Source organism: Osmerus eperlanus, chromosome 2, assembly GCF_963692335.1.
Source record: "Osmerus eperlanus chromosome 2, fOsmEpe2.1, whole genome shotgun sequence".
NCBI lineage: Eukaryota > Metazoa > Chordata > Actinopteri > Osmeriformes > Osmeridae > Osmerus > Osmerus eperlanus.
This window is the reverse complement of record NC_085019.1, coordinates 4,690,909-4,758,649: the sequence shown is the minus strand read 5'-3', so window position 1 is coordinate 4,758,649 and position 67,741 is coordinate 4,690,909. Positions and strand designations below refer to the sequence as shown.

The 67,741-nt window shown below is 45.4% G+C and overlaps 8 protein-coding genes across 14 annotated transcripts in view; 6 read left to right on the top strand and 2 right to left on the bottom strand.

The window, feature by feature from the left end:
• Window positions 1-14,220: 14,220 nt before the first annotated feature.
• Window positions 14,221-18,822, top strand: LOC134008071 (cytosolic phospholipase A2 gamma-like). Its single transcript, XM_062447769.1, has 15 exons — window positions 14,221-14,570; window positions 14,667-14,716; window positions 14,902-15,012; window positions 15,139-15,281; window positions 15,414-15,594; window positions 15,678-15,783; window positions 15,950-16,090; window positions 16,196-16,261; window positions 16,573-16,695; window positions 16,919-17,065; window positions 17,262-17,345; window positions 17,454-17,608; window positions 17,855-18,026; window positions 18,266-18,434; window positions 18,524-18,822. Exons 1-15 carry the CDS (start codon window positions 14,495-14,497, stop codon window positions 18,531-18,533), a joined length of 1,734 nt encoding a protein of 577 aa, XP_062303753.1. The 5' UTR covers window positions 14,221-14,494; the 3' UTR covers window positions 18,534-18,822.
• A 1,106-nt stretch (window positions 18,823-19,928) lies between these two features.
• Window positions 19,929-24,677, top strand: LOC134008055 (cytosolic phospholipase A2 gamma-like). Its single transcript, XM_062447768.1, has 16 exons — window positions 19,929-20,211; window positions 20,316-20,450; window positions 20,544-20,593; window positions 20,763-20,873; window positions 21,001-21,143; window positions 21,299-21,479; window positions 21,564-21,669; window positions 21,821-21,961; window positions 22,067-22,132; window positions 22,444-22,566; window positions 22,790-22,936; window positions 23,133-23,216; window positions 23,325-23,479; window positions 23,733-23,904; window positions 24,145-24,313; window positions 24,394-24,677. Exons 2-16 carry the CDS (start codon window positions 20,375-20,377, stop codon window positions 24,452-24,454), a joined length of 1,785 nt encoding a protein of 594 aa, XP_062303752.1. The 5' UTR covers window positions 19,929-20,211; window positions 20,316-20,374; the 3' UTR covers window positions 24,455-24,677.
• A 129-nt stretch (window positions 24,678-24,806) lies between these two features.
• ca10b (carbonic anhydrase Xb) lies at window positions 24,807-41,558 on the top strand. 3 transcript variants are annotated; one of them, XM_062447770.1, is made up of 10 exons: window positions 24,807-24,978; window positions 25,417-25,908; window positions 26,640-26,714; window positions 31,497-31,639; window positions 38,163-38,348; window positions 38,723-38,818; window positions 39,119-39,191; window positions 39,414-39,568; window positions 39,791-39,965; window positions 40,429-41,558. In XM_062447770.1, exons 2-10 carry the CDS (start codon window positions 25,851-25,853, stop codon window positions 40,449-40,451), a joined length of 984 nt encoding a protein of 327 aa, XP_062303754.1. In that variant the 5' UTR covers window positions 24,807-24,978; window positions 25,417-25,850; the 3' UTR covers window positions 40,452-41,558. The 3 variants fall into 3 exon arrangements, with proteins under 3 accessions (XP_062303754.1, XP_062303756.1, XP_062303755.1); XM_062447772.1 differs by lacking the exon at window positions 31,497-31,639; XM_062447771.1 differs by lacking the exon at window positions 24,807-24,978 and having other exon boundaries at window positions 25,366-25,908.
• Window positions 41,559-43,035: 1,477 nt separating this feature from the next.
• On the top strand, window positions 43,036-49,046 carry smarce1 (SWI/SNF related, matrix associated, actin dependent regulator of chromatin, subfamily e, member 1). Of its 4 annotated transcripts, none has more exons than XM_062447765.1 (11): window positions 43,036-43,137; window positions 43,604-43,658; window positions 43,869-43,912; window positions 44,683-44,781; window positions 45,772-45,852; window positions 46,342-46,473; window positions 46,610-46,781; window positions 46,892-47,064; window positions 47,185-47,286; window positions 47,424-47,709; window positions 47,842-49,046. In XM_062447765.1, exons 2-11 carry the CDS (start codon window positions 43,652-43,654, stop codon window positions 48,102-48,104), a joined length of 1,359 nt encoding a protein of 452 aa, XP_062303749.1. In that variant the 5' UTR covers window positions 43,036-43,137; window positions 43,604-43,651; the 3' UTR covers window positions 48,105-49,046. The 4 variants fall into 4 exon arrangements, with proteins under 4 accessions (XP_062303749.1, XP_062303748.1, XP_062303751.1 ...); XM_062447764.1 differs by having other exon boundaries at window positions 45,772-45,864; XM_062447767.1 differs by lacking the exon at window positions 44,683-44,781.
• A 287-nt stretch (window positions 49,047-49,333) lies between these two features.
• Window positions 49,334-51,825, top strand: si:dkey-283b1.7 (von Willebrand factor C domain-containing protein 2-like). Its single transcript, XM_062482843.1, has 3 exons — window positions 49,334-49,690; window positions 50,132-50,261; window positions 51,520-51,825. Exons 1-3 carry the CDS (start codon window positions 49,343-49,345, stop codon window positions 51,759-51,761), a joined length of 720 nt encoding a protein of 239 aa, XP_062338827.1. The 5' UTR covers window positions 49,334-49,342; the 3' UTR covers window positions 51,762-51,825.
• Window positions 51,826-52,771: 946 nt separating this feature from the next.
• rpl23 (ribosomal protein L23) lies at window positions 52,772-55,434 on the bottom strand. Its single transcript, XM_062447762.1, has 5 exons — window positions 55,354-55,434; window positions 54,321-54,404; window positions 53,679-53,807; window positions 53,339-53,452; window positions 52,772-52,901 (listed from the first exon to the last, which is right to left on the bottom strand). The coding sequence occupies exons 1-5, from the start codon at window positions 55,364-55,366 to the stop codon at window positions 52,819-52,821; spliced, it is 423 nt and encodes a 140-aa protein (XP_062303746.1). The 5' UTR covers window positions 55,367-55,434; the 3' UTR covers window positions 52,772-52,818.
• Window positions 55,435-56,595: 1,161 nt separating this feature from the next.
• Window positions 56,596-63,348, top strand: LOC134007973 (transmembrane ascorbate-dependent reductase CYB561). 2 transcript variants are annotated; one of them, XM_062447761.1, is made up of 6 exons: window positions 56,596-57,016; window positions 57,840-58,057; window positions 60,672-60,770; window positions 60,956-61,059; window positions 61,469-61,626; window positions 62,125-63,348. In XM_062447761.1, exons 2-6 carry the CDS (start codon window positions 57,847-57,849, stop codon window positions 62,315-62,317), a joined length of 765 nt encoding a protein of 254 aa, XP_062303745.1. In that variant the 5' UTR covers window positions 56,596-57,016; window positions 57,840-57,846; the 3' UTR covers window positions 62,318-63,348. The 2 variants fall into 2 exon arrangements, with proteins under 2 accessions (XP_062303745.1, XP_062303742.1); XM_062447758.1 differs by having other exon boundaries at window positions 56,599-57,016; window positions 57,844-58,057.
• Window positions 63,349-63,510: 162 nt separating this feature from the next.
• Window positions 63,511-67,741, bottom strand: part of LOC134034222 (protein TANC2-like) — a 76,857-nt gene continuing 72,626 nt past the window's right edge. The window contains 1 exon segment of the mRNA XM_062478616.1: window positions 63,511-67,741. This exon segment is cut by the window's right edge and continues 229 nt beyond it. Coding sequence (XP_062334600.1) covers window positions 65,966-67,741 — 1,776 coding nt within the window. The 3' untranslated portion in view covers window positions 63,511-65,965.

The following is a 67,741-nucleotide window of genomic DNA, read 5'->3' as shown; positions in this document are numbered from 1 at the left end:
TTTACTAGGAGCATTAATGTGCATCTGCTCACTTTGCAACACCAGCTCACTTACAATATTATGCATCCTTTTTTTATATCAGAACTTGAGACACAAGTTTCCTTTATAACAACAAATTACATAATTCAGTTAAATCGCTCTTTCAGGGTTATTTTGTGCATTTAGTGCAAGAATCTCTCCTCCTACACTCTTCTCTGTTATTGACTTAAGTAGCAGAGAGATTGTAGGTAAGAATTCTTTATTTTTTGAATCTTTCGCCCGGCCAAAAGGAATATTTCATCAGAGGAGTCGGTGCACCCCCTTGAAACTTGGTCAAAAAGTAACACAGAGTGCACACATGCAGTCCTGAGAATCTGCTCACTCATGCACATGTTTACATCTTTTTTTTTTCTTCTTCTCTGTGCCGCATACTGCAGCGTGCCTCCAGCCTCCAGCCCAATGTCACATCCAAGTGGGAGATACCAACGGCCCTCTGGTTTTATTATTGTATTATTATTGTTATTATTATTATTATGGATTTTATATAGATGGGCTCTGAAAACTGTCTATCCACTGTAGCATCTGTTTTCTGAAGACTTGATGTACATACAATCCAAACAGTATGGTGCATATTGGTTGGTTCTGTGGTTCGGAGGAAGCGTGTTGGTTCTAATCAGTGAGTCAGTGATGCCCAGAGGAGGACATGCTGTCTGGATGAGCATCACGACCCCCTGAGAGTGAGTCAGAGAGGATGACCGTTGGATAGGCATGTCCTGCCTGCTGCCCACTTCTACAGCACAAAACGTGGGGGAGGGAAGATCAGTCCGAACACGAGTAATCGTGAAATGCATGTGTACCCAGAACATAACATTCAGACCAGAATCAGGGAACGTGCTAGAAACATCCTAAACTTTATGCAGGCTATGACTCACTGACACTGACAATCCACAGCTGTGCTCGTGCACCACAACGTCCGTTCATATGTGTCTCCTATGTCAACACCATTTAGATACTAAAGTTGCCTTTCCTTTCACATCAAACATGAAGACCAGTTTGTTTTTTCCATAAACGCCATCTGATTTGCTGATGACTCACATGATGTTTCCAGAAGCATCCACATCCAGCTCTTTATATGTAAAGTACATTGCATAAGTGTTAGTCAGTGCGTCATCTGCACAGGCAAATGAAAAGGCAAGCAATTTATATAACTGTGTTGCCACAGATATCCGCAATTGACTCTCGTATGTGCTACTGGTCAACCACGTGTAATTGCTTTACGGAATCCAAATAAATTATGAGCTTGCACTTGATATTTTATATATATATATTTGATTTTAATGTGACACATCTTTAGTTGCTTACTTACAACAAAAAAGACATGGTGCTCTATGTCCATTTGCATTCATTAGTGAGTGATTGGTAATATTCCATCATGTACAGAATACTGTTACAGTGTCAAAGTCTATATGTGGAATGACGTGGTAACAGCAAACTGTGTTTCTGAACTTAACAAACAAATCTGTTTAGAAAATGTCTGTTTCCCCAGCTGACCAGACCTGTCAGGGCAGCACCCACAGTTTCCTGTTGACCCAGGATAATTCAGTTACGCACATCATTCATCATTCAAATTGTATGCAAGCATCTGGCCAAGTTTTTTTATAATTTGTCATTTTGAAGGAAATTAGCTTCGCTTGGACTCGCTTACATAAACTACCAGAGACAATTTCCTACAGAATGGACATTTCAAATACTAAAATGAAGGTTGCATGGTATGCTGTTTGTCCCTCAGGTAGGATGGTAGAGCTAGCTCTCCTCTGTTGTCTCTCAGTACACCTCCCACCCGCTGGTACAGTATGTAGGTCAAGGCTGGTGTACTGTAACGCACACAGCATTGTGTCCACAGTCACGCAGGCAGCTTCTCAAGGAGACTCTGGGAACAAAAGTCCGGAAGGAAATGATGTCATAACTCAGGTAGGAAACCCAGCAGAGGGTCTGAGGGAGGAGGCGTCTTCAATGACACTCAGGATGTGTCCTTGGCCCTGCTCTGCACCTCTCAGTCTGCTGGGGACCGAATGACAGCAGAGAACCTTTACCGTCAGGAGGTGACACGCACACACGCGCGCACATACACACACACGCACACACGCACACACGCGCGCACATACACACACAAGCACACGCACACAGATAGGTGAACACAAATCCTAGATACAGACGCATTTAGGTACACAATATTGACACGATGCGAGAGCTCTCTCTCACCCACACGCACACACTAAGTTTGTCACGGGAAGGGACAGCAGGAGTGCGTCTGAGCCTCAGGACTCGTCCCTAGCTGGAGCGTCGTCCTGAGCTGCCACAGTTTACTGCAATGCGGAGAGGGGATGGAGGAAGGGAAACCATGAGAGGGAGGGGAGAGGGAGAGAGGAAGTGGAGATACATATCGAGATAGATAAATAAAAGGGACACAGACGGAGCCAGGAGACTGTGGAAGACAGAGGCAGAGAAGGAAAGGAAAGGGAAAGAGGAGAGGGAAAGGAAGAAAGAGAGAGAGAGGCAGGAACTGCCTGATTCATTATGCTCTCCTCCCCTTTTTCCCTGTCCTCCATCGCCCAACTGTGGCGATGGAGGAGAGGATTTTCTTTTTACGAAAATTAAAAGCCCTTCACATTGAATTATTAAAGGACCAGCCTTAAAAGCACAACTTTCTCTATATTCACCTCCAAGGCTGACAACCCCACCCCCCCACCACCACCACCACCACCCGCCGGAGAGGAGAACAGATCAATGTGCTGACAAAGAGGGATGGTGGTTTCAAGAGTATTTTTTTAACAACTGAAGTCTAGCTCAAAAATTCACATAGTTCAACAACAGCCAAAACTGAATCCTGTAAGTGGATATCTGGAAACTCCTAGCAGTGCGTACAGAGCAGTAGTAAAGTAGAATATTTTGGAAGAAACATGATTGGAAGATGATCTGTAAGAAAGTATGGTGACATTGTTGACATCCTTGGAGTCTTGAGATGTCAAGTGTCAATGCTATCCCTTACTAAATCATGACTCTAATGTCCAAAACATTTAGTGAGAATCAATGCCTCCCTTATGGAATTCTAAAAAAGGATATATTTTCCAGCTTCCCGCAAGGCTTTACTGAACATAACTAATTCATGAGATAAACACAATTACCCCAGATGAGGTGAACACTGGAACAGTAATGAGGTTTTTGCACTCATAATGTTCTTTCTTTCATCAACTTCACATTAGAAAGAAGCACGGGGCAATAACATAGCAGGAGACTTATCAAGTGGGTTTCAAAGCTCCGTAATACAACTCGACGTAGGAAACCAGGTCAGATCCACACATGGTGATAATGGAACTAGAAACTTCAAAAAACTAAAGTATGGTAGCTCACAGCGAGGTTCTTTAAGTTCGTTTTTTCATCCTTTCTGTCTTTTTTTCCTTTTAGTCTTCCTTTCATGCTTAACCACAACCATCCCTTTTAAATACAGGTCGGGTTTGTAACAGGCAGATGAACTAGCAGGTTTGTGATAGGTTGACCAGAGATGGTGTGAGAGAATGACCTTAAAGCACTGGACCTGAGAAAGCTTGTCTCTCCTTCCTTCAGGTGACAGCTAATCTCTCTGACGTCTAAGTCACAGTGAAGAACAGGATCATTTATGGCTTATCTTCCGCTGTAGGGATTGATTGGAGGGATTGGAGTCAGGTGGCTGAGGTTGGCCGAAGGTTGCCAGTTCGATTCCCGGTCATGCCAACTGACGTTGTGTCCTTGGGCAAGGCACTTCACCCTACTTGCCTCGGGGGAATGTCCCTGTACTTACTGTAAGTCGCTCTGGATAAGAGCGTCTGCTAAATGACTAAATGTAAATGTAAATGTAAATTCCAGAGACTAAGCCAGACAGGGCTACTTATACAAGGTCAGGGAAGTCGGAATTTGCCAGAATTGCCAGAAGTAAAATTTGATCATTTTACATACAAAATTGCAATATTTTGAGAATTGAATGTATGCACCTTGTTACTGTAATCGTTCCGTGTGCACAATAATGTAACCACTCCACATCAATGTAAACATTTCTGCCAGCACATATGGAATTCATGCTGCATGTGCAATCCCGTGTGTTTTCCACACTTTACATGTAGGACACAAGCTCGTCAGCACATGTGTGTGTGAGGGGGTATGTTGGTGCTGGTGGGAGTGGACGGGGGGATGCACGTGTGTGTGTGTGTGTTCGTGTCAGTGCGGGAACGCGTGCGTGTGTCTATGCACATGTAGAGAATCTATGTCAGGGTCAGAGTCATCTATCAAAGCAGATAGCGGTGTGTTGTGACCAAGCCAGAGCATCGGACAAGTCTGTACACATTCAGCCTCCTCCCTGCTTCCACCCGTACAACCCTCCACCCTATCATCCACCCCAACCTCCCCCTTCACCCCTCCACCCCCCTCCCCCTCCCCTCCTCCCCCCCGTCCACCACCATGCAGGGTGGCGGCGGTGACAGATAGCCTGACTGTCTGAATAATCTTCTTCTCTGCCACAGGCCGCCAGCCACGGCAGAATTGTTAGTTTTATCGTCAGCGGCTGAAGCTGCACTAACTGTAACAGATGAGGCAATTATTTGTCAAGCACTATTAAATATTGATGAGAGGGATGGGCTTCTGTCTTTCTCTCTGTGTCGTCTTTTTTTGTGTGAGTATGCTGTGTGTGTGTGTGTGTGTATGTGCATGTGTGTGTGCGGGCATGTGTGTATGTACAGTATGTAGTTTGGTATTGCAGGAGATCTCTATACCCCCAAACTGAAAAAGTGAGGTTGGAGCCAGTAGACAGAAGCAGTGGAAGCTGGGTCAGATCCCTGTCCTGACTGAGTCTTAAAGAGGGGGGGGGGGGGGGGGGTCTATCTGGGTCTGCTCTCCAGGAGGGGAACTCAGATGGACACACACACAACCAGAGAAAAAGAGAGAGAGAGAAAAAGAGAGAGAGAGAGAGAGAGAGAGAGAGAGAGAGAGAGAGAGAGAGAGAGAGAGAGAGAAAGTGGATCCAGACTGCCCAGACTTGGCAAAGCTACAGGTTATCTCCTGTAAAAACACGTCGACAAGACAGCACCTGAGGATCCACTGGACTTTAACAACAATACACCCATAAATGTTCTTGTCAGTGTGTGTTTGTCAGTTTGTGTGTGTGCAGGCCGGAGTTGCTGTGAGTCAGATCTCAGCTGTGAAGCATTACTAGCCCTTAGCACGATAACACACACACAGAGAGAACGAGAGACATGCTTACTCAGAATCATGGAATAACACTGAGTCACTCAAGCCCTGATCTGAGCAAACACATTAAGCATAATCCTCATACACCACCCGGATTCTCTGACACTACATTCGCGGCCCATGTACAAACACACACACACACATACCATCTATCCTCTCCCAATCTCTCACTCTTTATCTCTTTCTGCCTCTGTTTCTCTCTCTCTGCACCTTCTCTCTCTTTCTCTGTCCCCCCCCCCCCGCCACCCTCTCAATCTCTTTCTATCTCTTCATCTCTATCAATCTTTCTCGTTCTCTCAGTTTCTCTGTCTCTCTGTCTCTCTCAGGGGCAGGATGCTGCAGTTTCGTGTTCTGGCAGCCGAGGAAGACTTTTACACGGCCCACTGACTTCAGTCACGGCAGGCCGTGTTACCGGGCAGAACCCACCCAGCCCCAGCCCTGAGCACGCTCACAAGCTCTCTGGTGACAAACTGAAACTGAGTGCTGACTGTGTGACCTGGAACCGAGCACTCTCGGTTGTGTGGTTCTGGTTTGTTGATGAGTCAGTGAGTGTGCTACCAAGTGGGCCGTAGGGACAGGGCTGATGTAGCAGAACAGGTCATGGCTTCTATGGCTCTATAGATCACAGAGAGGGAAAGGGAGAAATAAAGAGAAGGAGAAGTAGACAGTGAGGGAGAGCAAGTGAGAGAGAGAGAGAGAGAGAGAGAGAGAGAGAGAGCGAGAGAGAGAGAGAGAGAGAGAGAGAGAGAGAGAGAGAGAGAGAGAGAGAGAGAGAGAGAGAGAGAGAGAGAGAGAGAGAGAATGGGTGGTTTAATAGCTGACATCACAGTGCTAACCCCACTGACCATGGTGGTGATGTTAGCCTGCCAATCAAGAGCCTCATTGTAGGATGGGATGAGATCAGACAGAGCTGGTCTCATGGGGCTGTGACCCACTTCGACTCACGAGGGCATCTACTGTGGACGGAGAAGCCAGCTGATCAACCTGCAGGGACACAGACTCATGTTGTCCCCTGGTGTTTCTGGGACATTGGAAGCAGAAGCTGATTGTTTTTGTTCTGCAATATGCATTTCTGTGATAAGCTGTCTGGCCCATTATACTGTAACACAATGATTCTATAATAACCCTCTGTAATGGTTTTAATCTGAGCTTAAATGCTTTGGTTTCTCAGAATAGTGGGAAAGCATGTTAGCGTTAATCCATGGATAGTCCTCTTGTGGACGTGATGAATAATGGGAATTATGCCACCAGAATCAAACCGTAAAGCAAATGTTGTAGGGACATATCACTATTATCTAAAAAGGTTCTCGGAAGCTAAATTAAACTATATTCTTTAGTCTGGATGTTTGTGTGCGACAGTGTGTCTTCTGAATTTGTGCATTTCTGTCTGTACCTATAGTGAGTGTGTGTGTGGTGGGGGTATGTGGGTGTGTCAGTGTGTGTGTGTGTGTGTGTGTGTGTGGTGGGGGTATGTGGGTGTGTCAGTGTGTGTGTGTGTGTGTGTGTGTGTGGTGGGGGTATGTGGGTGTGTCAGTGTGTGTGTGTGTGTGTGTGTGTGTGTGTGATGTGAAGAGCACTCTGAAGGGTTAAGGATGTCCCAGGACAGGTCATCCCCCGCCCTCGTCAGAGAGACTCTGCCTGGATCTGGGTGCCTCTCCATGGGAGAAACCGCTGGCATCCTGGCACGCTTTCAAAGCCGCGGTCTTCAGAAGCAAAGGCAGCGTTGGCCTTTCCATTTACATTTACATTTAGTCATTTAGCAGACGCTCTTATCCAGAGCGACTTACAGTAAGTACAGGGACATTCCCCCCGAAGCAAGTAGGGTGAAGTGCCTTGCCCAAGGACACAACATCATTTGGCATGGCTGGGAATCGAACTGGCAACCTTCAGATTACTAGCCCGACTCCCTCACCGCTCAGCCATCTGACTCCACTTTCCACATGATCGATGGGAGCCGGTGGAGCACTGGCCGGCTGTGAGGGGAGATACAGGGGTCTCCACACTCCACACGTGTGACACACAGCTTATCCTGTGTGTCACACGCCTGAGAAGCCTTTGGTCCTGCTTGTTAGTTTGTTGTTTGTGTTGAGGAAGTGCTGATGGTACAGTTCCCCAGACTACTTTGCAGGTGGTTTGACCTTTGACATTCTAGTGACCAACAGGCCAGCTATGGCCTCGCTCAGTCCGACTCCACGAAGAAAGACGAAGGAGAACAGCAATAATCCAGTAAACATCTCTGAGGTTTTCCTGTGTGCATTAATGACTGTACATTTGTACATTATTGATGTATTTGGCTTATTTTACAGGCTTCTACTGTATAATGCAATTAATCCTCCTTGTTTGGTGATTAAGAATTCCATTAACAAGCAGTGAAGCTAAAGGGGAGAGCGGAGCTATAATTTCGCCTCCTGAGTTGTGGTCCCCATTGTAGCATGAAGAAGGGTGTATTAGCATAATAGCATACTCTGTTTATGGCAACTTCTTCATTTTTTATCTGTGTGATTATAATTATGGTTTGTTTTATTGACTGCATGCGTCTGCTAATTGCAGTAAAAATGAAGCATCACAACCATGCCATGTGTTGATAGAGATTGTTGTTCTTGTGCATGGAAGCATCAATCCATTCTATACAACAGAGAGGCCTTTCATCTCAATTAGGGCTGTCTTACGTCCATTCGAATTGTGTATTTTGTTACACATTCAGACTGAGCGGAAGAAGCTCCGAATAGAATGTTGAGTCTATTCTAGAGTTTGGGCGTGACAGCCCGAGGTGAACTTATAAAAGCGCACATGGCCTGAGGTTAAGCCCATGACTTCCAGTCTCTCTAGTCCCAGCTCTGTTTCTGAGATACGCAAAACCATGCAATGGAACATGGTCATCTGGTCATCCTGGCCAGTCTTATCTCTCCTTCTCTTTCTCTCTCTCCCTCTCTCTCTCTCTGTTTCTCGCTCACGCACAAACAAACATCGTCTCCTGTGCTGTCTTGGTCCGTCGCTCCTTGGTGGGTTTAGCGGTGACAAACTCTACAAAGAGACAACTCTTCCATTCATGTGTGTGGCCTCATTGTGAGCGTACAAAGAACATGCCTCGGGCGCAGAACAGATCAGCTGCCTCTTTCAATTCCTTCATTAATGAACGCAATCCTTCCATTTCTTTCTCTTGTCGTGCATCTCGCTCTCCATCTCTCCATTCCTCCAGTCCCTCTATCTGCAGAGGGGAGGGGATGACCAACCTTTGTTTCTGTCATGGTCACACTGAAGGTTTAGTTCCAGAGAAGACCATGACAACAGGCCTTCAGATAAGTTTCAATAAAGATCACCCTGGTCCCAAACAATACGTAGGACAGTCTTGTTTTCTGTTGTGTGTAGGCTGCACACAGTGGTTAGACAAGGGTTTTTATCAAATATAATTGAATGGGTGTTTAACTTAAAAACGACCACACTCAGTGAAAAACTTCACTGAGTGTGGATTCTTCTCACAAACTGGGTACCAGTAGATCTTATTCCTGCCCTCCCTCTACCTGTCGGCCCCTGCTGATGGAGCACTTGAGGTCTGTCACCAGTGGGGGTTCTCGCCCCAGTGAACATGCTGTTCCTGCCTCAGTAACATTGTTTGTTTGCCTAATTGGGTGAAATAGACCCTGTGCTGCTGTACAACACAATTCTCATCCCCTCATGTCATCCCTCCACACACACACACACACCCCTCCCACCACCCCCCCCACCCCCATCAACACCGCCGGAGATCAAATAACTGTCATCTGCTTGCCTGCGGCGCATTGGCTAACCAGCACACCACTGCTATCCCTGCTAATAACACCTGAGACTAAAACTCAAATGTATTTTGCCTTCCTCTGCCTTTATGATGCAGAGGAACTGTTCAGAGAGACTGTACTGAAAAGACCTCTCGTTCACTTCTCTCTCTCAAAATGATTTGAAGCCAATACTGTTTGGATAATTGGGGCTGCAAAGAGGCATGATCTTGACATACTTGTGTTCTCATGAGAAAGTTTCAGGGCTCAATGTTACGGCCAGGTAGGCCTCTAGTTGAATGCTCATCTAGGTACAATCCTATTTGAAGAGTCTTGACCAGGAGAATTGCTCATCTCCAGGACTGTCACTGGGCCCACGCAAAAGCCCACTCACTCACACACTTTCACTGCCCTGTGACCCATTTCTGAGTGTGTGTGTGTGTGTGCATGTCTGTGTGTGTGGTAGAGGGGCGGCAGTGCACTGTGTGGGTGTCCTGTGCATGTGTATGGCCTGCTTGTGTGTGTGTGTGAGTGTGTAGGTGGGTGGGTGGGTGGGTGGGTGGGTGGGTGGGTGGGTAAAGGTCACTGTGGGTGAGAGTGGTTTTTGGAATCCTTTCATTTTGAAAACTTCTCCCTCAAAGCTTCACTTCAAGGCCTTGTCTGATGATAGTGCAGAGAGTGGAAAGTGCATGCTGATGATCCAAGGAAGTCAGAGTATTTTTAGAGTAGCACTGTTGCTTTTCTCTGACTGCATATTCAAACTAGACTAAACAGAACTAATCTGGTCAAGTTGGCCAGAGCTGCAGTAACACTGCAAATGTTATGTTTATGTTTGTGCCTGCCTGCCTGATTCCAGCAGATTCTGGGTCAGCTAATCAGTGCCGGAGATGTGGAGTGAATCGTCTAGGGAGAATCAAGCAGATTTTAGGTCAGTATATAAATGTAGTTTTGTCCTGTGATTAGACTCCCACTTGCCTCCATGTGGATATTGCCAGGTTGTCAAGTAAAGGTTCCATAAAAACGTATTTTAAACTTGAACTTAATTTGCAGGTTCCAGCTGATGTCACCCCTGTGTGTCTAATCTTCTAAGTGAAGGGACAGATGGTTAGTTATATTATGCAGGACTCCTGTATTGTTTGGAGAATGGGTCTGTAAAGCCACCATTGTCTTACAGACACCACCTTCCTCAAACATCACCACTGTCCACAACAACAGTGTGGTCTCCAACTCCATCTCACAGTGCATGAGTAGTTTTTTAAAAGGGCAGGTTCCAATGACAGCCATGAGAATGTTGTCGTCTTTATTTCATAAAGGGCTGGGAAGCTTAATATCTCACGAGTGAAAAGGCACAAAAAAACAAGGGCAACACGTTTTGTGGAGGATAAACAGCAGCATTACTCTCCTTGTGACACAATGGGGGATGTTAAACTGGGTTACTCCTGTCTCTTTCTGGATCAGCAAGAAGGCAGGCAGCATGTGAAGAAGTTTTTCAGTGACTCCTGCGACTTTCCTTCACGGCAGTGTTCATTAATCAGTTATGTAACGAGATACGCAGCCCCCCCCCCCCCCGGGCTTAGTTAGGCAGCCTACTGAGGCGAGGAGAGCTGAGAAGGGCAGGAGCCAGGCCTTGTGACTGTGGTGGGGCTGTGGCTGTGATTGCCCCCTGGTGGTCTGGAGGAGAGATGCAGGTGCTCCTTTTCCTCCAGGTTGGGGAGGCTGCTAATCCCATGGAACAGGGCTGGCCAACAACAATCCAGCACGGTCCATGCCGTACATACATGATCCTGAAGTATTGCAAGACACACAGATGCACACACACACATACAAATGTGCCCTTAGATGACCTCAGAGACAGACACAGGAGGCATCAGCAGCTATGCATGTCCCCGGTGTTGTTCTGATTGGCCAGTCCCACGGGACACAGACAGAAAATAATTTACGGTGAGGACCAGTAATTGGTTGAAGTAGGATCAAGACCCGGGCCACGAATGGCTGGGGATGACATCAGTCACTTCCTGTTTTTCCCGTGCCATTGTGACGCTGTGATTGGCAGCTGCTTCTGTTCGGCAGTGTTGAGCAGTGTTTAGTGGGGCGGTGGGGGTCTGAAAGTCGGGCATTGCTCATCTTGTCAAGAACACGACTGCACTGTTTTTGTGTGTGTGTGTTTTTTTGTGTGTGTGTTAGTGTGCATGTCAGGTGCAGACACAACAGCCCCTCCCTCTAGGGTTCCTTTGCCTCCTCCTGAATTAGTTTCACATTGTTTCCAAGTCATTGGTTTGTGATTGTATAATAGGTCTGGATAAGATTATGATGTTCTTCACAGGAGGTTGGATATCTGTTTGCGTTGACAATATCCCTCTGTCAGAGGAGGAAAACACACACACACACATACTGCACTTGTTCTCCTAAGATTGAGCAGTCTGCCTCACTCATAATTGACATTTTGTTTCTTCAATGACTCAATTTGCCCTCCAAATTAGACTTTGAGATGAGTCTGGTTGGAGGATGAAAGCAGCAAAGCACATCTGACACTGATGGAAAACACTAGAGGTTCATCCATAATGGATGAAATGCATCATCACCATCCACGGACCAACACTGCGTCTCACATCATCATTATCCAGGGAATTCACTCATCGTCTGGGGAACCTTTCTTTGTCCTCCTCCCAGCCTGAGCCTCCCTCTCCTCCTCTCTCCTCCTTTCTTCCAGATACTGGGTGACCTCAAGAGGGTGGGTCCGTTTGGTGGGGTGGGGGGTGAGGATAGAGAGGGTAGGTGAGAGGGGGAAGGGGGATTCCGTCAGTCCTGTGAGTCCCATGCTGAGAATGTTATTCTTGTTAATTTCATCTCCATGGGGGACTGTGTGTGAGTGTGTGCGTGTGTGTGGGTGTGTGTGTGTGTGTGTGTGTGTGTGTGTGTGTGTGTGTGTGTGTGTGTGTGTGTGTGTGTGTGTGTGTGTGCGTGCGTGTGTGTGTGTGTGTGTGAGTGTGCGTGCGTGCGTGTGTGTGTGTGTGCATATGTGCATGTGTGTGTGTGACATTATTCATTCACTTTTTACGGGGCAGGTTCTATGATTCACCCTGTTTACCGTCTAAGAGCCAGGGACTCTGGAATATAGAACAGGTTGAGAGACAACAGCCTGTTCTGCCTTCCCAACTTCATTCCATCTTTCTGAAAGTCACATCAAAATGAATATGCCATTCGAACAGTCAAGGATACATTTAATACTGGCACACTTGTCTATTAAATCCTGTTAGTTGTTCCGTCAGTTGGCTCACCTTCACCTCAGATCTTGTTTCAATGATCCCCATGAACTAGAAGCTGAGAGACAAAGTCTTGATTGTGTGTGAATGGATGACAAAAAAGAAGCAGAAAAGAATATATGATGGAGGACAGAATGAAATACATACAAAATACATAAAAAATACATAAAAAATTGGAGTTCATGGAGGATTCCCCTTTAGATAAGGACTGGGTCATCGACATGACATCCTAAGGCCCGAGGTCTCAGGTGGGGTCATACCCCTGTACTGATTAACACAGCCCATCCATCCCACATCAACCAATCAGCTTAAACAGCATAATCAATGTTTATCAGTAGGGATCAATAGCCCTCAGTGCTCAATCAATACTTGATACCATGGCTCATTGCAGAAGTTCTAGAATCATCCAAACCACTTTCTGATGGTCAGAGGATAGCCTTTTTAGTCTCAATGTTTTTGGTGGATAAGGAATCAGGTAGTTATGGTCCTGAATATAAGGCAATTGTCCTGAATACAAGGGATGGTCATGAATAGTAGTGCTGAATCTGTAAAGTATAAGCTCATTCCTCAAGCTATCCAAAATATATACATAGTAGCTTGAAGTCCATAGTGAAAAAAACCTAGATTTCACTGCCCTCATGTGGTTCTAATCATAAACAGCAACGCAAACCATGCGAGTGCTCTATTTACCATTTACTATTTTACTGTTGAGAGACTAACAATCCGACAGCTGCTCTCTGTCGTCCATCAAATGTCTCAGTTTGCCTTTTTTTCTGAAAATTGTTACATCAGAGTGACCATCAGTAACTTTAAACAAAAGTAACATCAAAACAGGAAGTTCATGTCCAGCAAGCGCAAACACAGCTCTCCTGTCAACTTTAAATCCTACTGACTACGAAACTCTCGAGGAAACCTACCACATGCTGTCTGGATCTCTCAACCACCAGCATGTTCAAGAACATGGAATTTGCTGATAAAGGCACAATATCAGCCTCGGTACTACTTGACCACCGTGCTGCTTTGGACCCAGTGGATCACACAATACTCTTAGCCAGATTAGAAAATGGGTGGGACTGTCAGGGAACAGTAGACAGCTATGACCAGTGGGTCCCTGAGGGCTCCACAATCTCTGCAAGCTCCTACAAGGCCAAATCCTACAAAACAACATTTCTGGTCATCGTTATGCAGATGCTTGTCTTGACTCGAAAACAAGTCAATTCAGAAACCTTGTTTCTGGATTTCTCGTAGACTTAAATCTCTGGCTCATTTGCTGTATCAAAACAGTAGCCAAGTTATGACGTGACCATACTGTGCCTTCTTACACTTGACTGTGATAACCTGTACCGCCACTACTCAACACCTCAGAATTACATCCCAAATTATTTTGTACCTACAATGTTCTTTCTATAGGATTACTATGTGAATACAGGGTAGTTTATGGAACCTGGTGTAGATTTTTGCTGTTCATGGTAATATAAATGGGTGAAGACCCAGAGAAGGGGCCTCTTTCCAGGGTGGAGCTTAAGGAAGCCCACAGCACCAGATGGGTTCATCCCACCCTTCTGGTTCCCTCGAGTGAGCAAACCTTTTATTCTCAGCTTAATTGAAAACATGCTTAACATCGTGTTCATTTTACTTGTACTTGGAGTGGCTGTATTCAGCCTGCTGGGCTGCAAAAGCTTTGACGTGAAAATAACACACTTGAAAATATTGGAGTTAGAAAGTGGCTGAGTGCTCTTTAAATGTTCCAGTAAAAATGTATTTAATTATAATTTGGCTATGCAGCCATGCCTATAGTAACAGAAGTTATTAGACAAGATACATTTTGTATGGGGGAGGTTGAGCTTTCCAGGGGTAAAAGAACAGAACAGATTCCGTGAAGGGACCTCCTCCAAAAATTCCAGGGTTCATCCCACCTTTCCACCAATTATACAGTAGGAATGTACCGGAGCCCCACTTGAGACCAGGACTGCAGGGATAAGCACAGATTCATAATTGCCTCAAGAATTCACTGATTACAAATTGTTCATTCTAAAGGCAACCAATCAAATATTCCAATTTTTATCAAACATAATCAAATATTTCTTTACCCACTCTTCTGGTATATTCTGAAGCACTCAGGTGAGAACAAGTCGCAATTTGCAATCAAACGAATGCCAATGACCAACAGGACCGACAGAACAGGACTAATAGGAACACTCAACTTCTGCTAAATTGGGAAACATGCTCAAGAACTTCCTTGTCATTGTACTGGTGTACGTCAGCTGTGAGTGGCTGCACACAACCTGCTGGGATCCTGGTAAATCAATGTCTGCATGCTTTCTTGAGATTCTGCTAGATATTACGCCATCAATTACTTGAAGAAACACGGACATTGTGTTTATTCTGTGTTCAGGTGAAAAGTCCATTGACGAGAAAGACATGGCTGCCAGTGATGCATTGAAGGTAATAAACTTTCTTGAAGAATGTGCCATTGTTAGATGGATAGCCATGGCTAGATGCTACAGATGCTATTCATGTTGTTTAATGTTGATTATTGTTGTTTTGTTTATGTGATGTGCTTTTAAAGTGTGTCTAAACATTTTTAGTCCAAGTGTTTTCTTTAAAAAATAATGTTTGAATGTTTCTAGAGGACAGTCCAAAAGTCTGACTGTCTGTGTGAGGGGGAGAAGGAATTTGTGCACCAGAGGAGAATGAAGACTCTGGATTCTCTGAAGAAGCACAACATCAAGTGTGAACTTGTATGTGGACTATCATGTCTGATCCTGCTTATAGTGATGCACTAACAAAACCAGGTAGTCTTTACTTTACTGACACCGAACCATAAGGGGGAATGGTGCAAACATCTATTTTTGCCCCCCACCCAGGAGGATGTGCCTAACATTGCTCTGGTAGTGTCTGGGGGAGGCCAGAGGGCTGCAGTTGGCATGCTGGGGTCAATCTACCAGATGGAGCAGGATGCCCTATTGGACACTGTGCTCTACATGGGGGGGGTTTCTGGATCAACTTGGTAAAATGCATGTTACAGGAGCGACACAGATGCATAAACATTCAATTTTGCTCGGTTTCCATTTATAGAACATAGTTGGTTGATACAGAGTACGCTGTATTTCATGTCACCCTTCCTCTTGCCTCCCCTCAGGACTATGGCCTCCCTCTACAAAGAGCCGAAGTGGAATGTGTCCAGTGTGATAGCCACCCAGAAGGGTCCCAAAGTGGAACTGGAGGAGGTATCGGACTGGCTGATGGAAAGGGGAAAAGAGCAGAACTTTTCTCTCAGCCATTTATGGGGAGCTCTTACCTCCTCCGCTGTCATGAAAGAGGTCAGTTAGCCAAACCACGCAGTTACTGCATGTCTGAAAGCGGAGAGTACGGTTGATTTAAAGTGCTTTGTGTTGTTGATTAGATGATCACAAATAAATTCTCTGAGGAAGCAACGAGAGAGGCCTTGAACCCTTACCCAGTCTACTGCGCTATAGACAAAAACTGCTTCCAAGAGGGACCTGTTGAAGGTGCGTTGACACCTTCCCAGAGACTTTTAAAATGATACATACCTCATGTCTAGGTGTAACTACTAATACACTTGCACTCCCTGAAACTCCCCATATAGCTCCCTGCCCTCCATACCCATACGTCCCACCTAATCTCACCCCACCCACCCCTCTCTCTTTCCTACAGCGACGTGGTTTGAGATGACCCCTCACCGTTGTGGCTTCACAGACCTGGGCTTCTACGTAGACACTCCCTACCTAGGCAGCCGGTTCCATTCTGGGGAGCTGGTGGAGCAGAGAGAGGAGATGGATATGACCACCATGCAAGGTCATCAAGGGGAAGCTCAAAAGGGATTGCTACAGTGCTGTTAAAAGCACTTCCTGTAGGTTGTGTGTGTTCCTCATCTGTGTGTTCTGTTCCGTGTTCCTGCAGGTATTCTGGGCAGTGCCCTGGCAGAGGACCAGACAATCAAAGACATGATGCCAGACTGGATGACAGGTAGTGCCATTGCTCTGTGTGGTACGGGTGTGTTGAGTCTCAGGAATCAGACTTTTGTTCCTTTAAAAAAAAAAGAGAAAAAAAAGGGGTCGACTGGGTGTCTAGGGTGTGAGGGTAAAGGTTTCAAGAGGGGGATGTCTACTGTCTCACAGCCAAATGCACAGTATGCTGTCATAGAAGCTACAATATAGCATAACGAAATGATATCTGGAGAGAGGGGTGAAATCAAGCGTTTCTATTCATTGTTTCAATAAGCTATCAAGCTAGGCTGACTAAGCCCATAATAATCATCCCTGGTGCTTGATTTCCAGAGAATGGTGGTGATCTGCATGCCTACTTCCAGGCATACCAGCTCCTCCACACCATGGTGAACCAAAAGGACCATGAAGACGGAAACTCCTCCCTTCGCACCAATCTGGAGAAAGTTCTAGAAGGTATTCTGCATAACACAACAACAGATCTTGTTTATTGTTTGTGAGACTGTGGGCAGTGTTATTTTGTCAAAGAGAAGCATGACACGTCCTTTGTGTTTGACAGCCACATTTGGAGTGTTAGTGTGAAAAGGGCTGACAGTGGTGATGACTGGGGATACAGACTCCTTGCTGGACTTGTTGAGGCAGTAACAGAGATGGAGGTTGTTCCGTTTCTCTTCGGTAGACGCAATAAAGAAGAAGCCCCTCAAACTAGAGAGCTCAGCTACCCTGGAGGAGAAGAAAGTGATATCTGAACAATGGGGCTTGGATTTCATCAAGGTTTTGGGGGTGTGGTGTGAAGGTTTGGAAGAGAGTCCCTTCAAACGCTTGGGTAGGTGTCCTGTTGAATCATGAATAAATGATAGTACAGTACTAAGTTGCATCAAATTCATCTTGATCCTGTGGTGTGATTTCTGTACAACAAGAACATGGCATGAATATGACATTGTGTAGCAACTGCTAGAATGACAGCCGAGTTTATTGTTCATGTTGAATTTTATTTTTGTCTTGATGTCATCTTTTCCCAGTGTGCTGGATGATCAAGCATGTATTCCCATTGGTTGTGAAATGGGAGTGGGGCTCAATCAACAACTTCCTGTACAAGCATCCAGGTGAGAGAATACAGCTGAAATAACCTGCCCCATTGAAACCGAAAGTCTTGAAGCAGATTTAGACAACATGATTGACCAACTGATTCTGTAATGTGTGTTACCGGGCAGACCCCAAGGTTCCGTCCAATCTTCAGACGAGGGAGACCCTTCAACTGATCGACGCGGGTCTAATGATCAATGCCCCTTACCCATCTTTCCTGGGGCCAAAGAGAGGGGTGGACCTCATGATTGTCCTGGAATACAGTGCAGGGAACATCTTTGAGGTAGACCACTCTGCTCGCTCTGCTAGTTTAACTAGACTGAAAGCTACGCTGAAGATTAGACTGGCTTCCAGGATCTTCTCCTCCCTCAGCCTCACCACGTAGTTTTGTTTTTCAAACTATCTTTGAGAAATTTCATAAAACAGTTAAAAACGTGATATTTTTATTAGAAGTAAATCTTCATGTATTTTAAGCATGGTGACTAGGTTGGTTCTGGTACCCACTGACCCTGTCCCTCCATACGCCCAGACGTTGGAGTTTGCCCAGAACTACTCCCGCAAGATGAACAAGCCATTCCCTCAGTTCAACCAGAGCGTGCTGGAAGAGAGGGAGCAGCCTAAGGACTTCTACGTATTTGAGGGGCAGGAGAGTGAACCCACTATCCTGTACATGCCTCTCTTCAACCTGCAGAACTGTCAAGGTCAGTCTCCTTCTACAGCCAGCAGGGGATGTCAAAGTACTTTTGGATTGATCAATGTTCAAAGAAACTCCCATTTACTGACGTAAATGTATCAAACTAGGTGTATGATGAAATGCATTAAGTTAAAAAAGTAAGTCATGTTCACTTCCAAGTTTAATCATGTGATCCTAACATCTCGGTGATGTCCTCCACTTCCTGCTTGATGTCTGAATGACTTTCTAGATTTCTTTCCTCCTTAGATAAAGACGATATCGCTAAAGAGAGGGAAGAGTACACGACATTCCAGCTACCATACAGTGCGGAGAAGATTGATTACCTTGTGGAGAAAGCCAAGGTGAACATGAGGAACAACAAGCAGAAGATCCTCCAGCAGATTGAGAAGGCTGTCCAGCGGAAGCAGCTGATGAGGTGTGATCATGTCACATCCTGGAGATGTGAAACATCCTCATTTACATGTTCATTTGGTTCAATAGTAACTTGTTGTTTTCCTTTCATAGGAATTCGTAACGCGCGTCTGTTCAAGACACTGACGAAGGAATTAAGTGTGTGATGCAGGAGCCAATTATAACCACCAGGCGGGCACACATGCCCACAATGATCAATTTATACAAATAAAATCAAGTTTGATTTTTATTTTATCTATTTAGTAGTAGGGTAAGATGGGATAAGTACCTCCACCGTGAAAATATGTCTAACTACCCAGTAGGAGTTCACAAGTGTAGATTTTAGAAGGGGGCCAGTTGCCCCCAACACACTCATCCAACATATTACTACTATATAAAAAACATCCAACATTTTCTGTCTAAACAAGTGAATTATTTATGTTAAGGTCTTACTACTTGTACATGAAATATGTACATATAGATTCATAGAAATATATATGGAACCTTTTTTTTTTACTGATAAACTTACCTAGTTTTGTGCTTATATGTTTTTAAAATTACGATGCCGCAGGGAACCTTTTTTAGTCGAGCAAGATCAGTGGCAGCCAAAAAGAATTATAAATAGATCAGTGGCAGTCTGGGAAAGTGTTGTGTGAAAAATCTGAAGAGCCTGTGTGGGGATTGTGAATTAAAAGGAGAGGGCTTGTTACCCTGTGTAACAAGTAGATACCCCCTACTACAATCTCTGCAAGCTCCTACAAGGCCAAATCATACAAAACCACATTGCTGGTCACAGTTATGCAGATGCTTGTCTTGATTCTAAAACTAGTCATTCATCTTAGACTTAGATATCTGGCTCAATTGCCATATCAAAACAGTAGCCAAGTTATGACGTGACCATACTGTGCCTTCTTAATGTCACAGCCACAGCCGTGCCCCCCTGTTTTTGGTTTTGCCCTGCCCTAGTGTTTCCCTGTGTCTGTCATTGTCTTCACCTGTGTCTCGTTGAGGGGTTTCAGTTCTCGTTTGTCTTGTCAATTCAACCGGTGTCTTGTTTGGTTCTGTTTTGTGTCCAGTCTTTGTCTTGTCCATACCCTTGTTACAGTGAGTACCCTGTCTATTCCTGTTTCAAGAAAAAAAAACTTTGTTTGACGCAATGCCTGTCCACTTTCCTGCTACAGGATAGGTATGGAACCTAGTGTAGAATTATGCTGTTCATGGTAATATAAATGGGTGAGAAGGGGCCTCCTCCAAAGATTCCTGGGTGGAGCTTAAGGAAGCCCACAGCACCAGATGGGTTCATCCCACCCTTCTGGTTCCCTTTAGTGATCAAACCTTTTATTCACAGCTTAATTGATAACATGCTTAAGAACATCATTTTCATTATACTTGTACTCTGTATTCAGCCTGCTGGGAGCTTGGGTCATTTAATTAAATGTTACCAAAAGCTTTGACATGTGAACATAACAACCTTGAAAAATGTATTGGAGCTAGAAAGTGGCTGAGTGCTCTTTAAATGTTCAAGTCAAAATGTATTTAATTATAATTTTGCTACGCAGCCATGCCTATAGTAACAGAAGTTATTAGACGAGAGATTTTGTATGGGGGAGGTTGAGCTTTCCAGGGGTAAATGGTTGAAAAACTGATTCCGAGAAGGGACCCCCAAAACTTCCAGAGATCATCCCACCTTTCCACCAATTATACAGTAGGAATGTACCGTAAGCCCTCTTGAGATCAGGACTGCAGGGATAAGCACAGATTCATAACTGCCTAAGGAATTCCCTGATGACAAACTGTTAATCCTAAAGGCAACCAATCAACTATTTCTTTACCCACTCTTCTGGTATATTCTGAAGCGCTCGGGTGAGAACAAGTCGCAATTTGCAATCAAACAAATGCCAATGACCAACAGGACCGACAGAACAGGACTAATAGGAACACTCAACTTCTGCTAAATTGGGAAACATGCTCAAGAACTTCCTTGTCATTGTACTGGTGTACGTCAGCTGTGAGTGGCTGCACACAACCTGCTGGGATCCTGGTAATTCAATGTCTGCATGCATGCTTTCTTGAGATTCCACTCGATATTTCGCCATCAATTACTTGAAGAAAGATGGATTTTTTCTGTGCTCAGATGTAAAGGCCTTTGACGAGAAAGACGTAACTGCCAGTGATGCATTGAAGGTAATAAACTTTCTAGAAGAATGTGCCATTGTTAGATGGGTAGCCATGGCTAGAGATGATCATGTTTAGTGTCGATTATTGGTTTGTTTATATGCTGTGCTTTTAAAGTGTCTAAACGAACATTCAACTTTTATAAGTCAAAGTATTCTCTTTAAAAAAATGTTTCCAGAGGACAGTCCAAAAGTCTGACTGTCTGTGCGAGGGGGAGAAGGAATTTGTGCACCAGAGGAGAAGGAAGATTCTGGATTCTCTGATGAAGCACAACATCAAGTGTGAACTTGTATGTGGACTATGTCTGATCCTGCTTACAGGGATGCACTTAAAAAAAAAAACAATTAGTATTTACTTTACTGACACCGAACTATAAGGGGGAATGGTGCAAACATCTATTTTTGCCCCCCACCCAGGAGGATGTGCCTAACATTGCTCTGGTAGTGTCTGGGGGAGGCCAGAGGGCTGCAGTTGGCCTGCTGGGGTCAATCTACCAGATGGAGCAGGATGCCCTGCTGGACACTGTGCTCTACATGGGGGGGGTCTCTGGATCAACTTGGTAAAATGCATGTTACAGGAGCGACACAGATGCATACACACACAATGCCATCTCTTAAATATTTTCAATTTTGCTAGGTTTCCATTTATAGAACATAGTTGGTTGATACAGAGTACGCTGTATTTCATGTCACCCTTCCTCTTGCCTCCCCTCAGGACTATGGCCTCCCTCTACAAAGAGCCGAAGTGGAATGTGTCCAGTGTGATAGCCGCCCAGAAGGGTCCCAAAGTGGAACTGGAGGAGGTATCGGACTGGCTGATGGAAAGGGGAAAAGAGCAGTACTTTTCTCTCAGCCATTTATGGGGAGCTCTTACCTCCTCCGCTGTCATGAAAGAGGTCAGTTAGCCAAACCACGCAGTTACTGCATGGCTGAAAGCGGAGAGTACGGTTGATTTTAAAGTGCTTTGTGTTGTTGATTAGATGATCAAAAAAAAATTATCTGAGGAAGCAACGAGAGAGGCCTTGAACCCTTACCCAGTCTACTGCGCTATAGACAAACGTTGCTTCCATGAGGGACCTGTTGAAGGTGCGTTGACACCTTCCCAGAAGAGACTTTTAAAATGACACCTCAAGTCTAGGTGTATCTACTGACACTTGCACTCCCTGAATGTCCCCATATCCCTCCCTGCCCTCTATACCCATGCATCTCACCCCACCCATCCCTCTCTTTCCTACAGCGACGTGGTTTGAGATGACCCCTCACCGTTGTGGCTTCACAGACCTGGGCTTCTACGTAGACACTCCCTACCTAGGCAGCCGGTTCCATTCTGGGGAGCTGGTGGAGCAGAGAGAGGAGATGGATATGACCACCATGCAAGGTCATCAAGGGGAAGCTCAAAAGGGATTGCTACAGTGCTGTTAAAAGCACTTCCTGTAGGTTGTGTGTGTTCCTCATCTGTGTGTTCTGTTCCGTGTTCCTGCAGGTATTCTGGGCAGTGCCCTGGCAGAGGACCAGACAATCAAAGACATGATGCCAGACTGGATGACAGGTAGTGCCATTGCTCTGTGTGGTACGGGTGTGTTGAGTCTCAGGAATCAGACTTTTGTTCCTTTAAAAAAAAAAGAAAAAAAAAAGGGGTCGACTGGGTGTCTGGGGTGTGAGGGTAAAGGTTTCAAGAGGGGGATGTCTACTGTCTCACAGCCAAATGCACAGTATGCTGTCATAGAAGCTACAGTATAGCATAACGAAATGATATCTGGAGAGAGGGGTGAAATCAAGCGTTTCTATTCATTGTTTCAATAAGCTATCAAGCTAGGCTGACTAAGCCCATAATGATCATCCCTGGTGCTTGATTTCCAGAGAATGGTGGTGATCTGCATGCCTACTTCCAGGCATACCAGCTCCTCCACACCATGGTGAACCAAAAGGACCATGAAGACGGAAACTCCTCCCTTCGCACCAATCTGGAGAAAGTTCTAGAAGGTATTCTGCATAACACAACAACAGATCTTGTTTATTGTTTGTGAGACTGTGGGCAGTGTTATTTTGTCAAAGAGAAGCATGACACGTCCTTTGTGTTTGACAGCCACATTTGGAGTGTTAGTGTGAAAAGGGCTGACAGTGGTGATGACTGGGGATACAGACTCCTTGCTGGACTTGTTGAGGCAGTAACAGAGATGGAGGTTGTTCCGTTTCTCTTCAGTAGACGCAATAAAGAAGAAGCCCCTCAAACTAGAGAGCTCAGCTACCCTGGAGGAGAAGAAAGTGATATCTGAACAATGGGGCTTGGATTTCATCAAGGTTTTGGGGGTGTGGTGTGAAGGTTTGGAAGAGAGTCCCTTCAAACGCTTGGGTAGGTGTCCTGTTGAATCATGAATAAATGATAGTACAGTACTAAGTTGCATCAAATTCATCTTGATCCTGTGGTGTGATTTCTATACAACAAGAACATGGCATGAATATGACATTGTGTAGCAACTGCTAGAATGACAGCCGAGTTTATTGTTCATGTTGAATTTTATTTTTGTCTTGATGTCATATTTTCCCAGTGTGCTGGATGATCAAGCATGTATTCCCATTGGTTGTGAAATGGGAGTGGGGCTCAATCAACAACTTCCTGTACAAGCATCCAGGTGAGAGAATACAGCTGAAATAACCTGCCCCATTGAAACCGAAAGTCTTGAAGCAGATTTAGACAACATGATTGACCAACTGATTCTGTAATGTGTGTTTCCGGGCAGACCCCGAGATTCCGTCCAATCTTCAGATGAGGGAGACCCTTCAACTGATTGACGCGGGTCTAATGATCAACGCCCCTTACCCATCTTTCCTGGGGCCAAAGAGAGGGGTGGACCTCATGATTGTCCTGGAATACAGCGGCGGGAAAATCTTTGAGGTAGACCACTGCTCCCTCCGCTAGTTTAACTAGACTGAAAGCTACACTGAGGTTTAATTTCACAGAAGATCAGACTGGCTTCCAGGATCTTCTCCTCCCTCAGCCTCACCACATAGTTTTGTTTTTCAAACTATCTTTGTGAAATTTCATAAGTTAATAACGTGACATTTTTATAATTAAATCTTCATGTATTTTAAGCATGGTGACTAGGTTGGTTCTGGTACCCACTGACCCTGTCCCTCCGTACGCCCAGACGTTGGAGTTTGCCCAGAACTACTCCCGCAAGATGAACAAGCCATTCCCTCAGTTCAACCAGAGCGTGCTGGAAGAGAGGGAGCAGCCTAAGGACTTCTACGTATTTGAGGGGCAGGAGAGTGAACCCACTATCCTGTACATGCCTCTCTTCAACCTGCAGAACTGTCAAGGTCAGTCTCCTTCTCCTTCAGCAGGGGAATTCAAGTACTTTTGGATTTATCAATGTTCAAAGAAACTCCAACTATTTGAACAAAATTGACAGAAAAACTAGATGTATGCTAAAATGCATTAAGTGAAAAAAGTAAGTCATATTCACTTCCAAGTTTAATCATGTGATCCTAACATCTCGGTGATGTCCTCCACTTCCTGCTTGATGTCTGAATGACTTTCTAGATTTCTTTCCTCCTTAGATAAAGACGATATCGCTAAAGAGAGGGAAGAGTACACGACATTCCAGCTACCATACAGTGCGGAGAAGATTGATTACCTTGTGGAGAAAGCCAAGGTGAACATGAGGAACAACAAGAAGAAGATCCTCCAGCAGATTGAGAAGGCTGTCCAGCGGAAGCAGCTGATGAGGTGTGATCATGTCACATCCTGGAGATGTGACACATCCTCATTTGCATGTTCAGTAGTAACTTGTTGTTTTCCTTTCATAGGAATTTGGAACGCGTGTCTGTTAAAGACACTGACGAAGGAATGAAGTGTGTGATGCAGTAGCCAATTATAACCACCAGGCGGGCACACATGCCCACAATGATCAGTTCATAAAAATAAAAGTTTGATTTTTATTTTATCCATTTAGTAGTAGGGTAAGATGGTGTAAGTAGCCCCACCGTGAAAAGATGTTAAACTACCCAGTAGGAGTTCACAAGTGTAGATTTTAGAAGGGGGCCAGTTTCCCCCAACATATTACTACTATAATAAAAACATATCCAACATCTTCTGTCTAAACAAGTGAATTATTTATGTTAAGGTCTTACTACTTGTACATGAAATATGTACGTATAGATTAACTGAATTATATCTGGAACTAACTTTTTTTTTTGGTGATAAACTTACCTCGTTTTGTGCGACTGTTTTTAAAATAATGATGACGCAGGGAACATTTTTTAGTCGAGCAAGATCAGTGGAGGCCTGGGAAAGTGTTGTGTGAAAACTGAAGCGCCTTTGTTGTAATTTAAAAGGAGAGGGCTTGTTACCCTGTGTAACAAGTAGGCCTAGATACCCCCTACTACCATGAGGTAGGCTACAACCTTGGGCAAGGCACGACAATTACAATGTTCTGCTCCTTTACATTTAGTCATTTAGCAGACGCTCTTATCCAGAGCGACTTACAGTAAGTACAGGGACATTCCCCGAGGCAAGTAGGGTGAAGTGCCTTGCCCAAGGACACAACGTCATTTCACACGGCCGGGAATCGAACCAGCGACCTTCTGATTACTATTACTACTTCTGAGACTATTATTCTCTAACCGCTCAGCCACCTGACTCCCTTAACTCCATTACCATTTACCTTTGAATTTTTTCCTTGAACACGTACTTTAAGGAAAGTTTTACATTAACGTTTACCATGCAATATGAATGTGCCCATATTTGCTTATCTATTTTTGTTTTAATTCGTCAAAATACTGTAAATGCATGTTTGTGCGTCTTACTGAAATTATTTTCTTCACATGCAGTCGCCGAGTATACATTTGACTGTGGTGGATGAATCCGTGCTGCTACTTCGCTCTCCCTTTCTTCCTGTCTTTAGAGAGGGAGGGAGAGGGCGACATATAAGGGGGAAGAGAGTGAGATAAGAAGGGGGAGAGCGAGATATTGTCTGAGAGTGTCTCTGGGAGAACGAGAGATGATTAGACAATTTGCACAGTCAAAACAAACGATATTGTGTTTTTTTATGGATTATAAATGAACCATATTTGTTCATTTGCTCCATGGTGGTAGAGCGCGCTGCGCGCTAGGAGTCAAAAGACGGCAATCTCAGACACTTGGAACGGAGACAACTCGTTTTGCTGCGGGAAGATGCCTGAGCAAAGTTTGGATTCGTTTGGAACTCTGAAGTTTACAAGCGATGTCTGTAGCTTTTACAAAACGAACCTGGAATGAATAAAGAATGCATATCGTTTGGAGCATACTTCTAATTTTTTCAGCATATGTCATCCGTACATCAGGTAGGTTATGCTAAATTTGAAGTTGAGATAGCATTACTTTGATATTTTAGTCGTTTATGACTGCGCTACATATACTTTTAAAGATTAACGTATTTGTTGGCCATTTGAACCAACCCTGTAATGCTTAAATCGGGATATGCATCCAGTTGCCGGATTTATTCGTCACCAATTTAGTATCGCATCCAGACAGTTATGGTGCTTTCCATTTGTGCACGAGGAATTGAGCTCAAAGCAGTTTTTAAAGTACGACTTGTAATAACAGTACACTGCCTTAAATATTCATAATGTACAGGACAAAATATGTCTGGGATTAAACGTTTGCCCCTCCCTCATATTGGTAGCTCAGTAGAGGGGAATTTCCAAAAATGTGTGCGTCTGTCACATTTGTAATGTGGAGATTGGGTCAGCGTGATGAGTGAATCCAGATGATCTTTTCACGTGTAGCCTTCAGTTATCGGTATTGCCCGTCAGTTTCGTCATTGCTAGACTGAAATGCGCTAGGAACTGGTCGCCAGTAAGCTTTGCTTTGATGCAAAGGAAGCCGGTTAAACAATTAAGAACTTCAGATCTGGTCTCCGATTTGTTAACTGCAGAGGTTTCTGCTTTTCACATACTCCTATTGAGACAGCGAGATGTTATCATAACCACATAGCCAGTATCAGCATTTTGCAGGTGCTTAACTGCCTACTTTTACTGAACCGATACTAACTTATTACAATCTCTTATTTCAGCACAACAAATCTCATCAAAAATTCATGATGGTTGGTGGGCGTACAAAGATGTTGTCCAAGGAAGCTTTGTTCCAGGTAATGACTCTCTCTCTCTTGCACTCCTACACTCCTCCCCACCTCTCTGCAGTAGGACTGTCAAGTTCATGGCAGTCCTGCAGGTCTAATGAAATTTTGATCGCAATCCTGTCGCCCCCTGCTTCCTCATCATCCTCGCCGTGCCCTGCTCTGTATACAAGCTGTGCCAAAGCCTCATTGCCTCCTCCACCATTCCTTCACCGTGTTCTTTTAACTTATCTCCACCTCTCCTCCACCTCAGTTCTCCTTCTTCTAGCCCTCCTCCACCTTTCCTCTTTCTCCCTCACCCCCACAGCCACACTCCTCCACCTCTCTCCCTGTCCCATCTTTCCCATTCCTTTCCCTTTTTGATTGTGTCTCCATTCCTCCACCTCTCTCTTTACCCCTCTGTTCCCCAGTGACATTAGAGCTATGAGCGGGCGTCAGATTGTGTGACAGATAGGCCGTAACCCGGCGGCAGGTGACGGCTGTACTGCGGGAAAGCTCATCCAAGATGGAACCCTTGGTGCGTTGTGTTTTAGAATGCTCCCTGACCTTTACAGTGAGCATTCTGCTGCATTATCAGAGTGAAGGACACAGGAGACATGGCCTTTCTCCCAGTCACGTAGCCATCAGTTGTTATCACATCTACAGTGGAGACCTGGGAGACAGGGGAATCCTCTCACTTGCTGGATGACTGGCTGGCTGTTTTGCTGGCTGGCTGGCTGGATGGCACAGATGATTATTACTAACTGAAAAAAAGGTGTTTTGTTCGATTTGGAAGGTGTCGTTTTACTATAGTTGATAATGAGTTCATAAATACAGGTTTAAGCAGGTTGCAGGCATGTTGAACAGTAGGTAGACATATATTACATGCTGTCTGGTGGTATTGGAGGAGGATAGCTGGGGAGAATAACATAATTCTGGGTGTTATTATTTGTGTGTGCTGCAGTGTTGGTAAGTAGGTCACCAAGTTAGTGATCACAGACCCTTCTCTGGCTTTTCTTCTCTCACTTACACACACACGCACATACATGCACACACACACACACAGTTATCTTTATCACTCTTTCTCTCGCTCTGTATTTCTCTCTCTCTCCTTTTGCCTCATACACACGCACACGCACAGACACTCACACTCACGCCCTTAAAGACTCCAAGGACCAAGAGAGGGGAGAGGAAGAAACAGATCCCTCCCACGCCTGAATGAGGTATGAGTGATTTGAAATGGAGAGGGAAAGAGAGGCTGGGATAGAATTATGATTACTCTGCTCTCAGTAATCTTTTAATGGCATTACCAGGCAGCCATATTCACTGTGCTGGCACTTTGTAGTCTACACTATTACTCAAGGCAATAATAACATTAAAGCACTTCTCCCTGGTCGCCCCCCCCCCCCCTCCCAAACCGCAGGGATGAGTGAGCTGGGGGAGCGACACACCAGTTATCATTCTCAAATGCCTTGCCTCCGGCTCTGTGTTCAAACCAGCAACCCTTTGGTGGACTGTGGGCTGCAGCGCCCCTTCCAGAAGGGCAGGACGCCACTTGATCTTTCTGCTTGTCACAGCTGACCAATGTACGACACGGCGGGTTAGATAACAACTGGCTTTTGGAACCTGTTAAAAAGGAAAGCAGAGCCACACTAATGGGATGAAGGAGCCTGGGAGATGCCAGGGACGTGACATATCCTTCTTGTCATGTCAGAGGAAGATATGTTTTGCACCGAGGAAATGTAATGGACAGATGGTGTTGAATCCAATACAATATTTTTACAACTTCGGGATGATAATCACTTGTCAAAAAAGTGATTTTCCTATCTTATTGCCAACCATTCCTTAGAGTCCAGGCTTGCTGTATTGATCATTTATTTGTCCTTGTAATGTGGGATAATTCCACGGCCTATGGTGTGCCTTGACCCAACCTTTAAAGAATAGTAGATTCGAGAGCCTAGTTCTGAATGTTTTACCCCAAATCTGTACGACAAAATTAATTCTGACCAAAAATAGTATTGTCTGAATCTCAAATCCCGCATCACTGTATTTAGTAGAGCAATGGAACTCGGTACCTCCGGTTCCTCTTTGGCAGTAACAGCTGCAACAAAAATATTTTTAGCAAAGTGTTCCATCAATAGTCCTCTCTGAGCCCTGGAGGTCAGCCGCGCCCGATAATAAATTGCATGATGGATCATCAACCAATCCTCTTCTCTCACTAGGCATACCGTACCGACGGGACCAACCCATCCCTGAAGCTGCGCTTCCTGAGATGGTTGTATGGTGCCGCATGCTAGCGTGCACAAGCACTCTCTAATTTGTACACCTGGAGGAACTCTGGGATGGACAACTAGCACGCGGAAGAGGTGTGTTTACACTGGTAGTACCCAGGCTGCATTCACAGCACGGGTTAAGACACACAGAGGGCAACTCTGCCATCTTTTTGGGGGAGATTTATTGTCAAATTGGAAAGATAATCCTGCCAAATATAGGGAGGCTTTTAGACATAATCGTAGAAAGTGTGTGCGTACCCATTGAGCGAGAGGGAGAGAGGATTACACCACTTTTACATCAGTGTTTTAGGCAACATTGTCTGACCTTTCGGAGAGAAAAGTCAGACAATGTATTACAAAACCTTACCTACCATTACATGTATTACTGTAACAGTGTCCCTTATCATGCTGGGTTGGAAATTCAGCATTTTTTTGTGTTCAAAAGGGGTTCCAGTGGTCCGACACTACTAGCAAGCAGCTAGATTGTGAGCAGGAATGTGCACAGCCTGAACTGGGTTTTGCCAACATTGAGCAGTCTTGACACAACACAGCCAGTAATCTCAGGAGGATGTCACCACTCCATCTCTCTCATTTGCATCTTTCACAGAAAGAGCTGTTGCTTTCATCCAGAGGCGTAATGTAGGTCACAGATTCAGGGTCTAATGTATGACTGGTGGCTATACGGGAGTTGCTCTGGCAGTATTAAAGTAAGCAGGCTGTCTTTGTGGCAGTGACAGGCGAGGCCTTCTCCCTATCTGTGAGATCACAGGTCGTAGCCGGAAACATGATTTCTCTTAGCATCTCTAGTACTGACGTCTGATACAGTCGCATGGTGGATTCAGAAGATGGTTTTTCTATTTTGGGATTAATAGTCAGACTTTCCGAAGGCTCTCTGCATTCTGACATCTTTTGACAGTTTCTTGGCACCAATTATACTGTCCCAAGGTTTCAGTGTCCCCTTAACAGGTCTGTGAGGTGACATATTGTATTGTTTGGCTTGGAAGCCAAGGGTTAGGCTTTTAAACAGTCCCTCACAAAGCTCTCTCTCAGGAACCTAACGATTCTATAAGGAAGCTTTTTCCAAGATGGTCCTCACGCAAGGGACTAGCAGCTTTTTATATGTACTCTACAGGAATAATGGGGGTCTGTGTCTAAATTGTCTCCCTGCTTCCTTCTAGGCTTTCCAGTTGCGAATCAGGCTCTAATCCTACCCTAGTGTAGCTTCGTTAATATCCCTGAACCCTTAGCCACACATATAAATACACACACACACACACACACTAGCCAAGCTGAGCTGCACACATACTCACACACATAGCTGAGACACACACACTCAAAGAACCAGGCACCATGATATAATCAGGTTGACGTCAGGCTTGTTGGGCAGGGGTGGGGATTGTACTCTTGAGGTCAGGGCTTCCACATCTGTCGCCTTTCTGTATCTTTTTCAAACTGTAAGCTCTGATGGGCCAGAAGAGAGAGGAGGAAGATGGAGATGGAGAGGAACGGGATCCTCCCTGATACTGAACCAAAGTATTTGAGAAGGGGGAGAGTTATAGGGGGAAGGAGAGAGACAAAAAGGCGGCAGGGGGAGGTGGACAAAGATGTCAGTCACTTGCAACTGAGCCAGATTTTCTGAAAGAGAGGGGGGTTGAAAAGCAAAAGTATGGAATGTAGAGGGAAAGTAAATAAAAAAATAAAGTCATTTAGCAGACGCTCTTATCCAGAGCGACTTACAGTAAGTACAGGGACATTCCCCCGAGGCAAGTAGGGTGAAGTGCCTTGCCCAAGGACACAACGTCATTTTGCACGGCCAGGAATCGAACCAACAACCTTCTGATTAATAGCCCGATTCCCTAACCGCTCAGCCATCTGACTCCCTGAGTAATTTTTATGAGAATGAAGAGGGCAAAGTTGTTTGTAGGGGGTTGATAGGGTTTTTTTTAATAGTAGGATTAATGTCTATGTAAAATGTATTTCAGGTGATCGTATTCTGTAAGTAATAGAAAATAATAATAATCATCAGTGGGGGTTGGGAAAGAAAACCCGCCCTGCACTTTCCTTTCACCAATAGAAACATAGCATTAATATTCAATGCATCTGATTTTAGGTCAGTGACAGGATGCATGTCCAATGAGGGAGATTCTGAGTGTGGTTCTAAATCCACCGCAGGATGATCTAGATAATCAGGTTTGGCATCACTCGCATGGTCAGGTGGTCAGATTCCTGGGCAGATCTAACAGGAACCATACAAGCTTTTAAAAGCTCCTCTTCCAAATGGAGAGCCATTTTGGAAATATGCCTTTTTGTAAATTGAACAGCGAGAAGCTCTTTAATGTGACGTTAAGTACCACAGTATGGTGATTCAAATGAAGATTTGCTTTCATCCACCACTCATCTGATGTTGATGTGTATCTTCAGTCATTCACAGCACCTGTTCTAAATTTGAAAGAGGCTACTCTCATTGAACTTTTTTCTTTCCCAGTATTCCTCGTTTTGCCATGAAAACTGCTCACACACACACTTCCTCCCCTTGCTCCAGTACCATCGTTCTGGGGGCTGGTGAACACTGCCTGGAACCTGTGTGCCATGGGAAAGAGGCAGTCTCCCATCGACATTGAGACCAGTCGCATGATATTTGACCCCTATCTGACCCCTCTGCGCATCAACACAGGAACCCGCAAGGTAAGAAGATTGTAGCAGATCCCCTTCTTGATTGGGGGGGATAGGGAAGATCCATGGTCTTATAGGCTTAGGAAACAGTGGTTACGTCTTTCTAATCTATGGTTTGATGCTGTTAAAGGGGTGGACTGAGCCTTGTATTTAAAGAGCAACAAAGAAGCCAAAGTGACTGATGAAGTCAGTCTAAAATCTCTTCATAGAATGAATCTCTTCTCTAAACGTCGTGCCTGTCCCAAGCCTCGAACAGGAGCGTGTGTTTTCAGAGTCCTGAGCCAGCAGCAAGCCACAGCCCCTGGTCCCTATGAAGATCCATCAGCTGCCCACACTCTGTTTCCAAAGCAGCCATACACGCCTTGCCCCATCCTCAAATGACCCATAAAACAGACGGGCCCATTATGGGACGGCACTTATTGCCGGAATGAATGTTGGCAGGATGCCCCATGCCCAGGCTGCCAGCTGAGAACAGGGGCAGAGGGGACTGGGTAGGGGGTTATGAGCATGGGGTCAGATGGGGCACAAAGGGATACTAGATGGGAGAGTGGCCAAGGGGGCAGTGACAACTATAGGGTACTAGCAGCATAACAGTAACAGAGAGCGGTGAATGCCCACTGGGGCGAACAGTAAAGCTCATTAGGGACTATCTGAAATCACAGGAGAATGAGAGCAACAACATGAAAACGGCCTGCCGTTACTACAGTTACGAGTCAAGCTGTCGCTTTAATCTTAGGAGATTTGACAGTGTCCTTTTTGTGCAATAATAGGGTTTTTTTTTCTTTTTTTTCTTCTACAATGTCATTTAAGAATGATCAAATTGACCAGCTGTGGTGATGTAAGATTAAGGGTAAAATGTTTGTTTCATATTGAACTAGAGAGGGTACAATTTCTGGGGAAATTGTAGGGTGTGCTTGCTTGCGTCGGTTGCACAGGGGTCCGTTTTTGAATGACATTTTTAAAACTGATATTTCTGTATATTTTATATAAAAATGCATACTTATTATTTATAAAGATTACATAGATTTAAAAGCATTTTTTTTTTGCTGCTCATTTACAACTGAAAATACGAGTGAAGTGTAGAATGAAATAGATCTTCTCATTTCCCCTGCAAAAGGCATCCTCATCGTTGAATCAAAACGAATAAATTTGGCAGACCGGTGTAAAAAATTGACCTAATCTCTATGACGTAAACGTCCTTTTAAGTTTTTCCCTTCTCGTGATATTTTAAGGCATTTAGCCTACTCATATTGCATTCATTCATGAATAAAGAACCCCCTTTGAAGATTATTCTACGTTACCGGCAGTAGAAGATTGAATCGCGATTCAAACAGTACCATCTTCTAACTGAAAATATGCCCCCAAAAACGTAAATAAGCTTGACATTTATTTGGTGTAAAATCGCTTTCATAAAAAGCTCACTGGTAGCGATCATTGTCAGTAACAACGCAAAATGCGATATAGCCCTGTGTGGAGAAGCTGCCCCGGTAAATTGTACTACTTCAGTACAGTAGACTACTGCTGTGTTCGTCTTGGTAGGGATTGCGTTGGTTGAATTGGATTTAACGTTCCGTTGTACGGTTTAGGCTGAAATTAATTATTTTCATTAACAGATTGACAAAGTTTAGGCTGTGGCAATGAAGTTAAGGTTAGTAGTTAGATAGACTTTTGATTTAAGTAAGGGGAGTGCCGAACATGTTCTGTCGCCGTTTGACTTCCTACAGCTGTGTAGATGTTTTTGTAGTGTCTCGCGTAGGCTACAGCGTTGCAGTGAGCAACACTGGTTTGAAACCACAAGTAATGATAATTTCACCCACAAATCGTTTACTTGTAATGTAATGTCATAATAAATCCTACAACGAAAATGTATTTGTGAGGAATGTTTATTTTAAAGATTGAAAACAGATGCATCATAGACCACTGTAGTATGTGTTGCCCGGGCAACAGAGGCTAATGTCATGATGCTAATGCTTCAGTGAAATAGTAGACTACCGTTTCCAAAAGTAGATGTGGGCCTACTTCCTTAATAATATCAGCTAATATTGTACATTACATTTCATAATTGTGTTTCACATCACAAAGTAAAATGAGTAAATAGTTATCACCCTGGCCTCTTTGCTTGTGGCGTTCCTGCAGCTGCCTTGCAGTAAAGCTATAGTTAGCCTAGCTATCCCCCAAGTTAACAGATGTGAAACGAATGTTTTGCTACAGGTAGTCACGCGTGTTTTCGTGACGTTAGTGACGTAGTGACGTTAGTAACGTCAGTGACTGTGGCTAGCAAATTAGCCACCGTTAGCTTCACTTTTCACCACAAAAACGCAAACCATGCAACGGAACGTAAATAAAAATACAACAAACGCAATCGCTACCAAGACGAACCTTTTGACACCGCCGTTGTGTATGTAGTCCAAATATTGACTGATCCTTAGGGGGGCGAAAATAAATAATAATAAATAAATATATATGTGAGAGAACAAAGGTTGTGCTCTCGCCGAAGGCTTGAGCACACCCAATTAGTCACAATTCACCGGTTAGGTGACAGATGACACAAGTGTGACTGATGGGAACCAGGTTTTACAGTAATCTAGTTGTCTGAAGCAGCACATGACTGGGTCATGGGGCTGAATCTTTACAATTCAACCTGAAACACCACTAGATATGTTCGGTCATCAGGCTACTGCAACCGTTGTTCCGTAAAACAAGTCTTCGGGTCTCTGGCTTCGACCGTGTCACCAGCACACCCCTCCTCTGGCTATGTGATGCTTGAGATGTGGTTTGATGCAAAAACACTGAAGAAGAAGAAACCGCGGGGGGGTGCAGACATGGTGGAAGAGCACTAGAAGTGGTGGAAGTGTATGAGAGTGTTAAATCCTCTTTTTAAGTCTAGTTTTATGATTAATGCCAGTGTGCATCTGCTGAGTGAGAGGGAAGCGCTCGACCATCTGTCCTGACATGAGACTGTGTGAGAGTGTGTGTGTGTGTGTGTGTGAGAGTGTGTGTGTGTGGGAGAGTGTGTGTGTGTGTGAGAGAGAGTGTGTGAGTGAGAGTGTGTGTGTGTGTGTGAGTGAGGGAGGGAGCGTATGTGCCATATAGCATGGCATTACTGATATTCTAAAATATCCTTACCAACAGATTGGATATTTTGGCACACTAACCATCTGGTTTCCTTTGTTGCTCCAATGTTATGCAGTGTTGGCTTCATTTTCAAATCCCACTATGCTGTCAAAGCCACACGTGTGCACACACACTTACAGACACACTCACAGGCTAATTCTATGTCTAAGGTATCCCTAAACTTTATTTATGCATCCAGATCCACACTGGGTCAGTTCATTTTCTTCTCTCAGAAACAACACTCAACAATTTATCTCGGACACATGGGGCCAAAAGGCACTCATAACTTTGGAATATTCGATAAAGACAATTAATCCTAAATGGTGGCATGATTTGCCAGGAGAACAGAGACAACATGAAACTCGGCTGATAAGCTATTTAACATGAAAAATTATTCTGTTCTATGACACTTTGATTCCACTCCAGCGTGGTGACATTTTAGTAATAAATTGGATTCAGTGGGAGCCAGTGACAGAGCATTAGTCATTTCCTATCTCACTCGCTCCCATGCCCAGTTGCCCACATACACACACTCACTCACCCACACACATTCTTACCCTCTCATACAGATACACACACACACACACACGAGGACAAAATAATTAACCCACGAAGATAGACAGTTTCTTATTAATGACCCCATGCGTACAGTACATGAAACATTCAGTGGGCAACAGGTTGGCTTTTTGTCAGCATTTGTCATGCTAATTAATATTTTATCACAACATATTGGTACTTATATCTTATAAAATGTGTGAAATCCATTAACAATGGATCTACTGTGTCAATAATAAACAGAAAGTGGCTATTCTCCAACTGCAGCAAATACAAGTTGAATCAGATTAAAGTCAACAGTGTACACATTAAATCAGATTTCTTCAATTATCCTCAGTTGAACTTGAATCGAGGTGAACAAAGTAGATTTCCTAAGCGGGGGAACAAAATTTGGAGCAGATGAAAGTCGCTTTAGTGCACCTTGAGGAGACGCAGGTGTCACATCCAGACATATCTTCAAATCCTCCGGATCCTGAGATTCCCGGTGGTGAGCTACAAAGTGCTGCTGGAGAGACAGAGATGGAGGGAGGAGGCAGGTGGAGGAGGTGACTGGGGGGTTATATACACAGAAGATTAATCATTCTGACAGGTGTTGCACACTCAGAGGCATCACGCCTTCACTAGATGAGATGATCAGGGGTCGTCCTGAGGTCCACATGACCTTCAGATAGCTTTTAAGTATAAAATCAGTTTGTTTTCCTCGTGTCTTTCATGGATTTATTTAACGTTTTCAAATTGAGTGAAAGTCAGAAACTATCTAGGGTCTGTCAGTGAGAGATTTTTGCAAACTCGTTTCAAAGTGCTTCTACATCTCTGCTGTGACCTCACCGACATGTTTACTGCAGTTCCTCTGCAACTGATCTCAACCAGAGCTCTCCCCAGTGGTTCCTATGCATTGTGTGCGTTAGCATGTGTATGTGTGAGGCTGTGTTCGAGAATGTCGGCGTTCAGTCATTTCCCGGTGTTAAAAACCAAGCCAAGATGAGAGCCAGGGGCTGGGGTGAGTTGTTAGAGGCCTCACATGAGTTGTGTGCAGACAAAGTAGAGGGGCTGTGATTGCTGTAGCACAGGGCCCAGAGGACTTGGGATCTCCCTCAGGAAGACGAGCACTAAAAGGAACTGATGGGGAGCTACTCAGTTCAACATCAAAGCTAGGCTAGCTTGTCTTTGTGTAAAATTCTGTATTGCTTGCTTGCAATGCTAATGATGTGGCCTCAACCATGGAGGCAAACCAGAACACTACAGGCCCACAGAGGACAATCAGTATGGGTCAGTCATAACCTCAAAACTGGACCTCAGCACTTATCAGAAAATATGAGCTCCCAATATCTGAGCTTAATTTACTGAGGCGAAGCAGCAATTAGTGCAAAGGCTTTTCAACCCGGCCAGGCTTGGTGTGATTCCTGGTCTTGTAGGCCTGTTTAATCTAGGACTCTTGTTAAGCAGCTTTTGTATTTCCACAGAGGCTGCTGCTGTGTTTTGGACTGCTTTGAGCAGGAAACAGAATCACCAAATCCCTCAACCGGGGTGCTATTCTGTATCAACACTTCCTTGTGTGAGATGGGTTTGGGGCTACATCACACCCAGGTTTCAAGTTAAACTAGTGTGTTGGGGCTAAGTTAACTCAATGTTTGAAAGTGAAAGCCAACCATCAGGTTTATGGGCTAACCCTAACCCTTGGCTGCTGACTCTTGTGATAGTGTGTATATACATAATGCAAGATACATGCATAATCTTAAGTTTTTAAAGGGAATTTTCAGGTGCAACTTTAACCTCTGTATAACCTCTCTTTCCAGACCCATTTCACTCTTGCTTACTCTTAGTAATCTCTGTTTCTATTTCTTGCAAATGTATGAAAATATTTTGTCAGTGGTTTAGTATGGTATTTACAGTAGAGTCGTTGAAGAGGCGTACATCTTCCTCAGAACTGCGGTCAAAGCAGCATGGCAGGCTGCTACCTCACCGCTGAGGTAATTAGAATAGGTGTCAGAGGAAAAATGGCTTTAATATATAACACTGTGGAAGAATTGAATTAAAGTTCATCTCTCGCCGTTTGCTCATTTGATTACATGCATTATGCAGCAAGACTGTGAGGAAAAGGCCCTCCGTTAAAAGCCTATTAAAAGTGATGTGTCAGGTAAAATGTATGACTTCTTTTGCCTCATTTTAAACATCAACCGTAGTTTATTTCCACGTTTCCCTTTGATAAAATGACTTTAGTCAGCCTTCTTGTGATAAATGGATTACTCGCCTATGCACCCCCCCCCCCTTCCCTCTCTCTCACTCTATCTACATCTGTTTATGAAAGACTTGATGCTATCGCTGCATGCTATGACATTTTGAAGGATTTAGTGTCCCTGTTGGTGTCTCGTCCCTAAAGGTGACACGGAACACAACACATGAGCTGCTGTCTTGTCATTCTCAGCCCATTGTCTTGCCTGCTTTAGCGGTGACTTGAGAGAGACAGATATCAACGTTTTCTCAATTTACTATATTTGAATCCACCTTTTAAAAACCTCATTTGCAGATGATCTCAGTGGATTACTCTGTGATTATTACAAGCCTGAGAGTGCTGTGAATGTTTGATTATATTTTGCAGTACAGGCACGCAAAAAAATGTGTTTGGGTGCAGTTTCATTTGCACCCATTCATTAAAGAAAGAGTTGAGGAACTTTAGCTACGTGTTCAATCATAGGTAGCTAGGAAGTTCTGCTAATGAAAAGCACCATGCACAGTTCGCTATCTTCCTTTGCCTCACATTCGATCTAACTTTCTTTAAACTTTAGGAAAGTTGTAATGAAGAAAATATGTATTGACCCACTGGTGTATATGTACCTCAGACGAGCCCACTTTCTTCTCTGTGCAGATGGGAGGTACCATGTACAACACTGGCAGGCATGTGTCACTGCGGCCTGACAAGGCTCACTTGGTGAATATCTCAGGTGGGCCGCTGGGTTACAGCTACCGACTGGAGGAGGTCCGGCTGCACTTTGGCAGTGAGGATGAGCAAGGCTCCGAACACCTGTTAAATGGACAGGCCTTCCCAGGAGAGGTAGATCTGGGACACCTTACCACATGCTTCTTAAACTGTAGTCTTGACAGACGACTTTGTTATGATTAATTACTGGATTCTTATTGGTCAGACACTGTAAGTATTTGACAGAGGAGACATTATAAGGCCAACTCCTATAATTGTGTCTGGGAGAGACTGTCTGCTGGGATTGTTAGGGTTAACCCTAAGTACAGTTGGACTACATGATCACACTCTTTAGCACTTGATTTCATGGTGTTCCACCGCTGTCAGATTTTTTGGAGTATCTACTAACACCGTCTTTTACATCATGGTGGATTGTGACATTGGTAGCATGTATGTGAATGTATTACAAATGTGGTTTGAAAGACTTAATCATTACTATGGTCCTCTAGGTTCAGCTCATACACTACAACCAGGACCTGTATGCCAACTACAGTGAAGCCGCTAAGAGTCCCAACGGAATAGCCATAGTCTCCATCTTTATTAAGGTCAGTCCTTCACATCTTCTGTACCTCCATGTCTAGATAAAGGTCACAGCTGGATATCTGTGCTATAGCCTGTTCTGGCTGAAAATCCTCTCTATTGTTGTACGGGTTGGAGGGTGTGTGTCTGTGTGTGTGTGTGTGTATGTGTGTGTCTGTGTGTGTGTGTGTCTGTGTGTGTGTGTGTGTGTGTGTGTGCTCCTACTGCATGTTTCTGGTTTGCAGAGTGAAAGCTCCATGGTGTTACAGTATGTGGTGATGTGTATTATAAATATTTGATGGTCTTCTACATCTCTGGTCTCACAGCTGTCTGAGGCCTCCAACATGTTCCTGAACCGCATGCTGAACAGAGACACCATCACGAGAATAACATACAAGCGTAAGCATTCATCAGCCCCTCTCTCTCTCTCTCTCTCTCTCTCTCTCTCTCTCTCTCTCTCTCTCTCTCTCTCTCTCTCTCTCTCTCTCTCTCTCTCTCTCTCTCTCTCTCTCTCTCTCTCTCTCTCTCTAACATACACACTCACACTGACACATATCACCAAACAAGCTGGTTGGTTCTCATGTCGGGAAAGCATCATTAAAACATTGTCTTTCATGTCAGATGATGCCTTCCTGTTGATGGGTCTGAACATAGCTGACCTGTATCCAGACACCACGCGTTACATCACTTATGATGGTTCCATTACTATCCCCCCCTGCTTCGAGACTGCCACCTGGATCCTCATCAACAAGCCAGTCTACATCACACAGATGCAGGTAGACCAGCCCCCAACCCAACACATACATGTACACTCTGGAACTGATTGGCTCTCTGTCATTAAAATAAAAGTTTTTGTCTTTTGTTCTTCTGCTGCTAAATCTTATCATCTCTCACTCTTTTGGATATCTCTTTCTCTTCCTTCCTTCCTTCCTTCCTTCCTTCCTTTTTACTCACCTCCTCTCATCCCTCTCCCCCCATCTGTCTCTCTCTCCCCGCAGATGAATTCTCTTCGTCTGCTCAGTCAGAACGAGCCCTATAAGATATTCCTAAGTATGAGTGACAACACGCGGCCCGGCCAGCCCCTCCTCCAGCGCTGCATACGCACCAACATAAACTTCAGCAAGCAGGGGCGTGACTGCCCTAACAACCGAGCCCTACGCCCACAGTACCGAGGTGTGGGTCTATCGTTGTGTTCTCATGTGTGTCTGTGGGTGTGGATGTGGCGGTGTTGGCTGGAGGATGCGTGGGTGGCTGTGTGTTTTTTCGTTTTTGAAATGATATTAATTCAAGGTTACCCATCTGGTTTCAGCAGTAAACATTGCTGTATTGATTAGGAGAAACAAACATACTGTATGTTCTCCCATCTTCAAACGTTTTTTTTTCCTCCTCTGCCTTCCAGTTACAATAGAATGTAGCCTTAAGAGTGTTTCAAGGTCAGTCGTACATACTGCAAAATCTGTGTTCTCTGAAAATTCAATATGCGTTGGCTCGGTTTTCTCTCGCCTTTCAAGGATGTCTGCGGGGACAAAGCTGTTTCAGAAGATCAGAAACTGCGAAGGTTCTAGAAGTATTGCCTCTAGTGAACACTCTTCCATAACCAGTGGCCATAACCATGCTAACTCTGTTCTCTTTACAGTAAACCAGTGGCTGCTGAAGTAGCCCCGAGAATATCTAGCCTGCAACACAACACAAGAAGAGAGACTCCATTTTAAATCCTAACGGCCAACAATGGATTTTAGTGTGGAAATGTGTTTATATTTTTTGGGACTCTTTGAGCCTAGGAGCAGATGGATTCCCACTGCTGAAGACTGCACCTGGACAGTGTTGTTTCTGTTGCTGAGAATATAATTCGCTCTGTTCTTTTTTGTTTCATATATTTTTAGAGACGTGTGAAAGAAGTGTGAAACACATTTAGGGGACTATAGAGGGAAGGAATATTTGTCTGGACTCAGTCGTGAGGCTAGAAGGGTAACATATGGGGTGTGGGTGGCAGTGCTGTCCACTACTCCATATTTAGACCTGTGGTTGTTGTTTGTGAGGACTATTCAGCCCTGTACACGTCTGTGTCCCTATTTGTGTTGCATGGACCACTGCGCTGAAGACCACAGAGGGGGGCGGGTCTCCTCAGTCAGCTGAGTCAGATGATGGTACACCATCATCTGACTCACTCGAAGCCCCCAAAAATCCCCAAGGACCAGCACCATACAAATTAATGGAATGACCAAATATATTGACAGTGACTTCAGATCCAGCTAACTTATTTAGATACTAGTAGAATTTCACTTAATTCTTAACACTAAATCTACTTGTGATATGACAAACGTATAATCTTTCTTTTTGGGATGGATGACTGACGAGATATAGTGTTTTGTATTTGCAACACTTTTCTAGCCATATAGGCCCTTTGCCTTGTATTTGTTCATTTGTTTACACTGTTTGCTGACTGTGTTATGGGCCCAGTGCTCTTGAAATCACAAAAAGGAAAATATTTACTGTGCCACTTCTTACACTGGGCTTATGTATTCTGTTGAATGTTGTCTTGTTGAAATCTGAAGAGAACATGGAACGTGATTTGTCTACAAATTCTCAAAAGCAGTCACAAAGCAGTCCTCATCAATTATTTATCCTCATTTCTGATTCTGAGCTGTGTACGGAGTTGAAGGGAATGTGGAATTGTGTTTTTGTGTGAGTGTGTGTTTGTGTGAGTGCGTATGCTAGCTCACTGTCTCTTGCGGGGATTATCTTTCTGAATAAAGAAGGTTAATTACGAATGTTAAATCTTTTCGTTTTGCGTCGTCTTAAGCTGACATTACATAATATTTACTGTATGAGAATAACACTTTTTGCCCCTACACAGTAACAGCTTTTGTGAGGGAGAGATCTGATAAGCATTTATCATCCAGGGCATCATCTACAGGAGGCCCTGCATCAGTCTGACAGTGTTGCCTAGCAACATTCTTTACAGTATACCAATCCTGGCCTTCCCCCCCTGTTGAAATTAATATTAATATTCCTCCACATTCACATGCCTGTCTGTGTGCAGGCGATTGGTGGTTGCGGTTACCATGGTATCCCTGAGCTTGCGAGGTATTGCTTACTCTCACATATTTACACATATAGGTCAGACAGTGCAGGATGTCTCTGCTCTCGCTGATGGGCATGTGCTGTGCTCACCAGACTTTCAAGCAAGAGTCTGTTTGTCAAAGGATGACGTTTTTACGAGTGAAAAAGTGCTCATCCTCGTTCTCTTCTGCAGTCCAGTCAGCATGAGGCTAAGAGAAAAAGGGGGAGGGGGGGGGACGCTTCATATTGGAAATAAATTTTTCAACATCCAAGAGTAGTCTGGCATAACAAGACCGGTCTAATCTAAGTCCAGCACCACTTCCCACCTCAGATGCACAAGCACATTTATTTTTACATCTGCAAATACATGCTTTCATACGTACATTATAGGAGCACAAGGAGACCATAAACTTGAACAGAGTGTCCTCAGTCCTGGAACACAGTACTGCACTCTGAAAGTTTAAAACTTAACTAAGCTCACATGACAGCTAGACATAACAAACCCAGACAACATTGCAGAGTGTAGGTAATAAAATGCACAAGAGGTTTAGCCTACATGTACTGCTGCATGCTTGGAGGGAGGCTGTTCCTTCTTAGGAGCTGTTACATCACAGTCAGATCTGGGCTGCTTTAGTCTGGGGATGCTCTCTAGGACCAGTTCTGGGATGAAAGGAAAGCAGAGACTAATATATCCAGGTCATTCCAAGCAACATGGGAAGCTCAGGGGACCCCCCTCCCACACAGAATCCTCCCAGTCGGCCTAGAAGTAGTTCAGTTATACAACAAGTGATATGTACTCACTTTTGGAATTCACTGGGCTTTATGGTCTTATGCCAAGTGATGAGTCCAAATATAAAGGTGTGTGCGTGCATGCGTGGATTTTAGATACGTGTAATGGTTACAGTAAAGCATAGACATCCCTCCGTGTTCGAAAAGACATTTGACACTATAGAGACGTTATTTTACTGACACCTAGTGGTTGGTAGGATGGTAAATTGCAACAATTACATTTTAGCATTGCAGGCCACCATTAGTAAAATAAATTACAATAATTAATCTGTTATAAAACGTCAACGTTTGTCCTATACATTCTTCCAAATTGTTACGATTATTGTGTATTGTGTACTGCAGTCACTGTGCACGCCGCTTGTTCTCCGCAACGACAGGTGGCGCTGTGCCCAAATGAACCCAGCAGACCGGAGCAGGGGAAAAGCTGCAGAGAGTTTAGGCCTCCGGATCGACAAACAGCGCGTCCGCGTCGAGGGAACAAAGGAGTTGTAAGGTAAGGGCATGTTAAATGGTTTTTACTTTGTGAATTTTCGAGTAGATTTCAATATTGCAGGTAAAGCTGATGCCAACTACATTTAGTTGGAAATCAGAGCATAATCTTTTCAAATGTATTTCTTGTAGACTTTCAAATGTGCTGTCATCTTGTCTAGACGATTAGCCCCGCTAGCTTGCATCAGATTCAAGGCACTTCCGCGCTGTTTTGCTAGCTTGGTTACTTAACGTCAGTTAAGTATTAATAGCGACTATTTTAAATGCACATGATGCATACGAAAACTAGCCAAATCTTTAACTCCGTAGACAAAGCAACGTGTTCATCATCCAATACAATGTGACCCAAGTTCAGGCAGCTAATCCGTGTTGTCTAGCTAGTTAGCCAGAAAGGGCCTTTAGGGTGCTTTGTGTTTTCACTAGCCTGTCTGTCTTTTCAAAAAGTTCTCTTCTTTGTATTTTTTTTATAGAGCTGAATGATGGAAGTAGTGTAAACTTCAGGACCCCCCTCGCACAAGATGTCAAGTAAGGAATTTAACTGAGACGCTGATCATTTTTCCAGCAAAAAACAATATGCTAATTATCAGTCACATCTGACAAACTGCACGTTGGGGTTTTCGATCCCTGACGAATAGTGCATTGGAAACCTATCTGTTATTTGTTGGTCTAGGAGCAATGTTCTTGACCTCAGTTTAGGCTAGCTGAAATAAATGGCTTTGTTTTTTTTCCTCGCAGAAAGACCTTCCTATGCCCCTCCCCCTGCCCCCACTCCCACAACAGTAAGTATCTCTCACACTCTAAGGGGAGTGGGCCTACCAGGAACTCATCATCCATTGGCCGCTTAATCGTTAACGTAATCCTAGAACAGATACTAGATCCAACAATTTGACATGCAACTACCTTACTAACAACATTGGTATAAATTAGCTGTTGTCTTTGCTAACTGAAAACTTTCAGACATATGGTGGCACATTAGACATGTCACATGTGTGGTTTGGCTGGTGTGGTGTAGTAGTTGTGGCTATGCAATACATGCCCCATGTCAACCAATTAATTTACCAGGCACCACCGGGTAAGCCACGTCAGACATGTCAACGTTTTCTTTAAGACCAAACCATCCACCATGTAAATCCTCTTCTGAAATGTTTTGCACAGAACTACTGTGCACCTTTCAGAGACTCATTCAGGAAGGTCTAACACATAACGCCAAAATCACTTATTAATAAGTTGTACCTTATTTTCCAGAATACAGAACACATTTCTATTTAAGCGTTCTGGACGGTTGCGTCCTCCTGACTGAGACTACGGTCACTGATATTAGCTGCTACCTCCTCCCGTTACATCCCCTTGCATTTAAACTGATGTTTCTACAACAGATGACATCACAATCAGTGTATTGAATAGATGACTGCTTCTGCATTGCATGACCATGAGAAAAAGAAACCAAACAAAAACAACTTTTCTTTTTTTCTTTTTTTTTTTGGTCCCTCTCCCCCCTCTTGTTTGTGTCATTTCTCATTCGTGTTTTGTCTCACTTGTCTTCCATCAGCAATTGCCCTCCGCCCCAGGGTTTGTGGGCTACAACCCTTACAGCCATCTGGCCTACAACAACTACAGGCTGGGAGGGAATTCCGGAGGCAGCAGCAGGGTAATGAAAGGACCATGGCCAAGCAAGCAGGACTACTGTCCACCAGGGGAGGGAGGGAGGGGCGGAAGGGTTAGGAGCCAGGCTTTAGATTATTCCCTCTTAAATGCAAATGACAGGAAAACTGAACAAGGAAAAAGTGGAAACTAGACATGATTCCCATCCGCAAATTGTCTAAAATTCATATTCAAATTTGTATTTGGAAGTTTTAATGTCTCAGGCATTGAAAGAGGATGGATGACAGTTACCTGCACCAAGTTGTCAGTTTACCTTGACTTCAGTAGCTGGGCCACCCCTCTATCTGCTGACAAACAGTTATTAACCTGATTCAGGTTTGGTTTTGGGAAGGAGAACAACAACTCATTGTAGGCTGTTGAGATACGCCCAGCATGTCTTGTACCAGATGGCTGCCTATCTGCTGAGGCCACGCCCCTCTTAAACTGCTAGTCAGCATCCCCATGCCATGCAGAGGCCCATGGTTACGCCAAATCGAGACTCCAGATAACTGGGTCAAGTATTAGAACAGGGAAACGAACAAGAAGCTCATCTCTTAGGACAGACGTGAGAGTCTGAAGTCAGCCGATCTGTCACCCAAGTAGCACCCCATTGCACTGGACAAGGTCATATCGTCATTGTCACATTCAGTTTTGTCCCCTCTGCCCTCTTTTCATAGTGCTAGCGGCATTTTGTTTGGTAGTATAAAGTCATGCCAGCACACTCAAATATTACAATACCTACCTTCATGGTTGCTTGATGAAGATGGTTGCTGCGATTCTTCTGTCTTGTGTCACTGTGGTCTACTGAATGGTTTGGGTTAGGAGTATTTGAGTGAACAGGTATAGCTTTATCCAGCTACAGTAATAACAGAAAGTGATATGTTTGGTTTTCATGAATGTAACGTTTTTCAAAAGTTCCCTAACAAACGTGCCTATTTTGCCGGGGGTCTCCACTTTCTCTCTCTCTCGCTCTCTCTCTTTCTCTTTCTTTTCCCAGAATTCCTCAGGAATCACTGTTCCCAAGCCCCCCAAACCTCCAGACAAGCCGCTGATGCCTTACATGCGGTACAGCCGGAAGGTAAGCAGGAAGGTAAGACACCCACGGTGTCTGCTTTTACTGCTTGTACAGGGGGAACCCACCACCCTCCCCTGGGGGGCGGGGGAGGGACTCCCCTCGTCCGTGCCACCCCCTTTCCCCCCCAGGCGGTACTTTCCTCGACCCCCCCCCCCCCCCCCCATCCCCCCCGCCCTGCCTCCTCTGCTGACCGGGAGGTCGGAGACTGAGGGACTTCAGTGAACCCCGCGTCCCCCTCCAGAACCTGTCGTCTCTCCTTGTCCTCCTCGTGTTTTTGTCACGTCTCCACCCCTGTGCTGCTGTGATGTGCTGTGGCTTCCTCCTGTTCTCCGCTAGACCTCCGCCGTTGTCTGTAGAACTAACCTCTTTCACCCCTCTGTTTTCCTTTTTGGAACTTACAAGATCATTCATTTGCTGCTCCTTATTGCTGCTGTGCGCTTACCTCTCTATCTCCCCCCCCCCCCCTCCTCTCTGGCCTGCGCGTGTTGTCAGGTATGGGACCAGGTGAAAGCTTCCAACCCAGACCTGAAGCTATGGGAGATCGGTAAGATCATCGGAGGGATGTGGAGGGACCTGACGGACGAGGAGAAACAGGACTATCTTAACGAGTACGAGGCTGAGAAGGTGGGTGACGTCGGCTGAGGTTTTCCTCAACTCTGTAACCTGAATTGAAACACCCAAACGTTCCACGTGGAAGGATACTCTGATTCGACCCGGAACCGAAACGCAGCATCCACTCACCCTCCTCTCGTCGGTGCAGATCGAGTATAACGACTCCCTGAAGGCCTACCACAACTCTCCGGCCTACCTCGCCTACGTGAACGCCAAAAACCGCGCGGAGGCCGCGCTGGAGGAGGAGAGCAGACAGAGACAGACCCGTATGGAGAAGGGCGAGCCCTACATGAGCATCCAGCCTGCAGAAGACCCCGACGGTAGGCAGCACGGCCGCACCTCCAACCACACCTCAGTTACAGATGTGTGCGTGTTCTCAGAATTGAACTAGTTCCCCCCCCCTGTCTCTTGTCCCTCCCCCTGCCTGTAGACTACGACGACGGCTTCTCCATCAAGCACACGGCGGCGGCGCGCTTCCAGAGGAACCACCGGCTCATCAGCGACATCCTGAGCGAGATCGTGGTTCCCGACGTGCGCTCCGTGGTCACCACGGCCCGCATGCAGGTCCTCAAACGGCAGGTCCAGTCGCTGATGGTGCACCAGGTAGGCCGCGCCACCGACGCACGATGCAGCCCCTGACTGCGAGGCATTTTTACACACACACACACACACACACACATCCGGGTGCTCCTGCCCCTCTCTCACCGCTGCTCTCCTCCACAGAGGAAGCTGGAGGCGGAGCTTCTGCAGATCGAGGACCGTCACCAGGACAAGAAGAGGAGATTCCTGGAGACCACCGACTCCTTCAACACTGAGCTCAAACGGGTAAGGCGCCTCTCCCCCGACACGTCACCGCAAGACACCTCAAATTCATCCCAGGACCCCACCCCCCCCCCCAACTGTGTGTAGTCGAATCAACTCTTGTGGGAGTTGCCGTAACGGTGTGCGTCTGTGGTCCCCAGCTGTGCAGCCAGAAGGTGGAGGTGGACATGGAGAAGCTGGCGGCAGAGATGGCGGCGGCGGAGGAGGCAGCCAGGCGGAGGGTGGAGGAGAGGGAGCGGGAGGCGGCCGAGCAGGCGGAGAAGGCGGCACAGGAGCAGCAGGAGCAGGCGGACAAGGTCGCCGCCACGTCGCCCAGCGCCTCGCAGCCCAGCAACCCTGACCAGAGCCCCACCGCCACACCCCCCACCCAGGCTCCTGCCTCGGAGAGCAAGGAGGAGGGTGATCAGCCCACCCCCATGGAGACAGGTTAGCATAGCGACCCGTCGTGTCTTTGAATCGACGCGAGCCGGCGGCCGTCGGGGATGAGGAAAACGGGGATCCGTGTCGCCGCTGTTCTGACGTCTCGTCTTTCCTCCGTTCTCTCTCTCTCTCTCCCAGACGAGGCGGCGCCCGCAGAGCTATCGGACCCCCAGCCGCCGTCTGAAGAAGTCACGCCCGTCCCCGCAGAGAAGCCGCCGGCGCCGCCCTCCGAGCCGGCGGAGAGCGCAACCACGGACGAGGGCACCAACGACAGCACCGCCCTCTCCGAGAGCAGCTCCGAAGCCCCCGCTCCCCCCGCTCCCCCCCCGGCCCCCGAGGCCACCCCCCCGACCCCCACCTCCACCCCCGCAGAGGAGCCCCCACCCAGCCAGCCACAATAACACCTCCCCCTCCCAGAACGGTAGGCCTGTTCGCCCTCGTTACCCCACCCTGGTGCTGCCGACCTGAGGCCCTGTCCAGATCCAACCCCTACCCCCCCCCCCCCATACACACCTAGCCATACCCGAGGAGGATGAGGGCAGCATGGGCATCAGTCTGGCCCAGCCTGATGGTGAGCAGGAGGTGTGAGTAGAGCAGCCAGGGTTTGTTTCTGGACAAGGTCTCTGGCTTCCCCCTCCTGAAGTGCACTTCTGCGCCTCCCTATTTGGAATGGTGGAAGCATGTGTTGGGTAGAGGGGGTGTGTGTGTGTCCACCAGCTCCTAGATTTATTCCAGTTCATTTCCTGTGAATCCAGCAGGGAGAGGCAGGCAGGTGCACTCACTTCTGAGGGTATGGGGAGGAGATTGCAGGCCACCCCTCTTACCTTATTGACCTCAGCTTAAAACACACACACACACAACCCTTCATTGCAGAGAGGCACTCTGGTTGGTGGACCCATGCGGGAAACCTTCCAGTACATTCCACCCGTTATAAATTATCATAAGTCTCTGGTAGCCTCTACAGGGTTGATCTTGAGGGCCATAGTACTTGAGCTATACAACACCCATTTCAATTTTTTTTTACCATACATGCTATTTTTGTTGCCTCTTATGTTTGGTAAGTTAGGCACCCATTCGTTTTAGATTGACTGATTGAATTCCAGTGAGTGAAATAATTTGCCCATGTGTTGTTGCTTAGTAAGAGGAAAATTGAGAATTGTTCAATGCGTCATACATGCATCCAACTCCCTACTGACAATTCAATAACAGACAAATAGACATGTAACCTCACACTTTGAAATGACTGTTTTTACTTGAATCTAAATGATTTTAGTATGCCTCTTCTTTATGCATATTATTTTGTACTGGTCTACTTCTGCCCAAATAAAAATGGTTTCTCTGTCCCTTTGATTTGGTGTGGTTTAATTCTGGTAGCCCGAATTGTCCTGCGTTTAAATCTATTTTGGCTGAACGAATGGGCATAATATAGTTAGCTAAGCAGTAAACACAAAAAGTCGACCTTGCAGCTGTGCGTAAAATCCCAACTTTTAATGGGACTACCACTCGTGGTGTCAGTGGCTAGTAATTAGTTATTTCCGCTGCTTGAGGTTGTGGGCCGGTTGCCATGGTTCATCGTCACAGCGCTTGAGCAAAGCGCACAAGAGCGCAGCAGATGGGCACAGTTGAGAAATCAGGAAGGATGAGCATCCGCGCGCTCTGCCTTTCCATTGCGCTCTTGATTTCTCAAACAGTAGCGGAGTACTCCTCCAAAAGTGATTTGGACTACGAGTTTGGAGACTACCGGGGCAAATGGTGTATAGACGACCACGGTTTCGTTTATGGCATCGGAGAGGTTTACTATCCCAGCCCTTCCGCGTGCCCTTGCACCTGCACCGAGGACGGACCTGTGTGTGTACGTCCGAAGTGTCCGCGAATTCACCCACGATGTACGCGAATTAAATACAAGTCTTGCTGTCCAGTATGTGAGGCAATTGCGAAGGTTTGCGTTTATGGAGGCAGAACTTATAGCGTCCTCGAAGAATTTAAGGTAAGGCTATATTCACTCAATCCAAAGTCGTGACGCTTTTACACATGATCCATCCTGCCTGCCAATTTTTTTTGGTTTACAAAATGTAAATAGAAACACACTGCATGTTTAAACTTGCCATCCTGTTTTTGTTTTGTTTGGGGATGGATAGATCATCTATTATTCTAAATGATATAACATTTGAATGAGCTCTGCATGTCTATGATCTCTCCTCCACACTGCTATTATATGATGATGCACAAAGATCAAACGGGGGTAAAACCCCAAGCATTGATTGATTGATTACAATCCATCACACGCGCACACACACCACTCAAACACACACACACACTATCACCCCACAACGTTTTTGTGAATGTGATACAACCCAAATGTGTGTGCGTGACATGTTGGATCTGCTCAGTTTGTCTTTGTGTGTTGGTGTGTGTACTGCCGTTTCAGTTATCTCGCTGCGAGCGCTGTCGCTGTGAGCCAAACAGGGAAGTGTACTGCACCATCTCCAACTGCCCGGCACCTCACTGTGTCGACCCCACCTACGAGCCCAATCACTGCTGTCCTGTCTGCCAGAGCGGTGAGAATCTCTTATACCCTCTAGCCCACACCCCCTAACCCACAAACAAAACAATCCCTGTAGTAATGACTGATGTGGGAATATCCACTCACCATATTTCTGCATTTGTATATCACTAGTGACCTAAAAGTGAGATTAGCTGATGTTCATGGAAAACAAAATAGTTTTACACCATACCCCTGGCCACACATATCTCTGTGACACCGATTCACATGTCCGAGCACGAGGTGCACACACGTGTGGAAGTTCAGCCCCCACGCACAACATCCGCTGATCAGTCTTCCATTACTAATAGGAACTTTCACAGTCGGTGTGTGGGATTGATCATGTGAACACCCCGCAGCTTTGAGTCAAGCTATTACACAACCATGTTTACACTTGCACTGCTACTCCCATGAACTGACCTCATCCAATCCGATGGGATCTCGATGCCAATGTGTAGCTGATGTAGATCCTTAGAAATGGCTGATGTATTATTGGTAATAATTATAGCAAATGCTAAAACATAGCATATGTAACATGCCGTGTCATTCACAGCATTCCATTTTAAGTTACTTTGCAGATGGCATACTCACCAAACGGTACATAATGTGGTTGGTCTGGATAGTGATAAACTGAAGAATACATATACTCATGCACACATTCTTACATTGCCTTATGTAAGCAGGGATGGACCCTTGACCCCACAAAGCCCAGCCAACTCAACATGCAGTGGGCTAGTTTCTATTTTGACTGTTGCTGTTGGACACAACACTATCGAGCTCCTCAATTGCGTCTCTATTTTCCATCCCATCCCTACTCCCTCGCGCCAGCTGTGTGACGTGAAGATCCATAGTTCAGAGCCAATCATAAAATAATGGGTCTGAAACCGAATCTCCTCGATGCTCTCTATTTAACCCTCGTGCTGCCTTCGGGTCACATGACCCAAAGGTTCATAACGAACCATTGTTGTGTTTACCCAATTTTACCCAATACAAAAACAAATAAAAATAATTTTCTTTTAACCATTCCAATGTGGGGGGTCTGAGACAGCCCGACAGTTAAAAGAAAATGCTTCACTTTGTTTTTGTATGAGGTAAATTTGTCGCAATACGACGGTGGGTCACAATGACTGATGGGTCAGAATGACCCGAAGATAACACAAGGGTTAACTACGTTGGAGGCTGCCATTTGATCGCTACAGTTTGAGCAAAAGCAGTATAATTTACAAACACACACACATACTCATACAGAACTAATTTCCTGCTTTTTCCTTCAGGCCCAAACTGTTTTGCGGGGAACATAGTGATCTCGGCTGGAGAGCGTGTCGAGATGGATGAACAGACCGTGTGTTTCTGTACCTACCGGGACGGAACCTGGCAGATGCACCCCCAGGCCACCTGCGAGCAGCGGCCAAGCCCCAGTCCCACCCCCACCCCCACCCCTAGTCCCCCAGAGGACAGGATCAAGCAGAGGGGTGGGAGGAGGGCCTACAGCCCCCGTCTGGACGTCATCCCCTGATTGGAGAGGAGGAGCGGTGGAGGAGAGGGAGAAGGCAGGGAGTCTGTGTTTAGGAGAGGGAACGAAAAGGACTGTATTTTCTGCCCTAAAATGTTTAGGGGGAGATCAAGGAGGGAGGAAAGGGTTCAACGTAGCATAACCACAGAATACTGCTAATTCTGATGTGCTCTGTTCATCTTCAGACAACCCATGACCATACATGCTTGCTGATATACATCATGAATCAAAGAAATGACTGATCAAATGATATTGGTGGTGGCAATTTGGATGGAAAGATTGTAGTGTGAATGGACGGGTCGGAAGCGAGTGCCAAGGGGAAACATGGCAAGCAGGTTGTTTTCTGCGTCCTGCTGAGGGCAGTCTGTGAAGGGATTAAGGCCAGCGATGACCTCCACCACACATGCACAGAACCATAACACTGCTGAAACACTATCCTCAGAATGTATAGAAACAATTAATTTAAACAGCAGTCATTGTACTTGACAGTGCCCCTTGATTCCTATTAATGTCAGTTACTCATGTTTCTCAAGTTCCTTCCAGCTTCAACTTCCATTCAGAACAAGGGCTTTAAGTGGACATATGTAGCAGTGGTTCCAATGCATTTCTCTCAGGTGCAGGGCCTTTCTATATAGCTGTTAGTCCTGGTGTTGTACTTAACATTGTCCATTTTCCCCTTTAAACTGATTAGCGTACCTTTGTGAACAAGTTGGTATCACCTATATGCAAATGTTATTTCCTCAATATCAATGTGTAAAGGATGTTAACCTGTGTTCGTGAAATAAAGCTGTTGAAAAGGTAATGTCATCTGTGTCCCATGTCATTTAAAACCCATCTCATTGATTCTTGGGGGGTCACGATTCAATTTATCAAATTACAATTCAATATATGCTTACATTAAAATAAAAATTGTGAATCGTTGTGTGAATCTCGATTCATATGTGAATCGATGACCATAATGACTCCTTCAAGTGAAGCAAAGGGTCTGTGTAAGTAAATTACTACACAAGGAATTCTAAACTTTATAACAGTTTTTATTGAAAACAGCGCAGGGTCCAGGTCAGGCTATGCTACCAGCGTTGGAGGCGATCCTCGGCCAGAGGTCGGCACACTCCTTGGCCACAGGGCCTGTGATCGCTGAGCCTGGAGATGAAAAGAGCAGACACTTACAATACAGGCAGTTCATCTTACTTCCACCAAGTCTACCCTTCTCCACCCAACTTGATTTGAACAGGTCAGCTCATCTTTAAAATCAACGCCTGACTAGAGCATGGAAAGTAACAAAAACATTGATTTTGTGCTTAAGGTTGTTTCATCACGGATTGAGATTGGTCAGAAACAGTAACACTGCCATCTCACCCACCAGTGATGTATTTACTTTTCCCTTCTACGACAACTCACCCAGCCACTGACCGGACAACGCAAGTGCTTTTTTGAAGGGGGGGGGCATTTCATTTAACAATACATCAGAATTGCATGCAATTGTCTAATAGTTTATACCAAATTCACAATAGGACCCGTTCTAAAATGTAGCAGTGGGCTTGGAAAGACCTTTGACTCAGATGGGTACCAAAACTCACCTTTCATTTCTCCTTTAACGTTCACTATGACCCCTGCATTGTCTTCAAAGTAGAGAAACACACCATCTTTTCGCCGGTACGACTTTCGTTGCCGTATCACCACTGCAGGATGCACTGTGAGAAGAATACGGGGTATTAGCCACATAGGGTACATGTTGGGTTGTTCAGACTGACTGCAGTACCATAAACACAATGACTTGGGAGTGTCAAAGTAATGATTTTTTTTTACAGCTTCTTTCGACAATTTTGTGAGAAATCTATCCAACACCTCTCAGATCCCACTTCCATTGAACTGAAACGAAAGCTGGAATAAAGCTCAACTGAGCATGTGCAGACTCACCCTTCTTCCTGAGTTCGGGCTTGCCTTTCTTGACTGTGGCCATCACCATGTCACCCACACCAGCGGCGGGCAGACGGTTCAGACGACCCTTGATACCCTTTACAGAGATGATGTACAGGTTCTTGGCACCTGAGAAGAGAAGGAGACATATGGACGTGTTCTCTACATGGCAGCCACATTCCCCAGGTTTTCCTCATTTACATTTCACAGACTGAGTGAAACCTTTGGTAGCACCATTACAATACAAAATGACACTCGTCTATGACCTCATGGAATTGTTTCATCACGGATTGAGATCTCATGGAATTGTTTCATCACGGATTGAGATTGGTCGGTAACAGTAGCACTGCCATCTCACCCACCAGTGATGCATTTTGTTTTTCCCTTCTTCGACAACTCACCCAGCCACTGACCGGACAAAGTAAGTGCTTTTGGAAGGGGCCATTTAGACCCAAGCAGCACAGAAATTACACTTAACAGCACCACTGTTACACAACATACATAAGGATGCTCTACAACCATGCCTGTTTGTACACCTGATATATTGGTAAGTGTGACCACATATGAAATGATACTGAAGAAGCTCAGGCATGGGCCCTGTTCCCCCAGCTTTGCAGTCACTATCAGCATGAGTTTCCATACCTGTGTTGTCAGCGCAGTTGATGACCGCTCCCACTGGGAGACCCAGGGATATGCGGAACTTTGCTCCAGATGACCCACCACGTCCTGGAAAGGAAGCAAACAGTTAACTACAGACAAGACTTCCAACATGGCTTCTGGTCTTGAATATTTGAATTTGTCCCATCACGGATTGAGATTGTTCAGTACAGGTGAGAAACTGCCATCTCACCCACCAGTGATGCATTCACTTTTTCCTCCTTCGACAACTCACCTAGCCACTGACTGGACAAGGCAAGTGCTTTTTGAAGGATAACTATAACATTTTAGCCTGCAACTCAACTGACCCAGAAGATGTACACAAATTACTAATCAACACAACTCCAGTTTGCACATCGCGCGTTACTTAATTTATCGGATTCACGATTTCAACGACAACACTAGGAGTTTAAGTAGTCGTCGTATACTCGGCTCCAAATGAGCTAACGTGCCTTGTGTAGGCTATGTAGCTACAGTGGCTAAAAACGTGCCAGTGCCAAGTTAAGCAGCAAAAGAAGCATTTAGGGGGCCACAACCACGAACATTTCAGAGATACATTTATCGACGTGTTACGTTCACTATGGAAGTGACAAACTGTCAGCTCTAGATACACATGCCACCGCTGCACAAGAAGCTTGCGGGAGAAAAATGTGCCTCCACGCAAGATATCATGTATTTACCTTGGAACGGTAACTACAGTAGCTAGCTTTCTTTTGAACTCAAACATTGGACCCATTCAAGTAAACTTAAATCGGAACAGCAAAAGCATGCAAAAACATGGTCGAATTACTTTTAAGTTACCTAGCAATAGGCTAAGCAGCGCTTAGCAAACATGGCTGACACATCAAGCACCGTCTGTCTTTATCCCTCAAAATCATGTTTATCTTGAACAACAACGCTTAAATAGGACTGAATACATTTTATATAATGGTTCATCTCAAGGAAGCTAATAATTTCACTGTACTACAGACGATTTAAGCAAAGGATGAAGGTGGATGTTTCATAGCAGGATTCATACCTCTCTTAGACATTGCGGCAGAAGGGAAAGAGGAAGGCGGAAAAAGGAAACAAGAGATATAAACTAGTCGAAGGCATCATATCCGTTTGGGTGGTGTAACTGTAGTTTTATACACCGCCATCTGTTGGCTATTTGAGGAAGTTTACAAACTCGATTTTTAAAACTGAGTAGGCTAATTATGATTTAAAATGGCGAAATTGCCATGAACTATCATATACGGGTCTGGCTTTTTCCATGCACTAGGCCTATGTCAGACTATTGTCACCAATATATAGCCTATCACCAAAATACTGATAATTTAAAATGTGAGAAATTGTGTGCTAAAGGGGACAAGTGTTCTAGTCCTCCTCATCCTCGGGCCTAGAGGTCTGGCAACCACAGATGACACGTCTCAGGTCTTTCAGGACTCTCCTGGAGAAGTTACGTACCGACATCTTCTTACATGGCTTCTCATTCTGCTCCTCGCTTGAGACTAATAGTGAATTAGCTGGTGTCACCATCATTACAATACCTTTAAAAGTACCAACATGACCTCCAGGTTTATATATAAATGTGTGAGCATCATAAAACCAAAATCCACCTTCTGGCATTTTTGTGACTATATTTCTATGTACCTACCTAATCCACCCAGTGTTATTTTACAACATTATTGATGACCATGGCCTCTGTTCTGACATTGTTTAATAATTTGCACAAATAAACCTGTTATGCCACTCTTCATCTACTCTTGTATCAATTTAAACTGCAGCATTGTATTCCTACAAACAATTGTTTTCTTTAAAGATGCTGCTTGGAGCAAACGTACATTTATTCAACCATTAAATTTGTGTCGCCTTCTTGAGGTAGCCTGTGAGAACACAACAGCAAACCAATTCTTGAATGTGGTCTTTATTACTTGTTTTCCTTTTGGTCCCATTATGTGATGCCCTTTACAGTGCATTCAATTGGACTGCAATTAGACAATTGCGTGTTTGTTTTTCAGAATGTAAGAACCTATTTCCACATTCAACATAATAGGCCTCTTTTTTAGTTGTAGTTTTAGAAATAGCTCTAGCTGCATCAATTAGGGACACTACATTGCATGTATCTAGCTGACCAGACCCGTTGAAATTTATGCACAATCTAATTTATATATTCACATTCATATCCAATGAATCGCTTACGATTCATTGACGGGTGTGGAGAGGTCTAATTTCTCCAACGCATGTCAATCCCCAGAGGCTTCGCATCTTCTGTCGCCAAGGTAACAGACCTTTGGACGTTTGAGGGGTTTAGTCATCCTTCTTTGTAATGGACAATGTGGGCTCCTCCCTCCTCTGTGGTTACTGATGGAGAGAGGGAAGGAAAGGAGTGGCAACAGGACGGCAATCTACTCATCTGTCCAATTTCAGCTGCGCCACGGTTGTTTTGCGTCACGACTGGGCAAGTTATCTCAAATGTGACGCTTTCCCAAGGGGTCGCATGCTGCGGGGATCACCGAAGAGATCTTGCCACTTCTCGGCAGTTCAAAGACATTTTTTCCCCCAGTTTCCTCAGTAATAGGTCAGTCTAGCTCTTTATTCAGGAACTGATCCAAAACACACACACACTTCAGTGACGGAACTAATAAGGATCTCGGCTCTCGGACTTGTCGGCAGAAAGCTATAAAGGACTTACCTCTGAGGTAGGTGATAGTGGTGGATTCACCTCATATGAACCTGTATCCATTCAGCAAAATACAGATCCTCGCTCTTCGCAGTTTTACAGAGTGGCTGTGTTATTTTCAACATATAGACAATTGAATTGCCCTTTTAAGAAAGAATGTTTAGCACAACACCACTTTGTAAAGTACCGTAACCTACCCTTCAAATTGTACTAGTTATGTAATGAGACATGTTTTCGTAAGCAGATCTCATGCATCCTACAGTATCACATGAGGTAGCTTGAGGAAGCAAGAAGATAAGAAGACGGTTCACGTTATCCCCGTTTGTCATGCACGCACGCTGTCTTATGAATGAACCATAACACGTTTTTTTACTTTGAAGAACGATGCGAGAACCCAGTACAAAAACAGGCTGCAATAGTTTTATGTTGATTATCAGTGAGACGTATATTTATTGGAAAATAATTATGCCGAAATCAAATTCATGGAATTAGCCCTCAAATGCCGAAGATACTCTTGGCTGACCATTTTGTAGTGATCGTCACCTGTTGGATCACCTCGTGGATTCCCACCTCTGAAATTTAGCATAACATTTTTACGCGTAGTGAATGGTACACATAAGATTATGTCACAGGATTATCTGAATCCTCAAGCAATAATTAAATAGCATAATAAACTGTTTTTGTAATTACATCATATCCTTTTGCTCACATATTTCAACCGCAATTCTCTCTGCTGCTGAGGTTATGCCCTCTCTTCTTCAAACACAACACAACACATCCCTAACCCCCCTCTCTCCTTCTCCCCAAGCCCCTCTCACTCTCTCTATGTCCCTCTTTGCTAGTCAGACCATGGAGGAGAGTTCCCAGCATGCTATGCGAGGTCTGGGGCCCCTGCCCTGGTATGTGGGGGGGTCCCAGGTGCTAGGCCTGGCCTGTGTGGTGATCACAGGGGTGTGGATGGGTCACTACCGGGGGGGCTATGCCTGGGATGGATCCTCCCGGGAGTTCAACGTTCATCCCCTCTGCATGGTGCTGGGCCTGGTCTTCCTCTATGGAGATGGTGAGTTTCAGCCAAACAAACACATTAGTAGTAGTATGCAGACCCAGAGCACAGAGAGATTACGTCTACTCACATACAAAAATAATGTTTTTCTATTGTATCAGGAAGATGAATTGCTTGCAAACTGTTTACTGTTCCCCAGCAACAAACATCAGCCTTTGAAGGAAGCTGTGCTGTCTGATAGTCACTGTGGCTGTTATAGTAGTTGTAGCCTGGAGGTTCTGTCTGAACTATTAAATTAGTAAAATGCTAGGCAAAAGCTACACAGAGGCCCAGTCACAGACCCAACGGCTGTTTCAGGAAGACAGATCTGATGTTGTTAAACCAGAGCACTGATGTCTGACTGAAGCTTTTATTTGTGCATCTATGTTGGATTGTGCGTATGTGTTTCTGTGTGGTCATATGTGTGTATGTAAAAAAGGATACTGTGTGTGTGTGTCAAGAACGTTTGGTTGAAAATTCCCACATTGTGAAGACTTCCCTGTGTTGACTGATCACTTAGAGGCTTTGCTAAGGAATACTCTGTACGGTCACACCCAAAACAGAGCTCCTTTTTGCCCAACAACTAAACATGCCATTTACATTAATACCAATATACGTAGCTTCTCAAGTGTCGCTCTTGGCTGCCACATGGAGAAGCCTGCTAAACTTGTTATGAAGGTAATCATTTCAGCTGTAGCGATTCAATTCCAATCCCAGCTACGTCAATTAGATTAGGACAATAAGTGTAAAGGTCAGTGAGCCATTAGTGTGTGTGTGTGAGGCAGAGCTGTCCACACGGTGCTGGAAACACCCTGGGGACAGAGCAGGTGTCTGGAGACAAACCGACGATGGACAGACTGCTTTAGCCTTGGGTGATTCAGGTTTCTCTTGTTTACCCTTGTGACACTATTAAATAGTGTGTGTGTGTGTGTATACGTGTTTGTGTGTGTATCTGGGCAGTGTTTGTCTTACGTCATCGTTCTCTAACAGACCATAACGTAATCTAAACCTTGTCACTGTATGACTTCATGTAGTTTCTGCCAAAAAGCTGATGTTATTAGTGTGACCTTGGTAATTGCTCTCTTGACTGGAATCATGCCGTAGACTGAGCTGGTCAAGTGTGTGTGTATGTGTGTTTCAGACTGGGCTAGTCACAAGTATGTGTCTTAGACCGTGTTGAATGATCGTGGGGCTCACAACGAGTATGTGTTTGCGGCGCTGACCGTCTTTCGGATCAGCCCCTCAAATGTCTCACCTCTGACCCAAGTCACGCTCGGGGTCTCACGGTTTCCATAGGTTACGTGCGCGGAGATCACACGCTCGGCTTTGGGTTGGCTAGAGACTCTTGCGAGAATCCAACTACACCCAACCAACCCGTTACTTAAGGACACGACACCGCACCTACGAGAGAGAGTGAGCCTGAACAGCTGAATCTTCAAAACCCTGTTTCGCGTAAACACCAGTGCAGACAGATTATTTACTTCATGTCAAATTAGCTGGTCGCGATTCCCGGAGACTCACCTTGGTTATCGGCGTGGGGCGCTGTGTGTGTCTCTCAGATCCGGAGGGGGGTTTACAAGGGAGGACGGACAACGACTGTCTTTTCACATTTTTATTGTAAAATATAAGAAAACAATACAAAAGATATAGACCCTATCCTCCTCTGCAGAGGCGACTTGAAAAATAATAAAACGGGAGCCTAGTTCCGCAATTCAACAACTGTGAAAGTATCAACTCAACAAGACAGACTGTAACAGGACTCTCACTTAGACTGTGTCAGACTGTGTCTGAGACTCAGAGTGAGAGACTGTGTCTGGGGCAGCACTCGAAGTGCTCCCTTAACGTTAACACACACATCATATTTATATGCTTTCCTTATGTAGGTCATGCAGGGCACCTGTTCCTATGCACAGGAAACCTAGAGACTAATTCTCGAAATTTGGACAATGGACATAACGCATGTAGCCAACTGTCACGTATACTTCTATGTGGTCAGTCTCTAACATATCCTGTGTTCTAAGAAACCTATGGCTCCCTGTATTCTCTCCATGCAAGCCGTTTTCCAACCACATCCTATGCAGGCAGTTTCTAATAAATCCTAAACAAACAGTTTCTAGCTGTCATACAGAGGCCTCCTGTCTGAAACTTTACGCAAGACGTTTTAAAGCATCCTATCTAAATTGCACATCAGCAAGCAGTTGCTGATCCATAACAGAATGGAACATATTAAACATCTAAAACATATTGCAAGCTATTGCTAATCCATCCTGTCTAAATACACATATGGAAGCAACACATCCTATGCAAATACACATTTTATCTAGTAAGCATTTTTATTCATTATTTCTCCAAGCTGCATTCAAATGAAGGATCCTTAAGGATCCTTTGACAAAAACCTAATAAACATATTGTATATAAAAAAAGGATCCTTTGACAACCGCTCTCTAATCTCCCCATAATTGTGAGTCTGAAGACTGTGAAATTGTGCTGTTGAAGCTCTTCTGAGGGAACCTGACATGCATTTAGCTACTATGTAATCACATACCTCATAACTCTTGAGAATTACATATAAGATTTATATACTTTTAAAGAAAAATAATTGCATTGTTATGAAATATTTTTCTCTCTACAGCCATCCTAGTGTACAGGGTGTTCAGGAATGAGAACAAACGCAATGTCAAGATCCTCCATGCGGCCATCCACCTCCTTGCACTTGTCATCAGTATAGTGGGTAAGACCTGTGTGTGTGTGTTTTCCAAAACGTTAATGAATTGTGAACATTGTGAAAGGGCATAGATAAGGATGGGCTTTTGTGAATGGGGCTGCTTCAACCCATTCGCTAAAATCCCTATAGTTCTGACTGTTGACATCTCTGTCTCTTTTGCTCTTTTTTGCTCGCTCTCTCCCTCTCTCTAGGTATGGTTGCAGTGTTTGACTTTCACAGGACAGCAAACATCCCAAACATGTACTCCCTCCACAGCTGGTGTGGCATGGCCACCTTCGTCTTCTTCTGTGTTCAGGTGGAGACACAGACACACACACACACACACACACACACACACACACAACATGCAATTTTCCTTGTTCATGGGCCTGCATTAAATGGTTGGGATGGAGTATGGACAAAGCAGTGCTCTTAAGAAAAATGAATCGGCTAGCTTTGTATATTAATTTAGATCCTTTTCCTTCTCTTCTGACAAAATCATTTTCTAATCCTCTCTCTTCACTTATCCATTGTGTCTCTCCCCCATCCCTCTAGTGGGTGATGGGCCTAGCCTTCTTCCTGTTCCCCGGGCGTTCTAAACTTCTCTCTTCACTTATCCATTGTGTCTCTCCCCCATCCCTCTAGTGGGTGATGGGCCTAGCCTTCTTCCTGTTTCTAAACCTCTCTCTTCACTTATCCATTGTGTCTCTCCCCCATCCCTCTAGTGGGTGATGGGCCTAGCCTTCTTCCTGTTCCCCGGGGCGTCGGCCCGGCTGAGGAGCTGGTACCTGCCTCTCCACGCCTTCTTTGGCCTGGTGCTGCTGATCATGGCTGTGGGCACCAGCCTGCTGGGGATCACGGAGAAACTGCTCTTCAGCATCCAGTGAGTTATACTTCAGACTGCTTAGAGCGGAGGCAATCCATCCTGGCTGTAGCTGTCTAGATATTAGGATTGATTCTTTGCTGACACACCTGGGGCCTGTCCTTCAAAGCAAGTTAAGGATACACAGGATAAGGCTAACAACTGCAATCACGTATTGGCGTTGTCATAAGATATACCTTTATTTGTCCCACAATGGGGAAATTCGGGTCATGACGGTGGTTATAATCTCGTTAAGGTCAACTCAGGTTTTCCAGTCTAGCAATGAGCGTTATCCTATTAAAAGGGCAGTGTTTGCACCATATGACAAATCACAAACATGGACAGGTCTACCAGAGCCGCAGTTTAAACATGACGAGCAAGCTATAATAATAAACTAATTTAAACAGGTCTCAAGGGTAAACAAAGGTAACGATGGATCTGAAATCTACAGATTGGTTGGCGTTATCGCTGTGTGCTAGCTTGTTGACATAACTGCGTGTACTGGGTGTGTCCTTCCAGGAACACCTACTCCAAGTTTGACTCCGAGGGAGTCCTGGCCAACGTGCTGGGACTACTGCTGGTGGGCTTCGGGGTGCTGGTGGGCTACGTGGTGACACGGGAGGACTTCAGACGACCCCCCCACCCTGAAGAGGAGGCGTTGTCGGTGCACTTTAAGACCCTGACAGAGGGAGGGAGCCCCAACTCACCTTAGTAGAGCTGCTCTCCCTCCCTCTTCTAATCCCCCCCCTCCTGAAAATGGACGGCCGTTGTTTGTTTCCTGAAAACTTGATCCGAACCTTTGAAATGTTGTAGGTGGTACACAACCCCTCTGGTTCAGTAGCTGCCCTCAATCCAATTTCCTGTACTGAATGTGGACGGCTCACATATGCCCCCTAGTGTTCATAGATTTACACAACTGACTTAAACTGGTGTAACCATTTTAACAATCACACAAGTGCCATAAACCCAAATATATTGACAAGAAACGACCTCTGAAATTAAATGGATTATCTCCTGTTTCTCTTTTACAGTACTATAAATTACTTCTGAATGCTAAAGTGTGCCTTTGTCTTGGTAAGGCAGTGCCAAATACAAGCCAAACTGGGTCCACCAGATATTTTCTTGTTGCACTATTTCATAGGGTTAACATTGCTCCATTCACAGTTGAGAGATTAAGTGAGAAGTTTGTTGGAGAGCTGTCAGTAGTTTAGCTAGTGATAATCAGGTATAATTTACCAGGGTACTGTAAAAGGATCTGTCAGGGGAATGAGAAGTAGATGTTTCCACAGATAAGAAACAAACATTAATTCTAGCTTTCAGTTGATCAGCATAATGTTTGATGTTAGATTAAGAAGTAAACTCACGTTTCTGTAGCTGTATAAAGATGGATTAAGATAGTACTGGTGACATTGTTTTTAGTCTGATATTTTGAAGTATTCTTCATTGAGCTGTTGTGCATTCCTGTGTGCTTGATGTTCCTTTGTAAAGATCTGCCTGTGTCATACATTACATAAACACAGATTGAAAGAGATTGTGCAAATATTATAAACCGTGTATGAAGATGTAGTTCTGTTGTCCATATTGTAATGAATTAAGAAGGTTTGATTCCTTTTTGCTGCTTGTTTATTTGTATGCTCAGATGACTTCTTGTCTGAACACAGCCTGATGAACTGATGGAAATCCATTATCTTGCTTACCATCATATCATTATTAAAGTGGCATGCCTCAATTATTACACTGGCATTGGACTTGACTTGTCATTGTGTTAGTGTGAATCAGAGGCTTATATTGAAGTTGTATTCAAATAGAAGCCTGATGTACTAAATGATCCAGGGTTTTAGAACCATGATAGACATGCTATGACTATGAATGGATAGACAATGAGTCGTACAATGTTTTCATCTTTCTTTTCTTTGAAGTGGTAACCATTTTTAAATAAGTACATTATTTTCTCATACATACAGAGGATTGTACAGTTTACAATCGTTTAACTGGGTTTCAAAAAAGCGAACAAAGGAAAACGCATTCATGTTTTTATGACCTTCTGGTTTAAAACTTCACAACTCACATATACAGACAATGTACAGAGAATTCTGCTCAGCAAGCCCCCGGAAACTCTACGGTAACCAAAGAAAACTGAAAAAGCGAATATTTGCCAGAAAACATATTTTCCATCAGTATCCCTTCCTCTGCTCCTCCGTTCAAATACTGATTACCCAGAATCAATATTGTTCACCTGCAGTACAAACACGTGTTACATTATTGTACTACATGTTCATAGGAGCATGAGAGACAGAACAACCATGCATTTGAAATCAACACGACATGTACAGTCATTTACAGTCAACTCTATAAAAAAAGGATTTTGAAAATAAACACTATTTTGTGCCTCCTTCCCTCCTTATGTCCACTTGTCAGAGGAGGGAACTGACTAGAAGCTCCTCCTACTCCAGGAATCAGGCTCAATCATTGGATAGGCCTCCGAGATTGGCAGAAGGTGCGTCCAAGCAACAGGCTCATTCTGTAAAGTATTTCAATGGCGAAATGACTGGAGGGTCTTGCCGGTATACGTTAGTCTCTTTCAACTTTCTTGTTATCTTTGTTTATAAGGATGAACCAATGAGAGCCGAGAGAATACAGAAGAAATCCCCTCAACCCAAAACAGGCTCTCACTAAAAAATATATCAACAACATAAATAAATAAGTATGCATTGGCTTGAAAACAAACGTCAGAACGTCACTGATTTTCAAAGGCGAAATATTACAGCGAGACACCGAAAAATGGGAAATACAAACTGTAGGTGGAACATAGATGATAGTGGTTTGTGTGAACAGACTGAGAAGAGTCTGTTCTTCATAGCTCATTAAGTGCCAGACTGGAGTAGGGGTTGGGCTGTCACCAGACAGTGTCTACATGCTTCATTGTCAGGTTGCACTGAGCTGGATGAAGTCACACTATGTGGAGTACAGACAGACACACACCCCTGTATAACTGTCATTTATGTCAAAAAGAAACATTCTCATCACTTCCTTTGACAGCATCATCCTACTCAGATGAAAAAGGCACTGTGTAAAGGAAGTGTATCCCCAGACAAAACTTCAAATGATTAGGTAAATCTCTCAATGGATCAATACGCTGATATCTGACTGGCTGATTCCAGTTCAATTCCAGTTTTGGACCCCATTTCCCTCATGTAACACACAGGGCTTAACTTTGCACCCCTCCTTTCTTCCACAGGTGTTCCCTTGTTGATAGATGTGTTTAAAGGTTTTATATGGTGATAAAAACATGTATGTGCGACGTGGCTGTCAGGATCTGAACACAGTTAAAGCAGGTCAGCGTTCCTGTTTGAAGCTTCAAGAACTACAGCTTGGATGTGAAAACCGTTAAGCCATAAAGAATAAAACAACGATTGGTGAACCTGAAATTGATTTGAAACGGGTGCTCCTCAAGGCTTTCATGTCACCTCAGGAGGAAACCTTAGAAAATGCTAAAGGAAAACGGAAAAATATACAGTCCAACAGAAATATTCTTTTTTTGTTGTTGTTATTTTACAAACATAACTTAAATGATAAATATTCTTTTTTTTATTCCCTATGTACAAGTATGTTAAGGACAGTTGCAGTCCCGGATACAGCAGATGACAATGTTCTTACAGTCTGTCGTTATTGTGCCATTTTAGAGTAGGAGGCCTTAAGAGTTGGACTTCCATGGATGAACCAGACAGGCTCTGGACTGGCCTCAAACTACCCCAGGACAAGCAGTCCAAGGCTGGGGAAAGCAGAGTGTCCTGCCTGTTACTGGAGGCTCCCAGATTATAAACATAACATATCTTCAGATCGAAATGCTTTTCCCAAGGCCTTCCCTTTTTCATATCGACAAAACACCTAGGCAGAAATATTCTCAGTCTTTCTGAGTCATTGTGTTTATTTTACTTCCAAGAAAGAAAAAAATGTTTTAAACCCAGTGAAAATCTGAGTAAGGTACAAGGAGAGAGTGCTTCGGGGAGGAGAGGGTCGTAGCTTGGATGTTTATGAATGTACAGCAGTAGAAGTCATTCCTGTCAAAATATTGTCTCTCCGTGACTCAACAACGTCAGCAAGCCTCTTGTTTCTCTTCAGACTGTTGTGGGATGACTCATCAGTGAACGTCAGCAGGCCTGGCTTTCCTCAAGTGACAGTCTTTCTCCCTCCTCTCTCCTCCGCTCTCTCTCTCTCTCTCTCTCTCTCTCTCTCTCTCTCTCTCTCTCTCTCTCTCTCTCTCTCTCTCTCTCTCTCTCTCTCTCTCTCTCTTAGAGTTCGACTGGCACAGCATCTCCCATCTCGTCAACCCCTCACTGCGCCTCTCCCTCGCCCCCGTCTAGACGTTGGACTCTACAAAGGGTCTCTTTGGTTTGATGGGGGAGGTGGGCCCTTGCCTCTCCCTGGACTGTCTGTACTCGCTGTCCTGGTAGGCCTGTGCCACGGGCAGCGTCCGCGCCACCTTCACGTCCGGGTACGTCGGCGCCTGGCTCACTCTGCCCACGCCGTCGGACCGGCCGTCGCGGGCCCCGTTGGAGGGCGGCGGCTGGTAGTAGTCGTCATCGAGGAGGTGGCCGTTGTGGGCGTTGTTGGTGCGGTTGTAGTAGGCGATGTGGCTGAGGCCGGACGGCTGGTTGTAGCCGTGCGTGGCGGCCATGTTACTGGGCGACGTGGCGGGGCTGGTGACCACCGTGTCCAGCGACGACACGGCCCAGGAGCGGCCGGCGGCGGGGGGATGCGGCGGGATGTACTGGTGCGTCCGCGCCGTCTTGTCGATCACCCCCATGAAGGGCGTGTTCCGGGAGCGCAGCGCCTCGCCGGGGTACGTCCCCCCCACCACCCTCATGTCCATCGTCTCCGGGGGCGACACGGGCGAGAGGTCGTCGCAGTAAACCCCGACCCCGCTCTCGTAGGCCAGCTGCAGTGGGATCTCCATTTGCTGGGCCGAGGCCGAGGGCCGGAAGCCTGGGCCTAGGTTAGCAGCCGAGCCGCCGACGAGGCTGCTGCTGGAGGGGGAGAAACGCAGGCCCACGCTCTGGGAGTGGATGAGAGGTCTGGGGGTAGACATGTGGGGCTTGGGCTCCGAGGTGTTGGAGCTGATGGGCCGGCGCAGGCCGTGGTGGTTCTCAGGGGAGCCCAGCGCTGCCTGCCTCTCCAGCTCCATCTCCAGCTCGTGGGGCGACACAGGGTAATAGGCTGCTGATTGACTGCGGCTGATCTGGGGGGTCTGGCCGTACCTCGGCCCCCCTCCTCCTCCCCCAGGCCGATAGGCTGAAGAGGGCCTCTGATGAAGGGGGAGGTCATCCTCCATGGGGCCCCCGACCTGCTGGTAGAGAGCCCCTGCGCTCAGACTGGCCTGCACCTGAAGAGAAGGCCTTCCATCCAGGGCGCTGGGGTACCCCTCGCCCAGGTTAGGGTACACCCCCTCCCCCAGCTCGGCCAGGTCGGGGGGCAGGCGGGCCGACATGGAGTGAGCCATCTGGGAGTAGGCGGAGCTGCCCAGCACGGCGCTGGAGTGGGCGGACGCGCTGGGCTGGTTGGTGCGTATGATCTGGGCCTTGGCGGGCTGCAGCCACTGGCCCTGCTGGGGAGGGTGGGCCTGCTCCTGGAACGGGCCCTGGGAGGGCAGCTGGAAGGAGCGCTGGCTGGACATCTTGGACAGAGGAGACTTGGGCCGGCTCGGGTGCTGGTGCTCCGACTGGTAGCGGGCGGAGGCGGACTGGGGACGGTACATCCCCCCGGCGCTCTCCGAGGTGGGGCTGGCGCGGTACTGGGGCCCCCGGCGCAGCGGGGAGGGAGGGGGGCTGAAGTGGTAGGCGGAGGGCTGGTGAGCCGGGGAGGTGTGCGGGGGGCTGGGGCGGTAGTGGGAGCTCTGGTGAGTCGGGGAGAGAGACGGGGAGGAGGACTGGTACGCCTGGCGGGTGGGGGAGGACATGGCGGGGGGGCCGGGGCGGAACTCAAAGGCCTGGCCCAGGGAGGCCTGGCCTCCAGAGAGGTAGGGCGGGTCGCGGTGTCCCGGGGAGGGCGTCAGGCTGTGAGAGAGGGGCAGGACGGAGGGAGACGGGGAGGAGCGGGGCAGGGGGTCGCAGGGGGGCGGGGCCTCCATGTCTCTCTC

Excerpts from the sequence above, each read along its gene's own strand:
- LOC134008071 (XM_062447769.1), top strand. The coding sequence starts at position 14,495 with ATGCTCAAGAACTTCCTTGTCATTGTACTGGTGTACGTCAGCTGTGAG. Across the intron at positions 14,717-14,901 it reads CTGCCAGTGATGCATTGAAG|AGGACAGTCCAAAAGTCTGA; the intron begins GTAATAAACTTT and ends GAATGTTTCTAG. Across the intron at positions 18,027-18,265 it reads CAACCTGCAGAACTGTCAAG|ATAAAGACGATATCGCTAAA; the intron begins GTCAGTCTCCTT and ends TTTCCTCCTTAG.
- LOC134008055 (XM_062447768.1), top strand. The coding sequence starts at position 20,375 with ATGCTCAAGAACTTCCTTGTCATTGTACTGGTGTACGTCAGCTGTGAG. Across the intron at positions 21,480-21,563 it reads CCTCCGCTGTCATGAAAGAG|ATGATCAAAAAAAAATTATC; the intron begins GTCAGTTAGCCA and ends GTTGTTGATTAG. Across the intron at positions 21,670-21,820 it reads CCATGAGGGACCTGTTGAAG|CGACGTGGTTTGAGATGACC; the intron begins GTGCGTTGACAC and ends TCTTTCCTACAG.
- ca10b (XM_062447770.1), top strand. The coding sequence starts at position 25,851 with ATGCATATCGTTTGGAGCATACTTCTAATTTTTTCAGCATATGTCATC. Across the intron at positions 26,715-31,496 it reads CCAAGGAAGCTTTGTTCCAG|TACCATCGTTCTGGGGGCTG; the intron begins GTAATGACTCTC and ends CCCTTGCTCCAG. Across the intron at positions 39,966-40,428 it reads CCTACGCCCACAGTACCGAG|TAAACCAGTGGCTGCTGAAG; the intron begins GTGTGGGTCTAT and ends TTCTCTTTACAG.
- smarce1 (XM_062447764.1), top strand. Across the intron at positions 47,287-47,423 it reads TCAACACTGAGCTCAAACGG|CTGTGCAGCCAGAAGGTGGA; the intron begins GTAAGGCGCCTC and ends TGTGGTCCCCAG. Across the intron at positions 47,710-47,841 it reads GCCCACCCCCATGGAGACAG|ACGAGGCGGCGCCCGCAGAG; the intron begins GTTAGCATAGCG and ends TCTCTCTCCCAG.
- si:dkey-283b1.7 (XM_062482843.1), top strand. The coding sequence starts at position 49,343 with ATGAGCATCCGCGCGCTCTGCCTTTCCATTGCGCTCTTGATTTCTCAA. Across the intron at positions 49,691-50,131 it reads GCGTCCTCGAAGAATTTAAG|TTATCTCGCTGCGAGCGCTG; the intron begins GTAAGGCTATAT and ends CTGCCGTTTCAG. Across the intron at positions 50,262-51,519 it reads CTGTCCTGTCTGCCAGAGCG|GCCCAAACTGTTTTGCGGGG; the intron begins GTGAGAATCTCT and ends TTTTTCCTTCAG.
- rpl23 (XM_062447762.1), bottom strand. Across the intron at positions 53,808-54,320 it reads CAACTGCGCTGACAACACAG|GTGCCAAGAACCTGTACATC; the intron begins GTATGGAAACTC and ends TTCTCTTCTCAG. Across the intron at positions 52,902-53,338 it reads CGTTAAAGGAGAAATGAAAG|GCTCAGCGATCACAGGCCCT; the intron begins GTGAGTTTTGGT and ends TTTCATCTCCAG.
- LOC134007973 (XM_062447761.1), top strand. The coding sequence starts at position 57,847 with ATGGAGGAGAGTTCCCAGCATGCTATGCGAGGTCTGGGGCCCCTGCCC. Across the intron at positions 61,060-61,468 it reads TCGTCTTCTTCTGTGTTCAG|TGGGTGATGGGCCTAGCCTT; the intron begins GTGGAGACACAG and ends CCATCCCTCTAG. Across the intron at positions 61,627-62,124 it reads AAACTGCTCTTCAGCATCCA|GAACACCTACTCCAAGTTTG; the intron begins GTGAGTTATACT and ends GTGTCCTTCCAG.